Source organism: Cornus florida, unplaced genomic scaffold (assembly GCF_030987335.1).
Source record: "Cornus florida cultivar Cherokee Brave unplaced genomic scaffold, ASM3098733v1 CherokeeBrave_3.0.0_Hap2_Chr08, whole genome shotgun sequence".
NCBI lineage: Eukaryota > Viridiplantae > Streptophyta > Magnoliopsida > Cornales > Cornaceae > Cornus > Cornus florida.
The window spans coordinates 45,551,166-45,623,254 of NW_026775578.1; the positions used below are offsets into that span (position 1 = coordinate 45,551,166).

Consider the following 72,089-nt stretch of genomic DNA (forward strand, 5'->3'; position numbering starts at 1 on the left):
TAAGTTAAATATTTATATTTATCTTTAAGATTAGTTTATTTTATACTTATAGTTAGTTGGGTTATCTATAGGATTAGTTTGTTTTGAATTTATAGTTAGTTGTGATAGAGTTGTAACGCAAGTAAAATACTTGCATATAGGAGTTTGTTTCTATGTTTTATTCTATAAATAATCAAAGAGGTATGCTGAGATAGAGGTCCAGTACCCTCAGAATCATTATATTTATTTGTTTGCTTTCTTAAGCACTTTCCCCAAATAGCATCCTTGCTATCTCTATCTCTCACCTTCTCTATTTCAGTCTCGTTCTATTTCTCTCCCTATATCTCTTTCTCCCTATCTCTTCTCCCTATCACTTTCTATATCTATTTCTCTCCCTATATCTCTGTCTCTCTATCTCTTCTCCCTATCACTTTCTATATCTATTTCTCTCCCCTTTCTATTCTCTCATTATTTACTATAAATTATTCACTGTAAAGTCCTTTTAACTAAGGCAATTAGAACTCATTAAGGAGTATACTTGTTCTCTTCCTCCTGTAATCACCTGAAAGTCAACCTTCCAAAAGAGACTGCAAGTTGACAAATCACACTTGAACCATATATTTGGTTCTGGCACGCCCGTTTTACATCAATTTGAGATCGGCTCTAGCCAGCCGATTTTAGCGTCAACATTTTTGGCACTCCCGGTGGGACCCACTAGGTGAGTAAATTAATAGTAAAAATATGCAGTCGGTTTCTCAACCGACTTATGAATATTCTGATCAATCATATCAGCAGATATACCAGTATTCTAATGAGCCATATGGTTATTATCGGCAGACGCCAACAGCCGCTGATTATCGGCATGTTCCAACAACCAATTATCGGCATGTTCCAGAAGTTGATTATCGGCATGTTCCAACAGCCACTGATTATAAGTTTGTTCCAACAGTCGATTATCGGCAAGTACTGATAGTCGATTATCAACAGATGCCAACAGTCGCTGATTATCAATAAGTTTTAGCATCAGATTATTGGCAAGTTTCGGAAGTCGATTATCGGCATGTTCCAACGACCGATTATCGGCAACTGGTAAATCAACATATCACCCCTGTATCACAATCTTCGATACTCGGGGGGCAACCGATAGCCAATCAATAAGAAAGTTGGCCAAAATTTAAGCAGAAGATGAAAACACTAATGACTCAAATACAAGCCTAAAATCTGCTGGCTAGAGCCGATCTCAAATTAATGTAAAACGGGCGTGCCTGAACCAAATATATGGTTCAAGTGTGATTTGTCAACTTGCAGTCTCTTTTGGAAGGTTGACTTTCAGGCGATTACAGGAGGAAGAGAACAAGTATACTCCTTAATGAGTTCTAATTGCCTTAGTTAAAAGGACTTTTGTGATACCCCTCGATTCTAGAGCCACGGGTGATCAAGTCCGAGCACAGATCCGAAGGATATCAAACAATTAATATTTAATCGAACACAGAATACAAAATGAATTTAAGAAATAATAATAATAAGCTGAAGGAATACTAAATTAAAAATCCTCAAATATACATATTTAAACTCTGACAATCCAAACTTCATAAGTTTACAACTCGGGAATCCATCTCCAGTGGACCCCTAATAAAAATCCAAATCGAGCGAAAATAAATAACTGAAGATAAAAGCCCAAATCGAATATCAGGAAAGAAGTCCTACATCGTCGGTAGAATAAAATATCGTCTCTGCTCAGCTCAAACAAGCTCTAAGACCTCAACCATCCAACACCTGAAAAATAATAAGTGGGTCAGGCCCACTAGCAAGTTCTATACTACTACTACCCAAGCAGAGACCCGATACACATGTACATCTTAACCAATCCAACAATAGCTAATAGTCCGTAGATAAATATATATATATATATATATATATATATATATATATATATATATATATAATCACACTACAGGACTCTCACTGGACTACAGGCCTGTCTCAACCTGACTAGTAGGCACCATGCAAAAACGCACCCAAAGGTGGGCATGACTACCTAGCCCTAGCAGGGTACACATCCAACCATCATAGCCAGTTATGCATCCCAATGCATATACGCTCCCTAACCAACGACTCTGAGTCTCAGGCCCATATCGTGGCATCATAAAAATATATTTAAATTCCATTCGAAACCAAAGTGTCACTCAATTATTTATTGATTTGACACAGAAGACAGGTAGGACTTAACTTTTGTAGTTAATCCATCCCTTAATCCAGAGTAGGTAGGCCTTAGCATTTTTTTGAGCTAATCCCCCTAATATGACACCGTCCCATACCGGTGCATACAAACCATCCATCCAGTATTGATAATATATATATAACAGCATAGCATATCAATATCAACATATCCAATCACAAGCTTAACAAGAATGTTTAACTAGCATGGTTGTTCAATACATCCAGTACCTGATTCTCTAACAAGTTTTAAATGCAGAGAATAAATATAATCACCCTGTAACTCACAACAAGCATAATAATAATAACAGAATTAACATGCTTATTGATACCAACTCCACAACATCCAATAAGTTGATATAAAGAACTCTTTGTAAACATCAACTAACTTCTGATTATATGATAACAGAATTTATATAAACTAACCTGTTTAAACTCATACCATTGTTACATGATTTAACCATAAACCCCTAATTCAATTGCTAACTTAGAATTTAACAACTTGAATCGTCTGCAAAATCTTAACCATGTAAACTTCCTTAAAAGTGACTTACTGACACTTATTCCGATTATAATCATTCTGTAATCTAATATGCTTAATTTAAATCACAAAAACATGATTAAACAATATTCCCATTCCCAGACAAAATTGCAACTCATAGGGTTATGCACTTAAAATCCTCTGCCTCCAAAACAGTCCACAAGTTCACTTGAAAATACAACGGTTTAAAACTACCGACCTCTTTGTAATTTATTATGTATTAACACACCCTCAAAATTTTAATAGGACTTAGATGCTACTGGAACATCCCTGCATAGTTCCTAATAGCATCTGAAAACACCAAATTCTGAAACCCGTAGCCAAAACCACCACTGAAAAGGCCAAAAACTGAAAACCGTTGAAGGAGCCGGCTCCACACAAAGTGGAGCCGCCTCCACTACCAAGTAGAGCCGGCTCTACTACAAAGTAGAGCCTGCTCCACTTTTTAATTGAGCCTGCTCTACTTGAAATAGAGCAGGCTCCTTCCCCTGTGCGTCGTTTTTCCAATCCCGGCGGTGTCCGGCTGTGTTAATCCTTCAAACCAAATTTCTTGCTGATTAAAATTAAGTCCTTGGGTGTTCAAAAGTTAATTAACTTCCTTGATTAATAATCACATTCAGTGGAAACAAGAATTAAACAGAATAGTTTAAAAACGCTTAACATGTACCTAAAAGAAAACATACTGTTCAACTTCTTCTCCAACTCCGGCAACTTGGTTCCTCTAACCCACGTTTCCTATGGATTAAAACTAAGTCCCAAAGGGCTCTAAAGTTGTTTAAGTTCATTACTTATTATTCAAAACCATATGAAACAAGAATTTCGCAAAACCGTTTCTAACTGGATTAAAACCCCTACAAGAACACATACTGTTCAAATTTGTTTAATCTTTCAAACCCACTTTCTTTCCAGTTTAAAACTAAAACCCAAGATGCTCCCGAGTAATTTCAATTCATTATTCATTAATTAAATTCAATTTGAAATAAGAATTAAACACAAACAGTTTAAAAACGAACAAAACACACATACAGGAAAACATACTGTTATGAAGCAATTTACGTGTAAAGCAATTTAATTTAATCTTTATTTCATCCTGAGACTGTATTAGGGATGCAAAGAACATAGGCCAAAGAGATAGAGTTAGTTATAGAACTTGCCTTACAATGACGGTTCTTCACAAGTTCTCCGGTAACCTCTCTGTTTGCTCTTTCTTTCTCTGTTCCCTCTATGCCTCCTTACGTTTTTGTTTAATTGTTTCTCTAAACCCTAAACCACCGTAATGAGCCTATTTATAAACTTAAACTTTAAACCCTAATCCATGTATAATACAGCCCATAAGCAAACCTAGGTTATACACTGTCGGTTGTCAATGCAAACTATAAACCCCATGAAATTATATTCACGTGAAAACCAATTTAAATTTAATTTAACTTAAAACAATTTAATTACACCACATTAATTCCTCATTTATATTAAATTTCATAAATTCCAAAGTAACATAAACAAAGAAGTAAATTAAGTCAAATTATCATAAGCAAAGAAGTAAATTAAAACCATTAGAGAAAATAGAACAATTAACTTAAAGTAAATCCCTAATTAAATAAAGTAAATCAATTAAACTTAAAAATGCAATTAAATAAATTCCAAAACTATCCTTCTAAAAATTAGGGGTATTACAACTTTACAGTGAATAATTTATAGTAAATAATGAGAGAATAGAAAGGGGAGAGAAATAGATATAGAAAGTGATAGGGAGAAGAGATAGAGAGACAGAGATATAGGGAGAGAAATAGATATAGAAAGTGATAGGGAGAAGAGATAGGGAGAAAGAGATATAGGGAGAAAAATAGAACCTGAAATAGAGAAGGTGAGAGATAGAGATAGCAAGGATGCTATTTGGGGAAAGTGCTTGAGAAAGCAAACAAATAAATATAATGATTCTGAGGGTGTTGGACCTCTATCTCAGCATGCCTCTTTGATTATTTATAGAATAAAACATAAAAACAAACTCCTATATGCAAGTATTTTACTTGCGTTACAACGCTATCACAACTAACTATAAATTCAAAACAAACTAATCCTATAGATAACCCAACTAACTATAAGTATAAAATAAACTAATCTTAAAGATAAATATAAATATTTAACTTACATCAACTAAAAGATAAATACTAAAATTATAATCCCTATCCATTAAATAATTCAAATGCTTCAATCTCCTTTGCCTCTGAATGTAGTTTCTGTAACATTTTCCACGTGTCAATTTATACCCAAATTAGTTACCATGTCATTAATATAAAATTTACCAAAAAGGGTGTCAACAGTAAGGACAACCCTAGAAATTTTGGTAAAAATAGGAAACTAAAAAGTTTCCAAATTTTGATTTTTCTCATATTCAGGCAAGTGCAACCGGTTGGACTTTTCCATAAGGCAATTCTTATGCTGGAAGTGCAACCGATTGGAAATAAAGTGCAACCGGTTGGAAAAAAAAGTGTAACCGGTGGGACTTTGCTAAAAGTGTTTCCAACCTCTACTCTTCACCTTCAAAAATACGTACAAGTATTCCTCACTTACAAACCTATTCTAAATGATATTCTGACCAAATAGAAGTATCTGTGCACTTATTGTTCTGCTTCTGACATCGAGACTCAAAGTAAATAAAAAAATTACAACTCGATCGGACACGTTTAATTTGACACCGTTATTTTTCAATTACAAAATTTATGTCTCACATAAGTTGATTGAAGAATAATTGTTAAATTCATTTTTTTTAGAATTGAAAATTTGTGTTAGACATAAGAAGTTTAAGATCTGTTAGTTTATAGTGTCTTCCTCCATAACCCTATCTTTTTACGTTATTTTCCTATTGTTTACAATTGAAAATAGGAACATGGTGGGGGAACACACACGCGAAGGTCAACAACGTCAGGGGGCCAAGGTTTCCATTATTTCACACAACAGGTAGTTGAATTTTCAATTCTAAATGAGTATGCTTATTTATTTAATTCAAATATCCTAACCTAAGTTTGGTTGCGACTTGTTTGTAACTTAGTCACTTAGTGGTGCAAGTTATAGCTCTATGACAACCTCAAAGCCAAGTGGAATAGGCAATACAAGCCTTATTACAACCTTAAGTGAAATGGGCACTACAGGCAGGAGTAGAAGAACTACATTGGGTTGGGAGAGAGGTCAATCAAGTAGCACAAGACAGGTAATTTCACATGCCCTAACCTAGAACATTGCAATAACTTGGAGTAAATCAATTAAATCACAAGAGGTAATTGTTCACAGATTGAAGAGGGCAAGGGCAAATACAAGGACAATAAAGAGCGTAAAAATGTTAAATATTGGTGCTGGAGGCAGACATTCAATTGCATGGTAGAAGTAACTCCCAATTTAAAACATGATTAAGTTATATATTAAGTATTTTGCTATATTATTGATTGATGATTGTGACAGGTATTGTTTTGAAGCTTTGATGGGAGTGGATATATTATTGATATTTGTCCTTTTGTATAAGGATGGCATTGGGCGGAGTTGGAGCGGGTTTGGCTATATCCTATTTCGCCTTGTTAGAAAATTTATCATACCAACTCCGTCTCTATTCCGGATCGGGTTTGTAATTATTATATTATCTCCGCCCCTATTTTTATTATGTAAAAAAAATAAAAAATAGCCCAATGTACTCAAATTGTGCTGATAAATAAGTTGGCACAACTTTTAAATTATTAAGTAGTAAATATTAATATAATAATAGACACAAGAGTCTTAAAAATATAAAATATATATTTTGTTTATAAAAAATTAAAAAGTACATATATAATCGAAACGGGGTTATCACTAAATCTGTCCCCACCCTAAACCCATTTAGGAACCACTAAATCCATCCCATTAGGAGCAAGAACGGGGTGAAAACCCGCCGGGATGATGAAACTGCCATCCCTAGTTGTTGTAGTAATGATGGCACAAAGGATTGTTTGGTTTACTGATTGTGGGACTAATATTGTTTTGAAGTCGGTTTTTACCATGGGATAAAATTTCTGTTGTTCAATTAGTCACACAATACCATAAACAAATAGCAAGACTCTTCTTGTGACAAAAAGCTAAACAATCATTATTACATTTTCATGGGAGGCTTGGGTCGCCTGCTGAAAACACAATGAGATATATAAGTGCATCCCCAACCCCGCGCGCGCCCCGGCCCCCCCCCCCCCCCCCCCCCCCCCCCGGGGGCTTTCTTCAGTCCATGGTGAACGGAAAGGTGAAAAGCCTAAATTACCCCTTTATTGTATAATTTAAAATATAATTTTAAAAAATTGGAATTGTAGAATGAAGGGCAATAGAACACGGTTCGGCTTGGACTAACAAAAACTTTACAAAATCCTATTGTATTCGCTTGTGGCGGCGGCGGCAATGTACTCAAAAGGCCAAAGAGAGGAGTGAATCTCTGGCGAGGATGGCGACGGCCCGACCTTGTGGCCCTGTGGGTGGTGGGATGGTCACAGGCTCACAGCAGAGATCATTGTTGTCCAGGGGCATCGCGCGTTCGTTTCCACGCCGCCGACGAGCTCGCACCCCTTCGATTTTGTTTCCATTGACTTGGATATAGAAGGAATTTTGAGAAGGAAAAAGCCCAAGATTGATACTGCATTTACCTGTTGCAGATCTGTCCAGATTTGGTAATTCTTTGTAAATATGTTTACTCAAATTTGGGTAATTATATTTTCGGCCACCTCCACCCACCCATCACCACAACGTTTTCCGTTTACCATCCATTTTCCGGCGTGCCAATACAAGGATAGGACATCCATGGCTCCATGCCCGCCACTCCATCGTCATCTTTACAACCATTTTTTAAATTGATCATATGTGTTTGTATTTGTATCGTTTTTAACATCTCTGAAGCTAAATTATTGTATTAATGATGCATAATGTTACATGAGGCCTGCAAATAATTAGATATGTAGCTCCAATTCCTTTGCAATTGCTTAGTTTCACGATAATTCAAAAAAGCCTTAAGAACAAAAGGATTAATATATAGCTTACTGAAGGTTAGCTGAAAATTCAAAACGATATCAAAAATATTTATTTTTAATTATCATTTAGGAGTAAAATTTTAAGTGAAAAAACATTGCTTATCATGCTAAACGTTGAATATTTAAATGAATATCAAGAATATTTATTTTTAATTACTACTTACAAACCTCGTCCATTAAAATTCATTAATTCAACCGTATTTAATTTTTAGTTTTATCAAACTACTTAGTCTCTGAAGAGAAGGAAAAGAGATGGATAGAATGGTTCACTACTCTCAATGTTACCTTCTGTTTGGAGCAAAAATATTTATTTTTAATTACCACTTAGAAATTAACCTGTCCATTAAAATTCAACAGTATCTAATTTTTAGTTTTATCAAACTACTTTAGTCTCTGAAGACGTTCTTTCTAACATTTTGTGCAAAAGAAGGAAAGGAAATGGATAGAATGGTTCACTACTCTCAATGTTATCTTCCTTTTGAAGTAATTTTTTTAAAGCTATAAATCTTGTTTGATTTGTAATTATGGAAACAGATTTTTGTTCTCTGAAAACTAAAAACAAAAAACTGTACAAAAAACTATACTTGGTTCAATTTTCTGAAAGTCTGTTTTTAGATAATTGTCTTTTATACTTCTTTTAAAACTATTATCTGTTTTCACAATTTTTGAGAACTATTTTTAAAATTACAGACCAAACATGCCTTATAATTTTTTAGTTTAATTTTTCCTTCATACTTGTGAAATAGGAAAACTAAATTTGCGGCAAACCTTTGGAAATAGACTATTATTAATTGCGACATTTTTTTTTTCTTTTCTGCTAGCTGGCTTTTGGTAGTGAGAATTGATGAATAAGCATCATTTTATGCTTTTTTATTCAAAAATAAAAATAAAAATAAAAATTTTAAAATTGTCCTTTACGCGGTACACGTAGGGGATGATGACCTCTTCTTTTGTTATTTAGTGTTTTTGTTAATAAAAATTGACTTACAATAGAAAATTTTGAGAGTCAGCAAAGTCAATAATAAGTTTCATGTTATTTATATATAGAAATAAAATAAAATAAAATAAAATAAATATAATATGTTTCATATCTTTCACATCTAGGATTGGATTTTATTTTTATAAATTATTTATTTATTTTTTTCCCTGCATGATTTATAAGTTTCACCTCTTTCACATCTATGTCCACTAACTTTCCAGTGTCTATAAATTATCATTAAGCCAATGCACCACCAGCTTACCTACCCAATAAACTTGAATATTCATAAGTTTATCCTGCTAATTTTGACCATTTACACAAATTTATACTATATTATCTACTACTACTACTACTATATTTCACCACTAAGCTAGTAGAGTCGTGTTTAATCAAGTTTTGCTAACTTTTTAAAATAAAATAAATATTTTTTAACTGAATTCTCATCAAACCAATCTCAAACTATTCGTAAATAGAAGTGTGAACCTCACTCCATCCACAATTTCAAGGACTATAAAATAAAAGTTTCGTCAATGCACAAACCGCGTAGTAGTTGGGTTTCGAAAAAAACAAAAGAGATCAAAATAAATTAATTACATTTATCTTTCTTCTAGGTTGTCTGACTAATAGGACATCTCTTACTATTTTAAAATTAGTATTGGTCTTTCTTATTAATGTTGGTTTTGACTTTTTTAAAATTAGTATTGGTCTTTCTTATTAATGTTGGTTTTGACTCAAATATGTTGAATGACTATTACATCCATTATATCTATGTTGCATGAGCAATATAGATATATTATGTTGACAATTTACAAAAACGATATCAAAAATATTTATTTTTAATTATCATTTAGGAGTAAAATTTTAAGTGAAGAGACATGGCTTATCATTTAGGAGTAAAATTTTAAGTGAAGAGACATCGCTTATCATGCTGAACGCTGAATATTTAAATGAATATCAAGAATATTTATTTTTAATTACTACTTACAAACCTCGTCCATTAAAATTAATTAATTCAACAATATTTAATTTTTAGTTTTATCAAACTACTTAGTCTCTGAAGAGAAGGAAAGGAGATGGATAGAATGGTTCACTACTCTCAATGTTACCTTCCGTTTGGAGCAAAAATATTTATTTTTAATTACCACTTACAAATTAATCTGTCCACTAAAATTTAACAATATTTAATTTTTAGTTTTATCAAACTACTATAGTCTCTGAAGACGTTCTTTCTAACATTTTGTGCAGATGAAGGAAAGGAAATGGATAGAATGGTTCACTACTCTCAATGTTATCTTCCTTTTGGAGTAATTTCCTTAAAGCTATAAATCTTGTTTGGTTTGTAATTATGGAAACAATTTTCTGCTCTCTGAAAATTGAAAACAAAAAATTGTACAAAAAACTCTACTTGGTTCAATTTTCTGAAAGTCTGTTTTTAAATAACAGTCTTTTATACTTCTTTTAAAACTATTATCTATTTTCACAGTTTTTGAGAACTATTTTTAAAATTACAAACCAAACATGCCTTATAATTTTTTGGTCTCATTTCAACAATTGTGATATAATCAAGAAGTTTAATTTTTCCTTCATACTTGTGAAATAGGAAAACTAAATTTGCGGCAAACCTTTGGAAATAGACTATTATTAATTGCGGCATTTTTTTTTCTTTTCTGCTAGCTGGCTTTTGGTAGTGAGAATTGATGAATAAGTATCATTTTATGTTTTTTTATTCAAAAATAAAAATAAAAATAAAAATTTTAAAATTGTCCTTTACGCTGTACACGTAGGGGATGATGACCTCTTCTTTTGTTATTTAGTGTTTTTGTTAATAAAAATTGACTTACAATAGAAAATTTTGAGAGTCAGCAAAGTCAATAATTAGTTTCATGTTATTTCTATATAGAAATAAAATAAAATAAATATAATATGTTTCATATCTTTCACATCTAGGATTGGATTTTATTTTTATAAATTATTTATTTATTTTTTTCCCTGCATGATTTATAAGTTTCACCTCTTTCACATCTATGTCTACTAACTTTCCAGTGTCTATAAATTATCATTAAGCCAATGCACCACCAGCTTACCTACCCAATAAACTTGAATATTCATAAGTTTATCCAGCTAATTTTGACCATTTACACAAATTTATACTATATTATCTACTAATACTACTATATTTCACCACTAAACTAGTAGAGTCGTGTTTAATCAAGTTTTGCTAACTTTTTAAAATAAAATAAATATTTTTTAACTGAATTCTCATCAAACCAATCTCAAACTATTCGTAAATAGAAGTGTGAACCTCACTCCATCCACAATTTCAAGGACTATAAAATAAAAGTTTCGTCAATGCACAAACCGCGTAGTAGTTGGGTTTCGAAAAAAACAAAAGAGATCAAAATAAATTAATTACATTTATCTTTCTTCTAGGTTGTCTGACTAATAGGACATCTCTTACTATTTTAAAATTAGTATTGGTCTTTCTTATTAATGTTGGTTTTGACTCAAATATGTTGAATGACTATTTCATCATGAGCAATATATGGACAAAATAGTATTTTTTAACTTTTAAAAAGTTTTATAGGATTTTAAATAAATTTTGAAATTTATCCGGGTAATTTTGACAATTTGCAAAAATTTATATTATGTTGTCTACTAGGCACTAACATAATACACCAATTTTTTTATTAATATTGAATTTGACCCAAATATATTAAATGACTATTATAATTATTATAGTTTTGTTGGATAATAACATTGACAAAATAGTATTTTTAACCTTCCTGTAGACATTTTGGAATTTTAAGTAAATTTTGAAAGTTATTTAGGTAATATAGTGTAATTATCTCATTTTTATATATATGTATGATGATTCCGTCATGATGACATCAATGTAATGACATCAACCCTACTAAACGCGACAAAGTCTACTAACATATATTATTAGGTTCAACAGCTTTTTCGTATTGATTCCATGAAATACCATATTAAAATTTTATTTTAAAATTAATTGATAATTTCGAGGAATCCTCTGCTATAATGTCGTGCATGTGGTTCAACTAGTAATAAAACAATGTCAATCTTTTCACACATATATCTCTCTATATATACAAAAACACATTATACATAATGCCATGCATATTTATATATTCTAAGAATTCTGTCTATATAACATTATGGCGGCGGATCCCAGGAACAAACCGGCGGAGGGTATTTTGAGCAATCTGGCTGCGGCTATTCCGAAAGTGGTGGTGGACTTTATTCCAAAGCCGGTGGTGAAGGCTGTTGGGGACTTTGCCCGTGAATGCATGGAACGGGCGCATCCTCAGCAGCAACGGCAGCCGCAGCCGCCGCAGAATATATATAATATTGAGAAGGCCGTGTTCTATGGTGGGAAGGTAAAGGGGTGTGGTACTTTATATGTGTTTGTATTTGTATTGTTTTTAACATCTCTGAAGCTAAATTATTGTATTAATGATGCATAATGTTACATGAGGCCTGCAAATAATTAGATAAGTAGCTCCAATTCTTTTGCAACTGCATAGTTTCACCATAATTCAAAAAAGCCTTAAAAACAAAAGGATTAATGGCTGAGATAGTTTTTTCTATGATATCGAAGACGAGGAAGATGAATTTGATACATGCGAGAATGATGAGTTAATTCTTACAGTTGGAAAATTGTTTTAAGACATAAGATGTCTAAGATGTGTTGGTCTACAATGTCTTCTTCCATAACCCTGTATTTTTACTTTATTTTTCTCTTGTTTATAATGGAATATAGGAAAAAGGCGTAGGAACGTCATCACAATGGTCAAGAATGTTAACACAATTGTCAACATTCAAGGTAGTTGAATTTTCATTTGTAAATGAGTAATGTTTGTTTATGCGCGCAGTTCAAATACCCTAATAAGATGAGTTTGATTGCAATTTATTTGTGATTTAGCTTCAAACGGCCTCAGACTCAGTCAGAGGAACCAACGATGGTAGCAGTGGCAAACAACATGTAATTTCACACGCCCTAACCTGGAACATTGAAAACGGATCGCAGTAGTTGAATTTTTATTTGTAAATGAGTAGTGTTTATTTATATGCAGTTCAAATATCCTAAGCTAAGTTTGGTTTCAACTTGTTTGTGACTTAGCATTCCACTACAATGGGTTCGGAGAGAGGTCAATCAAGTAGCAAAAGCAAGGTAAATTTTACATGCCCTAGCCTAGAGCATTTCAACTTGTAGTAAATCAATCAACTCAGAAAAGGTAAATTAATAATGTGATCACAGATTGAAAAGGGCAAGGGCAAGGACAATGGCAAGGGCAAAAAAGGGTAAACATATCAAAAAGTGGGGGTCGAGGGAGAAGCATGGAAAGCAACACTCAATTTAAGCCGGGATGAGTCGGAACATGTTTTATTTTGTTGAAGTAATATATTTATTTTGCTACTTGTATTGTACTGTTTGTAGTGATGATGGTTTGAACATCGCAATCGTTTTTGTCTGACCAATGAACTTGTGTTGTCTTAATACAACTACTATTTGGTTCACTGATATATTGTCTTGTGTCTTAAATGGAATATATGTTAACAAATAAACTGATCGAGTTACCAACATGCGTCTTCCAACTCTTCCCTCGTCCACCTATTTGGTCCTCATACTTGAGATCCATCCTGTCAGCCTCCTCCGTGCTTGAAAACTCCAAGCTCCATTAAAAAGGAGTCATGCATCTCCGCTAAACCCTAACACTGTTTAAATGCTTACAAAAGATACACTAACATAACCATTGGAGAGATGTTGCGAAAATTAACAAAAAAAATCAGCATTTATAAAGTGTTGAGGATGAGATATATATAGAACAGCCCCCATTATACTGCTATTGAATTGGGACTGGCTACATGACAAGGGTGAAAACTACTAAAAAAAAAAATTCCAAAAACTCCGAATCCGCTAAATTGGGTTAAGGTATACCACGTGTAGTATTATCAAGTTTCACACTTCTTATTAATAGACAATAAGATTACCATTGTAAAAGGTTTCTTTCTCACTTGGATTTCCATTTCTAGTATTAACTATGAATATGAATTGGTTTCTTTGTAAAAGGTTTCTTCCTCACTTGTGACCCTGTTAACGTTTTTTTATTTTTATTTATTTATTTTTTTTTGGGTAAATCAAATAATTTATTAAGGAAAAAGAACACTGTACAACTGGGCCAAGCCCAAAACAATAACAAAGAAAGCTCAAAAGAGCAAAAAGCCCAACCCAAAACCTACTAGCAGTTACCACTTTAGCAACAGAGAACAGCAAAGAAAGGGAAAGATCGAGAAGGGCAAACAGCGGAGCTATCAAAACTTCTCTCCATAACAGAACTTGCAAGAGCCCACGATGAAGCAATCAACCATGAGATTTTACAGTCCTTGAAAGTGACAGAGAGGAATCAGGAGCTTTTACAGTCCTTGAAAGTGACACAGAGGAGGCCGGATGCAATCATCAAGAAGTTTGCAAGTAATCTCCGGAATTTCGATGTAAAGGTCGGATGATTTCTCTCTTTCCAAATGTTAAATATACACCCAGAAAAGCACAGTAAGTAGAGAACTAGAGATGGAAATCCAAGTGAAACATCTCATCAAGAAACGAATTCATACTGACTTTTCGGCCTCTATTGTCGTCTATGAATTTCCACTCTCAAATCGTCATTACTCCATACATTAGGAAGTCTAAAACCATTTGATGTATCATGTATATACTTTATTTAAATATATAAAGTGAGGATTTCTTTCTGTCTCTCTCTCTCTCTCTCTCTTCCGTATGGGAAGTGTCCCTACTCCCTAGTCCTTACTCTACAGTGGTAGTATTAATCACTATAAAATCATACGAAATATAGTGCATTTCTACAATGAGGCCTACTTTCAGTGAAATATATATATATATATATATATGTATATTGAAACACTAGAACTATTAAATGTTTTGTGGTTGTCACCACTGCAGTGGCTGGTAATGTAACTAATTTAGCTATCAAAGCAGTAGTTTTAATTAATGATCTGATTAAAATTATCAAAGCATAGTCACAACTGCCATTTTGATCCTTATGCCTTAATGCTGATCCACAACATTATGATGCGACCCTTTTTCAATACTGGTGAGTCTATAAGAGCAAGTATTTCAACTAAAGATGGAGATATTTAAGGTCATGGCTTGCTGGACTGTGAACTCATGAAGGTCGGGATCGTGATATGGGTTAATGGTGAGGGAAGACTATTAATGGTCCATTAGTACTGTCAAGCAATGTTGTCCAGATTGTCTCAACAGAAAATAATAATAATAATAATAATAAATAAATAAAATAAAATTATGGTTTTCGTATCTCTACTTAAGTTCTTAGGGAAATAAAGATACAGTATTATTTGAACTCAGTTCAATTTAACTCCTTTGGCAAGTGTTGTGTTGTCCTAGTGATTGGGTTGGCCTGTACTTTATATTCAAGTTTTGCAACTTCTTCCTCCCCTGTAACCATTAACCCTTTACATTCTTGCCAAAAAATAAATTTCAACTCCTCTGGCTTGGTCAATCAAAGTTCAATTCAAAACCGAGCTACCATTTTGAAAAATAATAAATAAATACATATACCTATATATATATATTTTTAAAGAAAAATCACTTAACATACTTCAATAAACAAGACACTTGTTACGGGTTGGATGCATGTCTTCTCCCCACCCAAATTTATAATGCCATTATTACAAGTGAACCCTTGACGTGACATCATAACAAGAAGTGAATTTACCTTTAACACCTTTTGTGATAGGTGAGGTTGCTTAAATTATTAAGTAGTGTTAGATACTCTCTCGTGTATAGCACTATTGTTAACTGGTTTCGAATGTTTGGATTGCTAGTTCAAAATCTATCACCTTACTTATGGATCAAAATCCTTTTCTGTGCTACAAGAGAGCTAGTCCCAACCGGTGAGGAAAGTATGGTCCTCATTGCGCCACGTCAGTTAAGTGAAAAAGACAAATTTTGAGTAACTAATTTTCACTGAGTACATGTATACCTATACAAAGCCTTTTATACATATATCAGTTTGTCTTACGTGCATAGGATCAAAATCCCTTTCCCTTTCTCTCGTTCTATAGACTGGACCAAAATCCTTTGTCCATCGAAGCGACTAAAGGCGGATCAAATGCACATGGTTCGATCTTGAGGAATTTACATAAATAAATATATCTTGGTACAGATTGATATATGTATATTGATATACATATATCAGTCTGTACCAAGATCCACTATTCATCTCTCTCTTGTTTAGGATGCACGTTAAGAAAATGTTGAAACGTTAACCTTACATCACAATATTTTTCCAACGTATATCCTAACTTTCTCCTCCCAGAATCTCACTATTCATCTATTTCTCTTGTTTGGGATACATGTTAAGAAAACATTGGCCCTGAATTATAACATTTTTCTAACGTATATCTCAATTTTTTCCTTACCAACATCCCAACATTTTCTTAACGTACATTCAGAAGTATTACTACGAGCTAGAATAGATCTATTATCCCAACATTTTCCAGCATCCCACTATTCATCTATTTTTCTTGTTTGAGATATATGTTAGGAAAATCTTTAAGATATTGACCTTGCATTACAACATTTATTTAAAGTATATTTCAATTTTTTCCTTATCAACATCCCAACTTTTTCATAACGTACATCCAAAACATTCCTAAGTATCTAAAATTTATTCAAGTCATAAACGGCATCTCTCTAGACAATATTGTCAATAAACTTGTGTTGTGTATGTCATGAAGCTTGGAAGAGCTTTGGTTTTGCTTTAGATCGTCTGTAATCACTCTTCTTTAAAGTATGTGTAGGGAGGGATTGAAAAAAAAAACTCAGAAGTTGGTCTGATTTTGATTTAAGAATAGCAGACTGAAATTTGAGATGAAGAAGAAAGCTGGGTATGGAATTTTAAAGGTGGTCCTGTATGTATGTATGTGTGTATGTATATACAAAAGTTTTGTTTTTTTTAACTTTTAACCTTTACCATTTTAACTCACAGGATGGCTCCGGTTCTTCTGCGCTACAGGAGAGGATTTTGTTCCCTTACTTACCTCCAAGCACTGCTTGTCTGCTTTTGTTTACTACATTTGGAAAGGAAGAAATTCTAGTTCCTTTTACCTTTTCTGAGAAACTTCCTTCCCAAAATGTGTTGATGAAGGAGATTGATGATTGCATTCAAAACAAGATCTGTCACTGTTAATTAGCTTCACCGATTGATTGTGGCCGCTTGGTTGCTTGGTAGCTCGGTGATGGAGAATGGTACTCCTGCAGTTGGTTCTTGATTTGTTTCTCAGCCTTGCTGCCCCTGCTCTTCCCTGTTCTCTGTTGCACCCTCAGCTTTGAATTGCAGTCGATTCAACCGTTTTCTTCTGGTGGGTTGGGCTTCTATTTTAGCTTTTTGGGCTGTTTTGCCTTTAGGCTGTTTGTTGGGCTTTTGCCTTGTACAGTTCTTTTTTTTGTTAATATACATTAATTGACCAAAAGAAAAGAAAGTTCAAGTACTTTTCGTTTTTGGATTCGATGCGGAAAAAACCCTCTTACAACAAACTTAGGGGATGATGGCAATGGGGTAGAGTAGGGACGGGTTTGGCTAAATCATATTTCGTCCGTTTAGAAAATCTATCGTACCAACTCTGTTCCTACTCCGGAACAAGTTTCTAATTGTTATATCATCCCCGCCCCTACTTTGGTAGACAAAGTATTGATTCCGTCTTATGTACTCCGTTTAATTGCGGAACAGGGGTGGGTCGAATTATGCCACTTTTATTACGTAATTAAAAATAATAATAATAAAAAAATAAAAATAAATAAAAAAACACTAAACTAGCCCAATGTGCTCAAATTAAGGCTAATAAATAAGTTGACCCAACTTTTAAATTACTAAGTAGTGAATATTAATATATTAATGTCTTAAAAATATTAAATTATTTTAAATAGCCACTGGCATTTTAAAACTCGCTATAAATTTTCAATTATTTTACTATACCAGTTCCAAATCAATTTAGTGTGCTACCAATTCCACCTCATAGGGGCGAAGCGAGACAAAAACCCGCGAGATCGGAAGAAATTACCATCCTAATAAATTTATTCATAAAATCCAAATAAACTTCTTTTACTTAATAAACAACTAGGACAAGTCATCCTAATAAATTCATTCATGAAATCCAAATAAACTTGACTCTTTTACTTAATAAACAACTAGGACAAATCATGAATGACTTGGAACAGTATAATTTATTTCCAACCCTAATCTGTATTGATACTCTTTATTCATTTTCCGGTTTTACATTTAATTTTAAAATCAACTTGGGATATATAAGGCCAATTTCATCATAAGGTTAGATGTTGATATCCCTTGTTTTTGATAAAGTTCAAATTTATTAAGATTGAAGCAGATATATTCATGCAATAAAGCAAAGTCAGAAATGTCCTTCTCGGATAACCATATGTGCCCACCAACAAAAATTTGATGATAAGAACTTGAGAAGTTTCAAAAAAAAGTTAGAAATTTGAGAATACTTGAATCTCTCTTGGCCCAGTCAAACGCAAACATGCACAAATAGTTGGCAAACTACAAATTAAAAACTTTTTATGTCTCTCATGGTATGTCAAACTTTCCAATAAGTTGCTTTTTCTGCCGCCATTTAAGGGTTTTGAGTGAATGGTTTCTTAATTTATCTGAAATTTGTTAGTGATGACATATGGTTTGAACATTGCATTTGTTTTGTCTAAACAATGAACCTATGTTGTCTTAATACAAGTACTGTTTGGTTAACTTCTTGTCTTTTGACTATGAAATCAAAATTACTCTTTTGTTCAATTAGGCACACACGCAAATACCAAAAGCAAATAGCATTAAGATACTTGTTAATCTTGTAACCACAAGCTAGACATAGTTACTACATTTTTCATGGGAGGCACTTAATCTTGTCCCAACACGTGTAATTTCCAATTCAAAATAAACTTACATGCCATGATATATCTTGGTAACAAAGAGCCACTGGTTTTTTTAAAAGACATCAAAGATAACGACATGGTTAAAAATAACCCTAAGGGGTTGGTTTTAGTGGTCAAGTCTTGGAATTTAGTGTCTCATGAAATATTAAGTCTCTTGTTCGAATTTTCTTAGAGTACAATCAATTTTTTAGGTGTCACGATCGAGGACATAATCAGAACTTTATCCAGTTCGTGTAGAGAAATTGTTTCGCACAGATTCCGTGGATTAGTCGGGACAAAACTCCGAATACCCCAGTTTAGACCTAAAATCAGTAACCTTAATCAACTTGGAAGTTACACCCATCCAATGAACCCTAACAAATTTATTTTATTTTATTTTTTTTTTTTTTTTTTTTTTTTTTTTTTTCAGGTAACTAAGAATTGTATAGAAGAAAAGACTATACACTTGATTGTATACCCCAAGACCCAAATGAAAAAGGCCCAAAAAGGCAATGGGCTGAACCGAAAGAAAATAAAGTGTAAGTATAGGTTGTAGCCAACACAAAATAAAAAGAAGCCTGCAACAGACAGGACCACGTATCTTTGGTCAAGCCCTCAGAAATGGGAATTCGGTTCAATTCAATTCCTTTGACTTGATTAATCAAAGCTCAAATTAAAACCGGAGCTCCCATTTTTATTTTATTTTTTTAGAAAAAAACAAAAGAAAAAGAAAATTAACAAAAAAAAAAAGCACTTAACAAACACTTTTGATGGACTGGGCACCTGTCTTCTCCTCACCCAAACTCACAATTAAGGGAGGCAAAATGAGTCATGACCCACCAATTCACTCGTATCCGTCCGTTTTAAAATAAATATGGGTGAACTATTTTAAAATATGAGTCTAAATGAGTGACCCATGTTTAACCCATTTTTATAAAGAGATTGAATATGGATCACCTATTTTGACACATATTTCATACATTATATAAGAGACTCAATTTCATAATTTGGTTCAAATTCACCTCTTTTTTTCTAAAATTCTCTCACACGATCCCAAATTTTCTCTTTCTCCCACTATCACTCTCCAAAATTCTCTCTCTAAGATTCTCTCTACATCATGAACTCCTCGTGTATATAATATTACGACTCGAAAGAAACCTATGTTTACATTTGAATTTCAAAGTTGGACAACCTGATTTATTCATTTAATTATTTATTCTATAAAAAGCTTAACAGATGATTTCATAATATATATATATATATATATATATATATATATATAAAATATCTTACCTTCATATATGCATATCTAGTCACAAAATAAAATAATATAAATTTAAAAAAATTTCAAAATAAATTAGAAGATTTACAATTACTCATACATATTTTTACAAGTTTTTATCCATCTAAAATAAAAAATAAATAAATAAAATTATAATAATGAGATTATCCAAAATAATAACTTTTTTTTTCCCTAAAACATATTGACAGGTCATGACGGGTTGACCCGACCCATTTTACCCAACCCATATTTAACTCATTACTAGCGGGTTGAATATGAGTCACAGCCTATATTCAATTTACCCATATTTGACCCTGCTCAAACACAACTCAACTTGCTTGTTTGTCACCCCTACTCACAACACAACGCCCTTGGTACCAAGGGCGCGCACTTAGCATCACACTAAATCAATAACTGAACATATAATTTATTTCCAACCCTATTCTATATTGATACTCTCCATCATAGTCTGTTTATTCATTTTTCTTATTTTACATTTAATTTTAAAATCAACTATATATAAGGACAATTTCGTCATAAGGTTAGATGTTGATTTCTCTTGTTTTTGATAAAGTTCAAATTTAATAAGATTGAAGCAAATATAATCATGCAATAAAGCAAAGTCAGAAACTAAAAATTAAAAACTAATTTTGACCACTTAAAACAATTTATACCTTGTTCTCTGCTGACATATTTCACCATTAAACAAAGTAGAGCCGTATAAATTCAAGTTTAGCTTTTAAAAAATAAAATAAATATTTCTTAAGTGGAGATCTTATCCAAAAATAAATAAAAATAAAATAAAAGTCCACTGTTAATAAGAATTATTTAATATTAATAGAGTACATATTTAAATTTCTTTTTTGTATTTCTAACGGTCCAATTTATATTGAACCGACCTCTATATGCATCTTTGACTTTTTAGGTATATAAATTATCAAACTAATTTTGACCACCTAAACAATTTATACCTTACTTTCTGCTGACATATTTCACCATTAAACGAAGCAGAGTCGTATAAATTCAAGTTTAGCGTTTAAAAAATAAAATAAATATTTCTTAAGTGAAATCTTATCCAAAAATAAATAAAAAAAAAAAAAAGTCCACTGTTAATTCAAAAAAGGCCGGGTAGGGGTGTACGGTGTACCTGATATTAAACATATTTTCCTGTTTCTATATATACATACATATTCTAAGAATTCTGTCTACTCCGTATATAACATCTGGCCGGCGATGAATTCCTGAAATAGGTTGGATTGGCATGGTCCGAACGGACCGCCGGTGGGCTGTCAGGACGGGCCGAAGTCCGGTCTTCCAAACTGGCTGGCGGCGGGACTATGGAACATTTCCCAGGGATTGTTAGAGTGGGCGTTTCCTCCGCCGTCACTGCCCTCCGTTGTCATACATTTACAGATAAATATTAATGAGAAGGATGGATGTCATGTTCATCACGAACATAGTTCTAAGGTAAGGTGTGTGATACTATTTCTATATATATATATATATATATGCATGTGTTTGTATTTGTATTGTTTTTTACATCTCTGAAGCTTCTCTTTCTTAAATTGCTCTAAAAGTGCAGAAGTTACGTACCATGTTGGAATTTCAGTTCAATTTAATTATTTCCGGTGATCATTTTGACTCTCAAAGTCTTGTTCTTTTTTGTCGGGGGATTTTTTATATGTTCATTTGTGTTCTATTTAAGTTTGTGTATGTTTAGCGTCAAGGTTTAGCTAAAGTGTCTCAACCCCCTTCAATCAGGCTCATATAAAACTCTCAAACGCGCTAACCTTGTTAAAAGCACCCCTAGGCACATAAAAGCTCAATTAGAGTGTCTCAACCTAGTACGGACTAGTTCCCTTCAATCGAACTCGCATAACCCCTAGTGCTAACCTTATGAAATATTTGACAAAATTCATAAATTCACAGTACACTACTTCTACAGTTGGGATTCTGAGTATATGTAATAATATATGTCTAAATATGCGTTATTATTACACACACGCCTTACTTTGGTTTGTGCGCGCCTTCTCATGTGCCTTACACTTACTCTCGCACGCACCTTATGAAACACAAATTTGAATGGTCTAGCTCTCAAGGATCATAAGAATTACTACTGTATCATTACGGAAGCTAAAAGTAGATCAGCTCAAACTGTATTATATACAGTGCTTGAAAAATCCATTAGCAAGGCATGAACAATATTAGGCCTGCAAATAATTAGATAAGTAGCTCCAATTCGTTTGTGATTTCATAGTTTCACCATAATTAATAACAGAAGCCGCAAGGACAAAAGGATTAACAAGTGAGGTAATTTTTCTATGACATCGAAGACGAGGATGAACTACATGTCGAGGAATTGATGAATTAGACTTCAAAAAATGCATGTCTATCGATATATTTTTGAGGAAGTGATTGTGCTTTAAACTGGACTTCATTCTATTTAAGTTGTGTTGCTCGATAGCTAAGTAGTGTCATGGATGAAAGCTCTTCTATATATGGACAACTAGTTTACTTTATGTTGCACGATGCCTGCAAATAATTAGATAAGTAGCTTCAATTCTTTTGCAATGGCATGGTTTCACCAATATTCAAGGAAGCCTTGAGAACAAAAGGATTAATAAGTGAGGTAGTTTTTTCTATGATTTCGAAGACGAGGATGAACTACATCTCGACGAAGATGAATTCGATACATGTGACTATGTGAGAATGATAAGTTGATTGAAGAATTATTATTATTATTATTATTATTATTATTATTTATTTTTTTTTTTTTTTTTTGAACAATTGGAAATTTGTGTTAGACATAAGAAGTTTAAGATTTGTGGGTTTATAATGTCTTCTTCCATATATAACCCTGTATTTTTACTTTATTTTTCTCTTGTTTACAATTGAATATAGCAACACTGTCGAGGCACAAACACAGACACGAAGGTCAACAACTTCGGGGGGCCAAGGTTCTCATTATCTAATACAAGAGGTAGTTGAATTTTCATTTGTGAATGATTAATGCTTTATTTATGTAGTTCAAATATCCTAAGCTAAGTTTGGTTTCAACTTGTTTGTGACTTAGTCACAAAGCAAGCTCCATGACGAGTTCAACCCGAAATGGAATGGACAATACAAGCAAGAGAAGAAAGAATTACAACGGGTTCCAAGAGAATCAAGTTGCAGACAGGTAATTTGACATGTCCTATCCTAATGAGAAAATCTACAATACTTCGGAATATTGTACCTTCAAGACTTATCAACCGTTTAGATCATTCATCAAGTGAATCTCACCACTATTTTTAACAACTAAAAAACCGAAAGCATTGTAAACTTTCACCTAACACACTGAGCATTTTAGCTCGAGTAAAATCAATTGACTCACAAGAGATAAATGTGATCACAGATTGAAGAGGGCAAGGACAATAAGAAGGGTAAAAACATTAAATAGTGGTGCTGGAGGCAGAGATATCCAATCACATGGTGGAAGCAACACTCAATTTTAAAAGCCAATATATTAAGTATTTTGCTATGTACGATGATGGTTTGAACATTGCAATTGTTTTGTCTAAATAATGAGCCTGTGTTGTCTTAATACAAGTACTGTTTGGTTCACTTCTTGTCTTTTTTTACTATGAAATCAAAATTACTCTCTTTTGTTCAATTAGGCACACATGCAATACCAAAAGCAAATATAATCTTGTGACCACAAGCTAAACATAGTTATTACATTTTCATGGTAGGCACTTAGTCTTGTCCAAGACGTGTAATTTCCAATTCAAAATAAACTTCATTCCATGATACATCTTCATAACAAAGAAAAAGAGCTAGCACTAGTATTTTAAGAGACCATCAAAAAGATAACAACATGGTTGCATACAACCTTAAATGGGTTGGTTCCAGTGGTGAAGTCCTAGAACTTAATGCTCTTAGGTTCAAATTTTCTCGAGTACGATCAATTTCTTAGTGATTAATATCGAGATCCGAGTTTTACCTGATTCATGTGGAGGGGTCGCTTCGCACAGGAATCGTGGATTAATCGAGTCAAAACCCCAAACAATCCGATTAAATCTAAAATCAGTAACCTTATCTATGTTAGCATTTAAATTATACCCATCCAATGAACCCTAACATATTTTTTCCCGATCAACTTGGAAGTTATACCCGTCCAATGAACCGTAACATTTTTGTCCCCCCTCCCCGGTAAGTAAGAATTGTATAGAAGAAAATATTGTACGTATATACTTGTGGTTATACCCCAGGACCCAAATGAAAAAAGGCCCAAATAAGGCAATGGTCTGAACCAAAAGAAAATAAAGTGTAAGCCCAGGTTGTAGCTAGCCAATACAAAATAAAAAGAAGCCTGCAACAGAAAGGCCCACCTTTCTTTGGTCAAGCCCTCAAAAATGGGAACTCGGTTCAATTCAACTCCTTCGACTTGATTAATCAAAAGCTCAAATTCAAACCGGAGCTCCCAAATTTTTTTTAAAAACAAAAAACAAAAACAAAATAAAAAAATAAAATAAACTCATATCACATTGCACTTATTGCCGAGGGGCGTTTGGCATGACACCAAGTCAATAATTAGATTCAACACGTCGGACTATATAAGTCTAAGTTCTTTTCCATTCAAATTCAATGTGAAAAAAGAGTCTCTAACAACCGTCCTAATAAATCCATTCATGAAATCCCTAATAAACTTAACTTTTTTACTTTATAAACAACTAGGAGAAGCCTTTAATGATTAGAACCCATATATTCATGAACAATATAATTTATTTCCAATCCTAATCTGTATTGATACTCTCCATCACAGTCTGTTTATTCATTTTTCTTATTTTACATTTAATTTTAAAATCAACTATATATAAGGCCAATTTCGTCATAAGGTTAGATGTTGATTTCTCTTGTTTTTGATAAAGGTCAAATTTAATAAGATTGAAGCAAATACAATCATGCAATAAAGCAAAGTCAGAAACTGGTCCTTCTCAGATAACCATATGCCCACCAACAAAAATTTGATGATAAGAAAAAAAATTTTAAAAAAAGTGTTTTTTTTTTTTTTTTTTTTTTTTTTCAATTCAAAAAAAGAGTTCAGCAAGTTGAGAATACTTGAATCTCTCTTGGCCCAGTCATTAGCCTTAAGTATTTATTCAAACGCAAACATATACAAATAGTTGGCAAACTGAAAATTAAAAACTTTTATGTCTCACATGGTATGTCAAAACTTTCCAACAAGTTGTTTTTTCTGCCGCCATTTAAGAGTTTTGAGTGAATGGTTTCTTAATTTGTCCGGTAGCTGAGCTGGCAAAATAAAAGAAATTTACATTGGTGAATCAAGTTTTCACCCATTTTGTTGCTGCTTTTAATGCTTTTAGAGTTTTCCAACTACATGTATTTCTTGTCAATAGTCATTTAAATCTCATTAATTCAGAAATTTGTTTGAAAGCTAGCGATTGACCAGCAAATTGGTGGGTAGTGAAATCATAGATAAAGTCGGTTTTGGGAATTCGAATGCTTTTGTCCTTTGTGGAATCGAAACCATGACTTCCGCTTTAGGTCATGTTAAGTTTCATCTATTTCACATAGGTGCTTTGTGATAATTGAATTACGTTCGAGTTTTCTCAAGAGACTTCTCATCAATTGAGTCATTCGTATGGGTTAAGTTTCATCCATTTCATATATTGTTTTTACTAGGTGCGGAGCCAGGATTTAACAATAGGGAAGTTAAAGAAAAAACTTAAGCAATTAAAAAAATATATATATTCAAGCAGAAAAGATGAAAATACGTCTTCAAATTTTTAGTTCTAATTTGCATGTAGGCTTGTTTTTTAGGCTGGGCCATTTATCATTTTATGTTTTATTATGGATTGGACAATTTAGACTGGACTATGACTAATAAGAAATAGTAATAAATTATTATTATTATTATTATTTTTAACCAGGGTTGTGATAATTGAACTCAATACGTTCAATTTTATTCACTTTCGGGCACAAGGCAAGTCTCAATTGACAATCTCATCATGATTAGCCTTGTTATGAGGTTTCCTCCTTTCTCTCTTTCTCGATCTGCCCGGTGCCCTTCTCGGCTTTGTGTTGAACAGATTTTCCTCTAGGGATCAAATACCCACGCTTTGTGATAATTGAGCTCGATACGTTCAATTTTATTCAAGCCAAGAGATCCCACTAAGTCATTCGTGTGGATTAAATTTTATCTATTTCATGTAGTGTTTTTACACTTTGTGACAATTAAACTCAAGCCGTTCGAATTTACGATTTGTCCGAGAAGATCCCTTATTCACTTGATTATCGTTCACCCCTAAAATAATCTGCTATCAGCTAACTAGCTGTAATGGGTGAGCACTTACCAATTTACCCAAAAACTCAAGTTATTTTGTAAGTGCTGCATACCCACCCATTTATACCAAATTACTTTTCTATCCGGATCCGATGTGGGACAAATGACTCTTGTTATATTCTCCCACATCCAAACTCGCAATGCCCTCATTGCGGTCGGGCTACTTTGCTTACTCGAGGTGGCTCACCCGGACGCCTTCCGAGCCAACCGCTTGGTGTGACATCAAATCAAGGATTAGGTTTAACTCTGATATTAACTGTAACGGGTGAATATTTATCTATTTACTTAAAACCTTAAACTATTGGGTAGTGCTACATACCCACACATTTATACCCAGTCACTTTCTTATTTAGATCTAATATGAGACAAATAATCGTGATTACAATAGCCATCCGCAGTTGATTAAGTTCAATCTTTTTCACATTGTGAATCAGAGGTTTTTATTTATTTATTATTTAAGTTTCACATCAATAATTATACATGCATGCGCTACTTCATGTTTATAAATTAAATTATCATCTAGTCAAAAGCTCCACCGGCACATCTCGCCAATTATTAAAAAAAAACACTTTCATAAAAACGTCCTAGTTTGGTCACCTAATTAATTTTGACTATTTACAGGAATAAAATAAAGTAAGAAAAATAGCAAAATAATATATGAAGTCAAAAATGAATGGATGACCAATTGCTATTGTAGTACAGTTCAGTTAAATCAGTTTAAATGTTCCATTACCAAAAGTCTTGATGAATTAGAAATCACATCCAATATTGTATCAAGTAATGTTTCTTTAAATGACGATAATAGTAATTAATACTAGTATATATATTACTAGTAAATATTACTATTTTTACAATTTTAATAATAGTATATATAGGATATGATGCAATTTTTGTTTTTTACCGGAACTTGAGTCATGTTATGACTACTAAGCTCAACTCCCACATTGCTTATTAAGGGCAGTATGCAATTTATTTTTGGTAATTTTATTTTTGTCAATTACACAACAGTGAATAGTGAAAAAATTGCAAGGTAAAAATTATTTTGTTTTGCAGTGTTAAAATGATTGTGAATAGTAACTAAAAATCAAAACATTAATTTGGTATTTTCGTATATTTCTGCACTGTATCATTTGATACTATAGCAATGAACAATAAATTTTTTTAACAAAAATAAAAACTTCTAAACTACATTTTTAAACTATTATTTAGATAGGGCTATAGTAATATTTTATGTTTTGTTTTAAATTAAAACAAAACGCGTACCAAACCGACCCTAAATATTAGGGCTACTTGTTTGAGATAAAATTCACTACACGCAATTTTTTTAGTTGTTTTTCTTTAATTTCAAGACTTTAATTTTATACAGCCCAATACAATTTGATTATAAATTTAAATAAATCTTAATCAAACGAGTCATGTTAACAAAAATTTAACTTAATCAGCTCATGAACCGATTTTCTTCGTGTTCACGGGTCTTATTAATGAGTTTGTTTATGAACAATTTTCTCTATTAATTCATATTTATGAATATGTTTCACAACTAAACTAGTAGGTTCATGAAGGAAAAAAAAAAAACAAAAAAAAACAACTAATAGGGTCACATTTATTAAAGTTTCGCTCTTTAAAACAAAATAAATATATTTATAACTGATTCCTTAAATATTTATTTATTGATTAATTATTTAATGACTAAAAAATAGAAGCTTAGTACAAAAAGCTAAACTCTGATTATAGGAGAAATCACAAACCGCGTCGTTTGTTTGAAAAAAGCAAAAGAGAAAGAACAAAAAAAAAAATAAATAAATAAAGAGAAAAAGGAAAAATAACAGCGATTCTTTCAAAGGAACGTTACAAAGTCACGATCATACAATAAGGTTCACAATGGCCAATTTGTCGTTATAGTATTTTGAAATTTTCAAATCCATCAATTAATATTAAAAATTTTATTTCAGAATTAATTGGTAATTTCCTCGAATTTTCTGCTATAATCGTGCTCTCTCTCAATCCATTCCACATGGACCCACATGACCCAAAGTGCGTTTCAATCGAAGGGTTGAAAATTAAACCTTACAACAACTTCTCAACTATATGACGGTAACTAACCTCAATTATAAAGTTGTTTTCGAAAAAATCTCAAAAAATTTATTAAATAATTTTTGGTCATTGACGTGTTGATTAGTCCGGTCAAGATTTATATCAAATTATAAAAGTAAATAATTAGATATTAAAAAATATATAACTCAACATTACTTTTGATTAAATTTCAACTCGCGCATAATTTTTTAGATATTCTTTTAAGTTTTTAATTTTTTTCCTGCTTTTTGAGATTCATTAAAAATGATTTTTTATTTTTATTTTATTTATTTATTTATTTATTATTTATTTTGTCAATGATGGTGGCATCAGGCCATTTATAGTTTTTAATAATTTACTATTCGACCAATACAGTCTTCTTGTCTCAATATATTTTTTTGATTACCGAAATAATTTTTACTGATGCACTTAATTTGTCTTTAAAAAAATAATAATAATAAAGTAAAATAAAAACTATGACACCACCTTTGTTGTTCTGGTATTTATGACATTCTTGCTTTTATCCCCTCCCCCGTCTCTTTCATCACACTAGTTCTCTTCTTTCACTCATTCATTACATTTAGCTGTATATAAATATACACGAACATACACATAAATATATTATATATATATATATATATATATATATATATATTTTTTATGAATTGTATCTATATAACGTTGTCTGGTCGGCGTTAATCTAAGAATTATTCTTGTAAGCCAGCTACCGTTTGATGTGCGGACTTTGACCGATCTTGATCGGAGAGTTGTGACCGTCGATGGGGCATTGTTGCAGCAAGAGCGTTTCCGTCTCAGTCGACAAAGACGACAATACTGCCGCCGCCGCCGCCGGAAAATTCCGGCGACCAAAATCACCGGTTCCGGCGGGACCTCCGCCCAGTGATGGCGCCGTCGAGGTCCAGTCCAATAACACGCCGGCGCACTACGCCGCCAGCCCATGGCAGAGTCCTTATCCCGCCGGAGTGGCGCCGTCGCCTTCCCCGGCGAGGACTCCAAGGAGAAAATTCAAGTGGCCGTTCCCTCCGCCGTCTCCGGCAAAGCCGATCATGTCGGCGGTTATGAGGCGGCAGGGGCCGCCGAAGCCGATAGAGGGGCCGATACTGGAAGACGAAGGTGAGAGGCCACTGGACAAGAGTTTTGGGTACCCGAAGAACTTTACGGCGAAGTATGAATTGGGGAAGGAGGTGGGTCGAGGGCATTTTGGTCATACGTGTTGGGCTAAGGGTAAGAAAGGAGAGCTCAAGAATCAACCTGTGGCAGTGAAAATCATTTCCAAAGCTAAGGTGTGTGGTATGTGTTTGTACTTGTATTGTTTTTCACTATTCTATATGTGATCCATTTTAGTTTTTGAGACCACTTGTGTGCAAATCAGCTGGTTTACGGTGGTATATATTACTTCAATTATTGATCACTTTCAAAAAAACAATATTAGTTAAGTTGATCTTTAGTCTTCGATGCTAGTCTTTTTTTAAATTGATGTTAAGTGCAAAAGGTGCCATATTGGAATTTCAGTTCAATTTGATGATTTCTTGTGGCCATTTTGATTTTCAAAGTTGTGTGTGTGAGAGAGTTTTTTTTCCCTCATTTGGGAATTTTTAAATACTATTATGGTCTGAATTTTTTTACTCATTTCTTATAATTTGGATGATGATGGGATTTTTGATATGTTTATCTTTTATGGGTGAATGACAATTTGAGGGGGCAGTGATTGTGGTTTAAACTGGATTTGATCCAGTGTTTGGTTGATAGTGACTGATCTTCCACCTCATAGCAATGTCACTGGTGAAGCTCTCTATGGACAATTAGTGTAATTATTTATATATTTATTTCTGTTTTGTGTCAATGTTACATCTTTGTATCAAGTGGAGTTAAGGCGGCTCTTTAGACCTGAGTCTGCAATTCACACCAAACAAAAAATTGAATGTCTGCTCTCAATTATTATATCATTACAAAAATTAAAAGTACAGCTTAAGCTGTATAAAAGTGGTTAAAATCCATTTGCAAGGCATGGACAGTGTTACATGATGCCTGCAAATAATTAGATTAGTAGGTCCAATTCTTTGGAAATGCATAGGTGCACATTAATTTTGAGAAGCCTTAAGAACAAAAAGATTAATGAACGAATGGACAGCATGAGGTAGTTTTTTTACTAAGATATAGGAGAAGATGAACTACACGTTGACGAAGATGAATTAGAGTTCAAAAAATGCATGCCTATTCGATACACGTGAGTATGATAAATTGATTGAAGAATAATTGTTAATTTCCTTTCTTACTGCTAGATAATGTGTTTAAGATCTTCTGCTGATTTGTATTGACTTATTCCATCGCCAAATCTCAGATATTCTGTTTCTGACTGCAAATGCAGTGCTTGGTTGAATATTAGTTTTAAGTTATCCGTGTGTCCTCTGATCTACTTAATTCAGGTCATACTCACTTTAATCATTTTCTCAAGATATATTATATCTGATTGAATGAATTGTGAATGACAATTAGTGTTATGACTTTTGCAATACTTCTTTTGCAACGATCAGATATGATTTTTAGCCTGTTTCACATGAACCTTGCTATCTATTGCCTTTTTTTTTTTTTTTTTTGATAAGCAAAATTTTATAAAAGAAACCGCTCAGAGGGGGAGCGAAACCCAAATACAAAAAAAGGCCAAAAGCGCCTTAAGCCTTCAAAGAGGCCAAAAAAACCACCAACTCTTCTACAGAACGAAAATCTCTCCTTGAAACCCAACAAAAAAGAGTGGAAATAATAGAGAACTTAAGCAGAGATAGGCTTTTCCTTTCCATCGAAATATCTCCTATTTCTCTCAAGCCAAATGCACCACCAAATGCATAGAGGCGTAGCCCTCCAAGTGTCTCGGATGAGAGCCCCCATTGAAAAACCTCTCCAAGCCTCAATCAACCCTCTAGAGGATCCAGGCATGACCCAAGGGATCCCAAACAGCCCAATCATCAAATCCCAACAATCCTTAGCCATGCTGCAATGAAGAAGAAGGTGATCAACGGTCTCCTCATCTCGCAAACACATATAACATCTATTAATCACCACCTAATTCCTCCTCCTCAAATTATCCTGAGTTAAAATCCTACCCAAGACAGAAGTCCAAGCAAAGAAGGCCACCTTCAGTGGAGCCTTGGATCGCCAAATAGACTTCCAAGGGAAAAAACCTCCAATGCCAACCGTAAGACATCTGAAAAAGGATCTCACCTCAAACCGACCCCTAGGGTTAGGAATCCAAAGCCAACAATCAGGTTCCCTAATTGTAATCGTTTGACGGTACAACAACTCCAAAAACCGGGTGACCTCCTCAATCTCCCAATCCTGGAAGTGCCTCCTAAACTGAACATCCCAAGTCAATCTCTCGTTATCAAGATGATAACGGTCAACCACCATGGTCTGCTTATGAGAAGCAATCTTGTAATGACATGGGAAAGCGAGAGCAAGAGGAAGCTCCCCACACCAAAGATCCTCCCAAAATCTGATCCTCCTACCATCCTTAATGCGAAAACGAACATGTTTGCAGAAATCATCCCACCCCTTCTGAATGACAGTCCAAACCCCCACATCCCTAGGACCACGCACTGCAAGAGAACTCCACCCTCCACTACTCTCCCCAAATTTTTTCGCTATAACCCTCCTCCAGAGCCAACACCTCTCCATCCCAAACCTCCACAGCCATTTCTCAAGGAGAGCCTTATTGAAAGGCAACAACCTCCTAATCCCTAAACCACCCTTCCGAATTGGACAACACATTTGCCTCCAACGAACCAAGTGAAACTTAAACTCCCCCTCCCCCCAAAAAAAAAAAGAGAAAATTGAGCTGCAACCTCTCAATCTTCTCCGCTACAGATGAAGGAATCTGAAAGAGAGAAATGAAATAAGTGGGGAGGCAAGAAAGTGTACTCTTAATCAGAGTGACCTGACTCTCCTTAGAGAGCTACTGTTTCTTCCAACCCGCCAGGCTTCGTTCGAATCTATCCACAACTGGATCCCAAATCCCCACACTTCTCAAACGAGCACCCAGGGGCAACCGTAAGTAAGAAATAGGGAAAGCGCCAGTGCTACAACCAAGACTTTATGCAAACCTCTCAATCTCAGGGATCTCCCCAACCGGCACAAGAACACTCTTACCAACATTCACCTTTAACCCAGAGACAACTTGGAACCAGACCAAAACACATCTCAGATATCTCAACTGAGCCGCATCAGCATCACAGAGCACTAAAGTATCATCAGCAAACATCAAGTGTGATATCTCCAACTGGCTGGCAGCATCCCTGCCCACCCTAAAGCCTCTTAGAAAACCCAAATCAACCGCCCTCTTAATCAATCTGCTAAGGGCCTCCATCACAAAAAGGAACAAGAACGGAGAAATAGGATCCCCTTGTCTCAACCCCCTAGAACAAGAGAAAAAACCGGTCGGAGCTCCATTCACAAGAACTGAAAAACGAGCATAGGAAATACAAAACAGGATCCATTTCCTCCAACGCTCCCCAAAACCCATCCTCTCCTTCAAGTAGAGGAGGAAACTCCAACTCATATGATCGTACACCTTCTCGATGTCCAGCTTGCACAAAACACCTGGACTCCCACTACTCAATCTGGAGTTAACACATTCACTAGCAATAAGAACTGAATCCAAGATCTGTCAACCTCCCACAAAAGCATTCTAAGAGTCTGAAATGACACCATCCAAAACCTTCCTCAACCTAGAGGCCAGAACTTTAGCAATCAACTTGTAAATACACCCCACCAAGCTTATAGGGCGAAAATCCCAAACATTCAACGCCCCTCCCTTTTTCGGAATGAGAGCAATAAACGTGACATTCAAACTCTTCTTAAAAGATCCCTGAGCATGGAAAGCATGAAAAGTACCAATCACCTCCTCATGAACCACCTCCCAGCACTTCAAGAGAAATCTCATGGAAAAACCATCTGGACCTAGGGCTTTATCCCCGTTACAACTCTTCAAAGCGGAAAGGACTTCCTCTTCAGAAAACGGCTCCTCCAAAAAAGTGCTCTCTTCACCCGATAATGAATCAAACTGAAGCCCTTCGAGCAAAGGTCTCCAACCAGCAGATTCTGTGAACAGCATCGAGTAGGAATCTACAAAACCTTTATAAATCTCCTCCTCCTTACAAAACACCTCCCCATCCACACGGATTCTCCCAATGTGATTGCCCCTCCTATGAGAATTGGCAAGTCTATGAAATTTTTTTGTGTTATTATCCCTTTCCTTGAGCCACAATGCTCTAGACTTTTGCCTCTACGAAATCTCTTCCATGACAACAATCTTAGTAAACTCCGCCTGACACTGCACCCTCCTAAGTCTCAAGGAAACCGACAAAAAGCCCTGACCCTCCATCCGATTAAGATTAGCAATCTCTGAAAAAACCTTATTCTTCCGCCAAACAAGATTACCGAACACCTCTTTATTCCAAACTTTAAGATTGTTCTTCAACAAACGCAGCTTACATGCAAGAGAATGACTAGGACAGCTACTCACACTATACCCCTCCCACCACGATCGAACACGTTCCAGAAATCCCTCAGCTCGAAGCCACATATTCTCAAATCTGAAAGGGGATCTTCTACTACGCAAACCACCACAATCCAACATCAACGGAACATGATCAGATAAAGGGCAAGCCAAAGTAGCCCGAACAACATCCGAGAACTTCTCCTCCCAATCACTCGACACAAGGAACCTGTCAAGACGAGAGAAAGTAGGAGGAGAACGACCACTAGACCAAGTAAAAGGACCACCCAACAAAGGCAAATCAATCAACATTGACACATCAATGAACTCCGAAAAAGACTCCATGTCAAACGTCCATCTTCCCCCCGTCGACCTCTCGAAAGGAGAACGAACAACATTGAAGTCCCCTCCGACACACCAAGGCATCTCCCAATGCCTACGAACCTCTCCCAACTCCTCCCAAAACAGATGACGCACACTGTCTTCTGTAGGGCCATAAACACCAGAGAAAACACCCAACGAAAATCATCCTCCAACAAAGAGAACACACAGCCAAGGCATCTCCCAATGCCTACGAACCTCTCCCAACTCCTCCCAAAACAGATGACGCACACTGTCTTCTGTAGGGCCATAAACACCAGAGAAAACACCTAACGAAAATCATCCTCCAACAAAGAGAACACACAGGAAGCAGAGAAAATCCCCACCTGAGAATCCACCAGAGAAACCCAACGGTTATCCTACATGATAAGAACTCCACCCGCAGAGCCACTTGCATCCAGAGCAATCCACTCCACAAATCTCTCCCCCCCCCCCAAGCTTCGCACAATCAAGTCCGTCATTGAAGCAATCTTCTTGCAAACACACAACATGACCACCCTCTTTCCGTAGAACTGACTTCACAACTTTTTTTCTTTTCGAGTCATTAAGACCCCGGACATTCCATGATAAAATTCGTAGCTTCATAAGGAAACAGATGAAAAAGCACTCCCACTCCTCCTTCCACCAACCCTCTCCCTGGATCCCCTGTTCCTCCTTTCATAAGTAACGACATCACTGGGACTCTTCACCTCCCTCTCCCCCACCTCAGCCTGAAACCTAACCCTACTCGTCACCCTATCCATAAGCTGAGCATCAAGAACTTCATTAAACAGCCTCATCGCCTCATCCATCCTACCTTCGAAAGACACTCCCAAAAGAGAACCCAACTCACCACCCTTCTCTCTCAACCATTCCTCTTCCAACCTCTCCTTACCTAAACCAGTAGCAAATGCCTCCAAACACTCCCCCTCCAGCTCCATAACAACCAAAGGTTCAAACAAGCCAAAATCAAACTCACCCTTTTCCCACTGAACCAAGCCCAAATCCCCTTCGAAAGAGGAACCAGCATCTCCCTCCCACCCATTGGAAGAAGAAGGGGAACAGCAATTCAATGGCTTCACAGCCTCCTCATCATTCCCAGAAATCCTTGAACTGCACTGCACGCCCTTCAAGGCCAGATGATCACGCAATTCCTTCAAAAAAACCATTGGCTGACACATCATCAAGCTTAATTTTCACATCCCTTCCCACGCAAACCGTGACTCCCTCGCTACAAAAATCACAAAGCCGAGAGGAGCCAACCCCGAACACACTGTCTTCATCTTGACAATCAACCTTCGGCTCTCCCTCAAAAATTGGGGACAAGCAAACCGACTCCTCCACTCCCTTTTGCAACCCCAAACACCGTCGTGAAACTCCACAGGGATGAGAGGAAGAGGGACAAGAAGGGTGAAGAGGAGGGAGCCCAAGTGAAGAGACTGACTTACCCGGAACAGAGTCATCCTGTGAACTCGGAACCCACTTTTGCTTCTCCTTCCTTGACCATCTTCTACGAAAAGAAGGAAGGGACACCTTCTTCTTTAGACGGTGACCCTGAACACACCCTTTAGATCGACATCCTCCTCTGGAGTCTTCAGAAATCACGCCAGACGGATAAACAACGTTTTCATCCACAACATTAGACAAAGGCCCAAAACTATTGCCTAACATTGGCCCAGAAATTTTTATCTATTGCTATCTATTGCTTTTTCTATCTCCTTAATTGTGCAATTTTTTGTTTTACCAAGTAAATTTTTAACTTGGGTTCAGGAACTAGTGAACACAGTTGTGACATCATAGTTGCATTCTCAACCTTTTGATAAGGACGATCATGGATACTTCAGTTATTTTCAAGGCTAATTAGGAGACTAAGATAGGTCGTGTTGAACTGATGTCATAATTAAATTTATTATGTGGAATGCGAGCTTTAGAAGCTAGAATCAAATAGTAATCAATCAGAGTATGCCTTATCTGCAATAAAATTAGTTAGGAGTGAAAATGCATGTATATCTTGGAATGTAATGCGCGTGGAGAGCTTTTCATACGAGTTGTTTCGCAGTCTCTCTCTCTTTTTCTTGGGATAAGGAGTTGTTTCGCAATCTCATCCTCTTGAGTTTACTGTTGGAGGCTGGTTCACAAAATATAGAGGTAGGTGACTATTATTTTCACGTAGAACAGAATTATTGTATTAATATTGATTCTAGGGTAAAGTACACTAACACCCCTTGAGGTTTGCTAAAAGGACACACATATGAAACTTATCCCATTTTTGGACAATGACACCCCCTCAAGTTTGATATTTATACCAAAGACAGCCCAATGATAATGAATTGACATTTTTGCCCTTTGACTTTTATATTGACCAATTTCAATATTGAAATTACTTATCTAACCTCCTCTGCAAACCCATTCTTTCCGCAATGTAAACTGAATACTCTGTATGAGATACTGCCAGTTCTGGAAATTGATATTGGTTATTTTCAGAAGAATTTTGGAATAAAGATTATATAATGAACTTCTACAGGTGATGTGTAATTCATAGTAGCAGCATCAGTGAATCACAAATTCAAGCTTGATACAGGGTTTTCTCTTTACCTGGACCTTGCTGTTTGTTTTTTTATTTCAGTGATCACAGTTGTTTTAAGTATTGATGATTAAATTTAGCACGGTTTGTAGTCATATGTATCAAATTGCCAAGATTGAAATTGCATGGAAAAAGATTTGAGAAGACCTTTTCGGTTCTATTGTGCACAGTAAACAGTAAAGTTTTAGAGAGATCGGACAAAAATGGGATCTAATGTTGGATATGGTTTCGAACTTTCTTTTTTTTTTCTTTGTTTTTTTTTCTCCAGTCAGCTGTTAAATAAATGGTGCTGCTCATGAGTTTGTGCCTAACTCTGTGTGTGCTTTTTTTCACCAATCAAATGAACCAAATTTAACCTCCAAGCTTAAATAAAAGTGACCTAACCAACAACGAGCTGGTGAGATATGACGAAGGACTGAATAGCTGTTCTCGTTATTGTGACATATCATTTACAAGATTGAAGTAGTAAATTTTTAATTGGATTCATTGATCCACATAATTTTATAGGATTGGGAGAGCAATTTGTTCCATGCCATCTAGATGATGGATGATTGTTTCACTGATATTCGCTTTTGTTGCACAAAGTATACAACGTCCAAAAGTTCCTCTTTCCAACACCAATAGTTTACATTGCCGACGATGACCTCAAACACAACACCAACAGATCCACTGCTTTGAGCTCCGATTGGCCGACGGTGGAATCGCTTGGTGCCTTCATCTCTCTTCTTCATTGCCTATTATACCGGCGAGATCGTGGCGGTTGTCAAGTCCGACAAGAACGTTGAGACCTTCTGCGGCCAAGTAGCCGCCATCATAGTTAATGAGGGCGACGTCGGAACAGCTATCGCCGAAACGGAAGACGAACTCGACCAAACCAAATCGAAGGCCTCTTGTTCATCGTCAGATTTGATTCACCGGTGCGATTCATCCCGCCGTAGCTTTCGCTGCCTCCTTGTGTTTGTATATACATATATCTGTATATAAAGTATTGGAATGGTGAAGGGGCGGCTGGTGTTGGCGCGGCAAGAGAATGCAGATGTTGTCTCGCCACCACCGTACTCATCCTTCACCGGACAATTTCACTGCCGGAGTATGGAGAGAGAGAGGAGGGGTAATTACAGGAAGGAGTAATATATATATATATATATTTGCACAGATGGGTATATGTGTCTATATCGGTGTATAGAGAGAGAAAGGAGAAGGTCAATTCGGTCATTTAACTGTTTTTGATATTTTGTTATTAAAATTAATCAAATGATGTAGGGCAAATTAGACCTTTCACACGTTTTTAGGCTATGTTTGGCTGTCAAATTTAACAAGGGGGTGTCATTGTCCAAAAATTGAATAAGTTTCATCTGGGTGTCCTTTTGGCAAACCTCAGGGGGTGTTAGTGTACTTTACCCTTGATTCTATATGGTAGGATAATGCAGCTGGAGTTACAATTTGAAGATTTTAATCTAAGTAATTTTATGCATTTTTTTTCCTTTTTTTATTTTTATTTTATCATTTTACCTTTTTTAGCAATATTTACTTCCATGTTGTTTGTGTGGGCAGCGGTTGTTACTTTCACTGCTTCATAGAAACAATTATTATTTTACCAATGTGATGGGCTCTAATTTCAAATTTTAAACATACATAACTAACTAAATGTGTTATTTGGCAGATGACAACGGCAATATCAATTGAAGATGTTCGTAGGGAGGTGAAGATATTAAAATCCTTAACTGGACATAAGAATCTGGTCAAATTTTATGATGCATTTGAAGATGCCCATAACGTCTACATAGTAATGGAGTATGTGCTTGCCTGTTGTAATCTTATTTTCAATGCACCATCTAGAATAATGCCTGACCTTTATAAAGACTTCCGGAGGATAATTGTCTTCTATTCTATATTGTGTGTGCGCGTGTGTGTATTTATAATTTTATATAGTATTTAGCTGATCGAGTTGATAAAATATTATCAGAATTCAATATTACTCTTGGTCCTAATCATAATGACTTATATCCCAATTATCCGCTTCTGAAATTATTTTGATGGCTCTCTCTTTATTTTGAATGTTTTATATCTGTTTCTTTCAGTGTATGCTTTTAGTTAGAACATTTTCAATTATGCCTTTCTTCCCCTGAATGGGTTTGTCTATGCGAACTTTCTAAATAGTCATAACACTTTAAAGTTTGTTCTAAGCATTTTTTGTTTTCTTGACAGATTGTGTGAAGGTGGAGAACTACTAGACAGAATTTTATCAAGGTAATTATAACTTGTATTTTTGTATTTTACCACTTCGGTAATTTCTAGCTTTTTACTGTCAAATTTAATGGATTATGCTTTAAGGTACACCTTACTACTCTTTTGTTGCAGAGGTGGAAGATATACAGAGGAGGATGCTAAAACTATTGTTGTTCAGATATTAAGTGTTGTTGCTTTTTGTCATCTCCAAGGTGTCGTGCACCGTGATCTAAAACCAGAGGTGTTTATTTTAAACAGGATTCTTTCGTCATTATATTCATGATTCTGTTGTCTGGAATTGTTTTTAAATGAAATATTTCCTCTATTGTGTCTATTTCTCTGACCAATGTTAACCATCTAATTTGATAACTTGACTGCTTGACAGAATTTTCTTTTTACCACAAGGGATGAGAATGCTCCTATGAAGCTTATAGACTTTGGTCTCTCTGATTATATCAGACCAGGTAACGGTTACACACCTTTGGACGATCTTTCTGCTTCCTTTTTGTTTGGTGATGATGTGGTTGCTCAACAAGTATTTAGTAACAAGAAACATTTTTTTTGGATAATGTATGCACACCTATGTCCGAAATGGGACCTAGACCCTACATTCTTTGTTTGTGGCAGCAGGAGACACTACTCAAGCTAATAGCTGATCGAAAGCTAGCAACAAGAAATACTATGGCATAATAAACCCAGTTGACCAACTAATAGTTTTTTATCCTCGTGTCCTCTGCTTTCTGGCAAACCCTTCATTCCATGTTTGATTTCTGAACCTTCATTCTTCTTATATTTGAAGTAGTAATCTTGTAAATTATTGGTCGTATTCTTCCCAAACATTCAACTCCTCTATGAAGGATTGAATAACGATTCTAGCATAACTCTCTAAATGTTACATATGGTATGTGAAACATACCTTTGTGTCACTCTGGAATGCTCATCTTCCGTGAATGGATGAAAAGGACCACGGTTTTCAAGATTGTTTCCTAGGGGCATTTGAAAGATATAAATACTCCTACCTTACTACTTAAAAGTATGGTAAGGATTTTACAGATTGGTTAAGAAACATAAAAAACAAAAATTGATAAATTGACAGAAAGATTGTGATGTAAATATTGAAGAATTTGTTTTTCAATTCTAGGTACTTGCTATAATAGGATTCAATTTGTTCTATTATTTATGGCAACTAACTTTCCAATCTAATTACATGAAATCTTTGTACTAACAGTTTTGCCCAAGGGCTTAAACATGAAACTGGCACCCCATTTATTAATTAAAAGATAAATTTTCCGTTCAAAATTTTTTTTTCTTTTGGTTCCATCATTTTATACGAGTACTAATTGTCAATATTTCACCTTAATGAGGAGTTGGCTCTCTCATCTACCATTAAAGCTGTTGATCATCATCATCATCCTTGCCTTTATCCCGTAAAAACGGGGTTGGCCACATGGATTCTCTTTCTCCACTCTTTTCTATTATATGCCATATCTTCTCTAAATTTAAATTTTTTTTAAATCATTTCTTATCACTTCATTCCATGTTAGTTTTGGTTGACCTCTTTGTCTTCTATCCTCTATTCAAATCAATCTTCCTTTACTCATTGGTGCATCTATATGTTGGCATTGAATATACCCATACCACCTAAGTCTACTGTCTCCTATTTTCTCGCTAATAGGCACCACACCTAGACTCTCCCTAATCCTTTGATTATTAATCCTATCTTTCCTAGTTATTCCTAACATCCGCATTTCCACCACATGGATTTGTTGTTAGTGCTATTTTTTTAGTGCCCAACATTCCGCACCATATAGCATAGCCGGTCTAATCATTGTCTTATATCAAAGTTATTGATATTGCTAGTCTGAATAGGAAATAAAGGACCTTCAAGATGAAACTGAGAGTTACATGATTCTACTTATAGAAATTAATTATTAAACCAATTATATTCACAAAATTGCAGTCATAACTCATAAGCATTTTAGATAAACTAAAAAATTGAGATAAAAATAAAAAAATGGAGAAAAGTAATGAGAACATTCATAAATTCAAGTGAAAGAAACTGGAGAAATAAAATTGCTTTAAAAACTAAGCTTGGTTAACAATGACGATAAATTATGACCATAACTTACAAAGGAAAGTGATAGATGCTCTATAGTAGATGGTAGATAGAAAAGAGTATATCGTTGTAAATCTAGAACATATTTACTTGTAAGGTAGTTGTTGAAATCATAATTGCAGCTCTGTCCTTTTAAGTTTTAAAAGTGGCTGCCAAAGTTTTGACTGATTAAAAATGGCCATTGCAACTTTTGGCTTTATTTGCACCAAATGTCTATCCTCAGACCCAAACTCCTGTTCAAGCTTTTGCCCTCAGCAGTAAATTTCATCTAATAATTTACAAAAGAAATGAAGTTTATAGTTGAGAAATTTCTTCAATTTTGTCAAATTTGTTTGTAACCAAAGGTTCTTGTGTTGGGTAGTTACGGGATATGGATAAACGTATCATTCGGTGTGTGTTTATGTTTGTAACCGAAGGTTGATTGTCTGTTCGGTGTGTGTTTATGTTTGTTCAACCATGCCTTTTTGGAATTGCTTGTGTCAATTCCATCAGAATCTAGTGGTTCTTCTGACGTTGATATGGAAATCCAATCATCTGTTACAGGATCAGGCTTGTAGGATTCTACTATCTAGATTAGGAATTTAACAATATTTTGGGCCCTTGCAAAATTTGCTTGATGAAACAAATCCGGAATAGCCAAAAGAGAAAAGCTTGCTCGGTGGCCCCATCCTAAGCTAGTGTGATCCACTCATATTCTAGTGGTGAGAATGGAAACTCTTCCATGGATGAAAATTCTCTATTATGTGATCACATGTTACTTTTTCTTTGACTAGACTGTCGAGGCTGAGGAGTTTCTGTACATTCACGACTGCTTAAAACTGCCCATCATTTAAAACTTGGTCTTAAGACAAAAAAAAAAAGAAATCATTTAGCAAGTCTTCATTTCCCCAACCCAAAAAAAAAAAATGGAACACTCTTTATTTTTTATCTTGATTAGTGGAATAAGTTTTGACTTGCTATATATTCTCATTTCCTATCACTTTGTTCTTATCTGTGCTTGTGTTACTTCTATGTGAACTGGAACACAAAACATTCAATTTCTGTACACGCGCAGATCTGCGTCTCAACGACATCGTTGGCAGTGCATACTATGTTGCACCTGAAGTACTTCATAGATCATACAGTTTAGAGGCAGATATTTGGAGTATTGGAGTGATAACATATATATTGTTATGTGGAAGCAGACCTTTCTGGGCACGAACAGAATCTGGAATTTTTCGATCTGTGTTAAGGGCAGATCCTAACTTTGATGATGCACCTTGGCCTGGAATATCAGCAGAAGCCAAAGATTTTGTGAGAAGGCTTCTGAGCAAGGACCATAGAAAAAGAATGACTGCTGCCCAAGCACTAAGTAAGTTGTTAATGTATATTCTGTGTATTTCTTGAGTGGTTTGTGCATGCAATAGGTAGATTCTGTGTGTTGTGTTCTTCATCTAGTTTTCTTTTAGAGTGGTATTTGAATATCTCTTCTTCCCTGAAAGTAATAAATGCCTCTATATTTGCAGGTCATCCATGGTTGCGACACGAAAACCGTGTTGTGCCTTTAGATATCCTGATCTACAAATTAGTCAAATCATATATTCGTGCCACACCTTTAAAGCATGCAGCACTGAAGGTATATTTACCTATCACTTTATCATTGATTCACATATCTGGTAAAAAGGGCTGCCTGTGATTTGTACACAGGCAGGTGTGCAGCACTGAATGACAATTTACACATCTGCTGCTCACCTTCCCATTGATAATTCATCCGTGATGAAGGCTGATTTCATTCATAACATCTTTGCTTGTTTTCTATACATTGCAGGCTCTCTCAAAAGCTTTAACGGTGGATGAACTCATTTATCTCAGGGCTCAGTTTAGGCTCTTGGAACCAAAAGACGGGTGTGTCTCCCTTGACAATTTTAGAAAGGTAAGTTGGTCCTTTCTTTTATATCATTTTTCTATTTTGTCTCCATTTAGGTAATTCTTTAAGTTAAATATTTTCTAAAAGCTTGTTACACAATGTGATATGTGTATTTAATTAAAGTATCTGTTTTTGTTTTATTTATTTATTTATTTATTTTTAATTGTTATTGTTTTGTCATGACCACTCAATTTACTGTGAAATTTTATACAGGTTCTCATGAAAAATGGAACTGATGCCATGAGGGAGTCTAGAGTTCCTGATATTTTGAATGTGGTGAGACATCTAGTTGTATCTCAACTTTTCTATTATACATTTGACATGAATTAACATGGATAATGCAGCAAAAATACTATTTCTCATCATTTAAGTTTTTGCATGATATGAGATGAGTGAGTTGGAATATAAGGTTCTATTAAGTAACAACCATTTTGCCCTATGATTTTCAGAATTATTGACATAATATTTAAGAGTTTGCTTGATATGAGATGCATTAGACATTCATAGCCGATTAGCTACTAGCCTACCTATCCATATCCTCGAAAGCAGTATTCCAGTACAAAAAATTTTTGATAAATAAATGTCCTTTCTCTGATGTTCGTACGATATACGGTCAGTTTTTATTTTTTATATTTATATTTTTATTTGTCTTCTTTTACTCTATTAATCACATGCAACCCTAGTTCTAAAATATATTGGACAGAGCATCAAATGTTTTTCTTTCCCCTCTTCTTAGGTTAGGTTACTTTAGAACCTTTTTGGTAGGTTAGTTTACAACAGTTTTAGTTAACAAAAAAAGAAAGAACTTTTAGAGAATCAAACTTTTTATTGCCTTTTGTATCTGTTTTTCATCCTTTTATTATTTTGGTTACCTGCACTTTTTGTGTGTTATTGTGGCTTTTGCATGAGGGCATTCTTTCATTTTATTATTTGCTGCTTAAAGCTGATAATTATGATTTTTAATTGGAGATGGAACCGCTCTCTCATAAAAGAATGGAGTTCGAAGAGTTTTGTGCTGCTGCAATCAGCGTTTATCAGCTCGAGGCTCTTGAAGAATGGGAGAATATTTCAACTAAAGCTTTCGAATACTTTGAAACAGAAGGAAACCGAGCCATTTCAGTTGAGGAATTGGCACTGGTACATCTCTCTTTCTTATTACTATTCGGAGTTACTTTCACTTCTTTCATACTACAACAACAATAAAGCCATGTTCTCAACTACTTGGGGTCGGCCACATGAATCCTATGTTTCCCTCTATTTTACCGAGTGTCCTAAATAAATTTGTGCAGGAATTGAATCTGGGGGCAACAAGTCACTCTTTAATCAAGGATTGGATCCGAAACTCTGATGGAAAACTCAGTTTCCTTGGCTATACCAAGTTTTTGCATGGTGTGACTATTCGTAGTTCTAATACAAGACATCAGTAAACATGAACACGAAATTCTCAAAAAGAAATTTTACTTCGATTTCTCCCTTTTCTCTCCTCTTTCTAATTCTTTGAAAAAAGTTTATCGTCAGAGTGTCTTCAAGATCTGTTTAGCGGAATTTATTTGTAAAAAGTGATGTGTATAAGTATAAACCAGATGTTGAAATTCTCGAGGCATTGTTACTGTACAATTTTCTGCAGTCTAATACACTTGGAATAATGTATGCTATTGTGCCTTATATAATAAATGTTACAATATTTCCTACACAACATTCATCTGTTGAGCCACTTTATATCTACGTGGGCATAGTGACGTTGGCAGAGATTCAGTGTTGTGGGTTGATACACGTGCTATAAAGAAAATAATAATAATAAAACATTTTGTGCATACATAGATGTCTATGTTTTTAGTGATTTAGCATTTGCTGGTGTATTATTATTTAATAATAAATAAATAAAATTAACTTAAATTATGGATTGTAAATTTACAAGGAAAAACTACATTTACATCAAGGAACACTAAATAACCAAGTAATATATTTTAGAAGTTTATTTTTTTACTTTGGTAGAATTAAATAAACTAATTATATATAAATTGAGAATCATTGTTCAGGTCAAAAATGTCCTACTTTGGTAGAATAAAATAAAATAATTATATATAAATTGAGAATTATTGTTCAGGTCCAAAATGCCCTCCAAATCTCTCTTCCTCTAATATATCAAATAATTTTTCTTAAATCAAATAGTTTCTTCATTCAAGAAATTCCAAAAATATCGAAAGCACCCTAAAACTCCATTTGCTTTTCTAGTCTTCTGGTGTAAATTCTGTCGGAGCAGCTTTGTTTGGCCAAGAAACTAATCAGAAATTATTTCGATAAAACGAACCACAATATAATTATAATGGATTTATATTTAATATTACAACAGTTCTAGGGTGGGGTTGGTTAATTTCGTGTCTTGAGGGAAGGAATTAGTCAGTACATTAGTGGGTCTTCGCTAATGTCTAAGTAAATCAACAACAATAAAAATACAAGAATAATGTCATTCATTGAAACTTGTTAACGAGAAAATGTTTAATAAGTACTTTCCCCTACAGTCATAATATATTTAGTCGAAGTTATAAAAGTAGCATATGAACGAAAATAAAATAATGCATGAATGAGCTTGGCATGTAGAAATAGAAGTAATGAATCAAGTATCGACCCTTAATGTTATCAAGAATTGAGAAAAAAAAAATTACAACATGGAGTGTAAAAGTAGGTATATGTCATGTTTAAAAGCACTTAATTTGTTCTAATCTCAAATTTAAAGCATTCAGTATTGCCAAACATAACAATATTATATTCTAAAATGGGTTCATTATTTTCATAGAATTTCGTGAATGAAGGAATTATTTAGTTTAAGAAGAATAATTTAGTAGGTTGGAATAAGAGTTTTGGATGTATTTTGGATTTGAACAATAATTTTTAATAAACTTTTAAAGTAGATCACTTTATTATTTAGAACTCCTAAATTGATATATATATATGTAGTTTACGTGACTCACATATCATTAATTATCATTACATTTTATTAATTACATATTTTTAAAAAAAATTGCAATTTGTGAACTTGTAAGACCATAATATTCTATTACATTATTACATCCTTATTCTTAACTTCTCGTCTAACTTAAATTTCTACTCACAACAACCTACATATTTACAGGACATGAATTATTTAGTTTAAGAAGAATTATTTAGTAGGTTGGAATAAGAGTTTTGGATGTATTTTGGATTTGAAAAATAATTTTTAATAAACTTTTAAACTAGATCACTTTATTATTTAGAACTCCAAAATTGATATATATGTAGTTTACGTGACCCACATATCATTAATTATCATTACATTTTATTAATTACATATTTTTTTAAAAAATTGCAATTTGTGAACTTGTAAGACCATAATATTCTATTACATTATTACATCCTTACTCTTAACTTCTCGTCTAACTTAAATTTCTACTCATAACAACCTACATATTTATAGGACATCAAAGGTAGATGTATTACCATCAATGACTAATATCTACCAAACTCAACTCTTATGAGAGATACATGCATCGTAATCAATGGTTAAGGGACATCCTCTAGAAACATTTATTTAAATATCTATAAATTTATAAAAGTTTACGGAATGCTCTACTTTCTTCCATTCTTTATCAATATATCAATTTCTACGTGTAGAATTCTCTTTACAACCCTTTATACTTATTTACGCAAAATAGTGTAAAACCTCACTCTTTTCAAATTTCACGCAGGTGTCATGTAGATATTTAATTTTCAACTCAAAATTGACTTATCTAAATATTTGGACGTGGGTTTTTATTAGGCATGGTATAATTGTTATATTCTAATTTTCAACAACCCTTTTTTTTTTTTTTTTTGGGTATATATAGAGAGAGAGATTGAGTATCTATATATGAAAACATCAGCTTTCCTTTATATATATATATATATATATATATATATATATATATATATATATATTAAAATAGAAAGAAAAGAATTCATAAAAAAAATAGAAAGAAAATAATTATAATATAAACACGTGTATACGGATCAGCTTCAATTTAATATAATTTATTTTATTTTATTTATAAAAAAAACTTTTCAATTTTCCAAAAATTCAAAAATAGATCGTCGTTTCAACTTTTCAGCATGATCGATCCAAGCATCAGCATGATCGATCACACCCTTCCTTGGATCGATCAAACCGAAGGCGTGATCGATCACATGCGGTTAGAACAGTTTTATAAAAGCTTTCCAACGGCCATTTCTTCTACTTTTTCTGATCAATCCAAGCTCTCCAAGCCTTCGCAAGTGCTCTCTCTCTCTGCTCCACTTAAAGCGAGCTTCCATAAATAAAAGGAAAAAAAGTAAACAAAATAATTTATGTGTTTAAATCTATATATGTACTATTATTAAAAGTGTAAAAAGTTTCGTTATTTTAGTATTTCAGTATTTATTTATTAATATAAAAAATATTTTTTAATTTATAAAAAATTAATTAAAATAAAAGAATTTCTATAAATTAAATGAATGAAAATAAAAGAGTTTTTATAAAACTATTAGAACAACTTAAACAAGATACGTATAAAAATAAAATAGGTAATTATTTAATAAAATAATTTAACAAATAATAAAATAAATTACCTATTAAAATTAAATCGGTAATTATTTAATTGAAATTCAATTTAATAAAATAATTTACCAAATAATAAAATAAATTACTAATTAAAATCAAATAGGTAATTGTTTAATTGATATTAAATCAAGATGTTTCAAATAATTAAAATTAAATAGGTAATTGTTTAATTAAAATTCAATCCAGATGTTAATTTCAAATCATTAAATAAATTATGAATCAAAATTAAATAGATAATTGTTTAATTGAAATTCAATCAAAAAGTTTCAAATAATTTCAAGATAAAACAAAAAAAATAATTTAACAAATAATAAAAATAAGTTAACAATGAAATTAAACAGGTAATTGTTTAATTGAAATTCAATCAAGATATTTCAAATTATTATTAAAACAACTAAAACAAGAGTTTCAGTATTTCATTATTTATTAATTAATATAAAAAATATTTATTAATTTATATAAAATGAATTAAAATAAAAGAATTTCTATAAATAAAATGAATTAAAATAAAAGAGTTTCTATAAAACTATTAGAACAACTAAAACAAGTTCTGTATAAAAATAAAATAGGAAATTATTTAATAAAATAATTTACCAAATAATAAAATAAATTACCTACTAAAATTAAATCGGTAATTATTTAATTGAAATTCAATTTAATAATATAATTTACCAAAAAATAAATAAATTACTAATTAAAATTAATAGGTAATTGTTTAATTTGATATTCAATAAAGATGTTTCAAATAATTAAAATTAAATAGGTAATTGTTTAATTGAAATTCAATCCAAATGTTAATTTCAATCATTAAATAAATTACTAATTAAAATTAAATTGGTAATTGTTAAATTGAAATTCAATCAATAAGTTTCAAATCATTTATAGATAAAATAAAAAAAATAATTTAGCAAATAATAAAATAAGTTATCAATTAAATTAAATTGGTAATTGTTTAATTGAAATTCTATCAAAATGTTTCAAATTATTATTAAAACAACTAAAACAAGAGTTTCAGTATTTCAATATTTATTTATTAATATAAAAAATATTTATTAATTCATATAAAATGAATTAAAATAAAAAAATTCTATAAGTAAAATGAATTAAAATAAAAGAGTTTCTATAAAACTATTAGAACAACTAAAACACTTTACGTATAAAAATAAAATAGGAAATTATTTAATAAAATAAGATGCCAAATAATAAAATAAATTACCTATTAAAACTAAATAGGTAATTATTTAATTGAATTTGAATTTAATAAATTATTTTACCAAATAATAAAATAATTCCTTAATTAAAATTAAATAGGTAATTTTTTAATTGATATTTAATCAAGATGTTTCAAATAATTAAAATTAAATAGGTAATTGTTTAATTTAAATTCAATCCAGATGTTAATTTCAAATAATTAAATAAATTACTAATTAAAATTAAATAGGTAATTAAAATTCAATCAATTAGTTTCAAATCATTTATAGATAAAATAAAAAAATAATTTGGCAAATAATAAAATAAGTTACCAATTAAATTAAATAGGTAGTAATTTATTTGAAATTCAATAAAGATGTTTCAAATTATTATTAAAACAACTAAAACATGAGTTTCAATATTTCACTATTTATTTATTAATATAAAAAAATATTTATTAATTAGTATAAAATTAATTTAAAAAAAGAATTTCTACAAATAAAATTAATTAAAATAAAATAGCTTCTATAAAACTATTAGAACAACTTAAACAAGTTACGTATAAAAATATAATAGGTAATTATTTAATAAAATAATTTACCGAATAATAAAATAAATTACCTATTAAAAATAAATATTTAATTGAAATTCAATTTAATAAAATAATTTACCAAATAATAAAATAAATTAGTAATTAAAATTAAATAGGTAATTGTTTAATTGATATTCAATCAAGATGTTTCAAATAATTAAAATTAAATAGATAATTGTTTAATTGATATTCAATCCAAATGGTAATTTCAAATCATTAAATAAATTACCAATTAAAATTAAATAGGTAATTGTTTAATTGAAATTCAATCAATAAGTTTCAACTCATTGATTAAATAAAAAAATAATTTAGCAAATATTAAAATAAGTTACCAATTTAATTAAATAGGCAATTGTTTAATTGAAATTCAATCTATATGTTTCAAATTATTATTAAAACAAGTTTCCAACTAAAATAAAATAAGTTACCAATTAAAATGAATCATATAAGTTCCAATTAAAATAAATCGTTTTTGCTAAATTTCCAATTAAAATTAAATTGATTTAATTAAACTTCAGTCAAGATGTTTCAAATTCTTCTATGTTGAAACAACTTTACTTTTTCTATTTTATTCTATTTCTAACTCTTTTCTAAATATAAATATAGATCTAGATCTTTCCAAACAATAAAATAAATTACCAATTAAAATTAAGTAATTGTCTAGTTGAAAGATTTATTTAATGATTTGAAACATCTTGATAAAATAAATGATGATTAATAAATTATTAATCAAGATGTTTAGAGTAATTTATAGATAAAATAACAAAATAATTTACCAAATTATAAAATAAATCCTATAAGTTACCAATTAAAATAAAAAGTTACGTATTAAAATAAAATAGGTAATTATTTAATAAAATAATTTATCACATAATATAATAAATTATCAATTAAAATTAAATAGGTAATTGTTTAATTAAAATTCAATCAAGATGTTTCAAATCATTAAATAAATTACCTATTAAAATTAAATAGGTAATTGTTTAATTGAAATTCAATCAAGATATTTCAAATCATTTATAGATAAAATAATAACATAATTTACCAAATAATTAAATAAGTTACCAATTAAAATAATTCCTATTATGCTCGAAATTCTTCAAGGTTAAAACAATTTTATTTTTTCTATTTTTAACTCTTTCATAAATATAAATATAGATCTAAATCTTTCCATTATAATATTATAATTTTATAATAGAATTATTATTATATTTTATTATAATGTTATGGTGAGATACATTAGTGTTGCCCAAGAATGGATTCTAGGGGGTGAATAGAGTCCTTGTCCAATAATGACAGATTTAAAGTTTATTGCAATGCAATTTTAGCAAACTACTTAATACAAATATGCAATTTCATATTAGCAAAATTGTGCTAAACAAATCAATAAATAACAGTAAGTGTAAACTGAAATGTAAAGAGAAGAGTTAGAGAAATTGCAAACACAGACACAACAATTTTAGCAAGGTTCAGAAACTCCTACTCCTCGGCTCAAGACCCCTCTTGAGACTTCTTAATCCACTATAACTTCTCCTTACGGATGAAGAGCAAACATTGACTTGAAGTAACTCCTTATTTCTCCTTGTTAAGAGACAACCTCTCTTAATCTTCCTTTGGGGCCAAACCAGCCCTTACAATATCTCCCAAACCAGCCCTTACAATATCTCTGCTAAGAGAAACACATTCTCTTAGGCTTACAACAGAAATATATAAGTGGTAGGCTTACAACAGAAATATATAAGTGGTAACAAATCTTTCTCTCTCAGATTTACAGATTATACTCAGTATAGAGAATCAATGAATACACATGAAGCTTACTCTCTAAGTATGATGTATATGAGAGAAATAATTACAAAACAACAGTTGTGTATCTAAGTGTAAATCTCATAACAAAAGCTCTGAATTAATGTTTAAAAATTGCTCAAGAAATTTGTAGCTTCTCTTTCTCTTTGTTTTGGCTATGCAAACTTGTATAAGAGAGGATGATTGATTGTTCAGAACAAGAGCCCTATCAAAGAGTAATATCAGAACAAAAGCTCTATATAATGAACAAGAGCTCTAGCAAAGAGTAATATCAGAACACAAGCTCTATATAATGGTAGAGCAAAAGCTCTAATGGATTCACGAAAATGGTTCCCTCAGCTCTGTGTTTTCATCTCTGAAACTGATGCATATATATGAAGTTCATAAAATGCAATATGACCGTTTTTAGATTCTACTTGATAGGCATGTTTGTATCTAATGCAAATATGCTTGAAATATGTGTAAATAAGTCTGTGTAAAGCATAGAGCAAGATTGTAGAAGGATTAAAGAAGAGGCGTAACTCTGACATAGAAGGAATATATATAGTCGTTTGTTGTTCCTTCAGGACTAAGCCGACTAAGTTGTAAACTGAGTCGGCTTAGTTCAAGACTAAGTTGACTCAGTTGAACACTAAGTCGGCTTAGTTGCTATGTTTCTAAAATATCAAAGTGATAGCTCTCGGTCAACATAAGTCGACTTAGTTTGAGAATAAGTCAGCTCAATTACAGAACAAGACGACTTAATTGATGAGTGAGTCAACTTAGTTGCTATTGTACACACAAATTTTGATTCTGGAAATTTAGGAACGAAAATAAATGCGATGAACAATAATTTTATTAAATAATATCAGAAAATAAATAAGTGCAGTCCTCTGTTTGACGATTCTATTATAGTATAGAATCTCCCTCTTATTGAATCTCTTTGGAACGTCGGCGCAAGGGTTTCAGAAGCTTGATCTTGGGCCGGTGGTTGAACTGTATTTGAGTTCTTCAAAATTGAAGAAAACTCAAATGGATTTCTGAACGAGGGCCGGTGAGGCTTGATCTCGAACGGTGGATTTGAAAGTCTTTGAAGGAAGACTTAGTTTGTGTGCTTCTTGTTCTTCAGAATCTTTGAATGTTGAAGGGCTTTGATGAAGAATGGCGTAGGTGTGGCACGCTTGTTGTTCTTTTTCTTTAGAAACTTCGGAGTTTTTGTTGAGTCAGAGCTTCGACTTTTTCTTTAGAAACTTCGGAGTTTTTGTGAGCTTCAATGTTTTGTTTGTCTCTTTCTCTGTGTGTTCTGTGTCTCTGTAGGTGTCTTTTTTTCTTGTAAGGTGGCCTTGTATTTATAGGCCAAGGAGTGGGTCGTTTAATTTGGAAACTCTCCAATATTGTGCGATTTTTCCATAAATAAGGGATTTGTTTCCTTTTATATGGAAATCAACTCAAATTCAAATTCAAACTAATTTGAATTTTACTACACTTTTCTTTAAAGGTTTGAACCTTTAAGATTTTGACACGCGTCCATTTATGGGACCCGTAATAATGGAATTTAATTAATCAAGAATATTTGACTTCTTGACTAATCCGACAGTGTTTAGACCATCGCAAATTTTATGCGTCTACAAATTGTCCCCACTTTAAGACTTGATGACATTCATGCTTGTCATGAAGGGCGAGACTCGAAGTTTCTTTTATTTGGGCTCAAACCCACATTTCCTTGATTGCCTTGGCGTAAGGACATTTTTTTGGCAAATTTGACAATAAGAACTTCACTCACCAAGCAAATATCTTAGACATATGTCGGTTAAAGAATATGAGCCCGCCAAATTTAAAAAAAAATTGGGATGATCTGAACCTTTATGGCTTGAACCAAAGCAATACATGACTTTTTATGCCAGACTTGATCCAAGTCGCTATTTAATAATCCTTGCTTGACGAAATGCACTCCAGCATATGTTGAATAGTAACTAATTGAGAAAATATCTTGCATTCTTTCCAAACAAAATGGCTGGTCATACCACGTCGGCCAAGGAAAACATAAAAGTCACAATGGATCCGACGTATACTATAAAGAAATGTTATTTTATTTCCTCATTAGTTGTGCATACTTGCATTGTAGGACCAATATATATATACATATATATATTTTGATAAGGAAATTTGGGCCCATTAGCTGTATTTAGGATTCCTTCCTCTTTAACAAAGCCAACAAAAGCCAACTGTAATGAACGTTGGAGTGTGCTTCAGATTTAGATCCGGTGGCATCGCCATAGATGGCAAGCGAGTCATGGGAGCAAAACTTTAGAAAAGTTGGCAACAATGGGTGAATTTTGCACCAAACGATGTTTTTGTAGGAAAGTTGGGCACAATCACACATTATTCACACACATGCAATATAAATCTTCAAATTAGCTGTCTTTTAGTAATTTATTTCTTGCCATTTTTATCTAGGATTAAATCTTCAACAATCTTGGTACTCAATTGTATCACGGCCCTTGAAATTCCAAACGATATCCAAATCATGCCATGTAATAATCATGGAAAGTTGAGTTTTTTTTTTTTCCTTCTCGAGTGGACTGGCCAGAGCCACTAAACATTTCCATACGTGAGTCACTACATCTTTCCTTTCCTTTACGTAATTTCCTTATATCGAAAATTCTCATATCTTCCTTGGTCACCATCTTTTGCGTTGCTACATTGAGAGCCAGCGCTTATACATATAGCGCATATACCAAGTGAAAATTTAACCCTAACAAACTTCACCGTATTCTTCTTCATCTTCTTTTGTGGCTGGTCATGCAAAATCTTCTTCCTTCCCTTCCTTGACAATCCTCAGAGGGGCCTTCGCTTTACAAAGTCGCCTGTTACAGGTGAGCACGGCTGCACGGGTCTTCGTTTCTTCAGCCCCCTTGCTTTTCATTTCCCCCCTTATTTTGTTTGTTTGTTATTTTTTATTAATATTTATTTTATTTTATTTTATTTTTTATCATCTCTTTTGCATGTACAGACCCCTTCCATTATACATGAATCATGATATTGCATGCCCAGATTGCATGCCCAGAAATACATGATAGTATTTCTTCATTAGTCCGAATTTATATATATATATTTGGTGTCATGCTTGACTGAGTGCTCTCACATCTTTATAACACTATCGAGTCTCATAGCTTGACTGACTGAGTGCTCTCCTTTCACAGAGAACCGAGACTCTTCTTCCACGGTTGAGGTTGAGAATTAATTTCAGACCATACCAGGTTAGTACTGTATCCTTACTCGTTTTTCTGTTTCTTTTAAGATAATATTTCATTCACATTTAGACCCATCGTCCTTAGCAAATCAAAGCGCCATGCCAAAAATTAAAGCTTGGGTAATGTGATATGAAAATCAATCATGCATATTGAGCCACTGGTCTTCTGAGCACCAATCCAAACTATGAGGTAGACATTATTCATCAGGTAGCATGCATTTGGCCAGCAAATAGTAAACATCATTTTTTTTTTTTTTAACCTATGAATTCATATGTTATACTGCAAGTCAAGCTATTCCACACCAATTAAAACTCATTCATCTATTCTTTGCTCCCTCCTTCCTTCAGATTAAGATTAGTTTTGTGCTTCTCTAAGACGGCCTTGTTTGCGACGAGGCATTCTTTTCTTTGCTTGTGGTGCCATAGGTCTTCTGATATGACGGCTTTCATATTTACGGATGCAAATATATATGCTCGCTTCCTTGTAGAATCCAAAGAGACTCAAAAGAGTCATACAACGTGTCGCTTCCGTAAGCTATTTTCGGCCTTGCAACAGTGAGTATCTTACTCCCTTTTTTTTTTTTTTTTTAATATATATATATATATATATATATATATATATTGCTAAATTAGCCGAGCATGAATTTGCTAATGCCAGGCGAATAACGCAATAAGCACGGTCTGAGCTAGACAAAGCTTGGGCTCTAAAAGAGCATGCCATCAAACAGATCAATTCTATACGTGTTCAAATCATATAGGCTTGTCAACAATAATTTCAAGCAAGGACAGCAATGGCACCTCGTGATGAGAACTTGTTGGCATTGAGTTACATGTCATGAACTGATCATCATCAATAGATTTATTGAGAACTTGTTGGCAGAGATTCTTTTAATCACCCTGACCGAATGCTAGCTTCTTTTTTATAGAACCTCCAAAAAAAATCCTGATTCCAAGTTCTAGCAAGTGGGAAGTCATCTTGACTAGAGATGAGCGTTGACTATGTACTTCGCATCTACTTGCTTTCCAGTGCTTTTCAAATAAATAAATAAATAAATATATATATATATATATATATATATTATTTATCATTTTTTTTTTTATAACTATTTTCATATATTTGTGCCACCAATCTTCCATGTTAACATTTTCATGTCGCTGTAACTCTTGGTACTGACTTGTGGTGTGATTGCTATTTCATCTATTCCTTCACTAGTCCCTTTGGACCCTGGTTCCCTTGGAACGCACCTTCACTAGTCCCTTTGGACCCATGGTTCCCTTGGAACGCACATTCACTAGTCCCATTGGACCCATGGTTCCGTTGGAACGCGTCTTTACTAGTCCCTTTGGATCCATGGTTCCGTTGGAACGCGTCTTTACTAGTCCATTTGGACTTATGGTTCCATTGAAACATACTTTTACTAGTCCATTTGGACCCATGGTTTCGTTGGAATGCGTCTTTACTAGTCCATTTGGACCCATGGTTCCGTTGGAACATACTTTTACTAGTCCATTTTGACCCATGGTTCCGTTGAAACGCGTCTTTACTAGTCCCTTTGGACTCGTGGTTCCGTTGGAACGCGTTTTTACTAGTCCCTTTGGACTCGTGGTTTCGTTGGAACGCGTTTTTACTAGTCCCCTTGGACCCGTGGTTCTATTGGAACACGTTTTTTTGGACCCATGGTTCCATTGGAACGCGTCTTTACTGGTCCATTTGGACCTATGGTTCCGTTAGAACATACTTTTACTAGTCCCTTTGGATCCATTAAACAATTGATGACGTTAGGCAATATGGTTGACATTAATAATTCCAAACCCAACGAAAAATGAACTTCTTTTATGCATGCCCCCCTCCACGTTTTATATATCATTCTCGTTTTTTTGTTCTTTTTCTTGTCATTCTCTTAAGTGCTAACCCTTTTCTTTTTTCTTTTTTTTTTAGTCAACCATGGTGTTTTTCAAGAATTTCAAGCCCCATGCCATCACTATTTTGGAGCGAGATAATGACACCATGGATAAAGGAACTACTCTGGATGTCAGAACTACTCTGGATGTCAGAACTCCTCTCGTTGGTCGTCTTGCACTGAAACCGCTTTACTCTGCTTCTTCATACCATCATTTGCCGGAGTGGTCCCGCATATCTTCTTGTGAGCTCACCAACCTTGGTTGTAATCAAAATAAGGAGATAAGCTTGGTTTCAGATGTTTTGACTTTACGCTCCGCACTTCATGAACCAAGAGAGGCGCCCGAACTTTTTTCACTTTTAGGTCATAAGATGTGCGCTATGGAGGTTGGATGGGGTAATTCCTTCAAGGTCCCTGATTTGCTCTACACCGATGGATATTTTGAATGGCTAGATGACATTTTGGGTCGCCAAAGTAAATTTCTAAAAGAAAAAAAACTGTATGGCGCGGTGTTTGCATAATTATTCACATATGATCGCCCTGGACCTGTTTTTAGAGCCTTCCTCGAGTCTTGGTGCTCTTCTACTAACACCGTCCACTATTCTATTGGTGAACTATCTATTTCTCTTCGAGACCTGTACGTGATAGGAGGCCTCACTATTTATGGCAAACAATATGAGGAGGTTGTTCCTTCCGTAAAAGAGTTATCAGATTCAGACAAAGATGGCAAGCCTTTCCTTCCTCTTAGCTATCGGTACTTATTTTTTGCCTTCCACCGGCTTTGCAAATAGTACAAGAAGGATCGGACAGTGAAAATTTATGATTGGGTAAAGTTTTGGTTCAGGGGTCCAATGAGGTATGAAAAATCTAAAAGAAAAGCCTCAAAGAACAAAACTCAACGCCCCAAACAGACGCATATCCATCCTTCTAGAGTGATCACCCCCATTCAAAACTGGACTTTGCAAGCAGATGAAGTATTCACCAGTCTCGGAATGGAACAGGGGATGAAGGGGAAAACTTATTTAGCTGTTTTTGTAGCGTGCTGGCTATGCAAGTTCGTTCTGCCTTCCAGTCCTGAAAACCTTAATCGCCCTGACGTTTTCAAAGTTGCCAGCATGATTGCAGATGGTGAGAGGTTTTGTCTATTTGTTCCGGTTTTGGCCAATATTTATAGGGGCTTGAACAACATTGTTTCTTCCCCTAACCCTGGGAATTCTGCAGTGACATTTCCCATACACCATGTGTACGGATGGCTAGCCCAATATTTTGACACACATTTTCTTGTTCCAGAGCACAACTATTATCCTCAAATGATCACGTTCGAAGGGGAAGGGTCGGCAAAGCACTTCGATGAATCAGAAGCTCAAAATTTATTCAGATTTAGTGAATGTATCGAGTTATCTCGTTTTTCTAAAGCATTTGAGACAGAACTACTATTAGTGGATGATGCTGAGAAAAATATCTCCAACTTTGAATATTTTGCTAGCCTTCGGTCAAGTTGCTTGACATTATGCCAGGACATCCATTTCATCATTGAGCCATATAGCCCGCATAAGTTTAGCAGACAATTTCATTTTCATCAAGATGTTTCGGGGAAGCTGAAGAGGAATATCCGTAGTGGTAAATTAGAAGAGATTACAAAATTGTGGAGATTGGCCACCTGTTTCCATACCGAGTGTAAGGTATCACTTCCCTTAAGCTCAAATTTTCAGAGATTCACAGTTACGAAGGCATATGTTGAATGGTAGGCCAAGGTCTATGTCGATCCATTCATAGAAAGAGAAACTATCTCAAAGCAACCCAAACACACAATTTCCCCAGCAGAAAAAACCAGCTAAGACTAGGAGGGTCATAATAAAAGGGCTAAAGTCGAGCCCTCCATCTAAGCCAGTTCCAAGGTTGTCCCCTAAACCTCACCATAGTGGTGTTGGGGGGGTTAGTAGTCATTCTAAGACAACAGAAGGTGTCCAACTACTAGTTAACTGATGAACACTGAAAAGTGCGTATTTAAACCCCTTAAGCTTAGGTATTCTAGTACCTTTATCTATCTTACTCTACTGTTTTAGATTGATTTCGTAATATTTCGATTTTCAGGCACTTATCCCGAAAATAAGCTAACTCAGCCAAATAAGAGCTTAATTGAAGCAATTCTGGGATTAAACAAAACAAGGAGCAAGGTGGAGAAAGAAAGAAGCAAATGAAGCCAAAGGTGGGAAGCAGCAAAGTTCGATCGATCCAACTTCAAGTTCGATCGATCGAACACTGATCGATCTCAGTACTTCAAGATAGATCCAAACCTTGACCCAAAGCAGAAAGTCCAAGATCGATCAATCCAACACCACCCTTCGATCGATCGAACACTTTTGTCCTTATTCAAATGATTGATCTTATCCACAGCTGTACCACCCACTAACCACTTTTGTCCTTTTTGCAAAAATATCTCCCAAACTATCTCGAATTTGTCTTTTCCTAAAAAGCTCAACCAGTTGGATCGATCTAGCCTCAGTTCGATAGATCTCAGCCAAGTTCGATCGATCCGAATCCAAGGTTCGATCGATCGAACTTCCTCCAGTGCGAAAAAGTTAAAAAGCCAGCTTGTTCAATCCGTCCTAGAGACACCATTTAGAGTTCTTCATCAACAAGGAGCAGATTTTTTCATGGAGTTAGCCTTTGAGGGTTGGAGCAACATCACCATGAGTGGCTAGACATCCTCTTGGGGCTAGAATTAGCCCCAAGCATGCTTTCTTTATCCTAATCTTGTGTATTATTGAGGGATCAGTGTTGTAATTAATGTTTTGACACTTTGATGTATATAGATCTTGATTGTTCAATGATTTATGTGATTAAATACTTTCAATTAATCATTTCATTCTATCCATATGTCTATGTATGTTAGAATAGATGTTCATGTGCTTGTCTCTAGATTTTGTGTTATTGATGCATGTCTATGTGTATTGATGCTATAAATTTAGAGATTGTCAAAACATAGTGCTTAATGGAATGCTCTTATGATTTCCTTGATGGTTCATACCTATTCCTTGATGGATTGTGCATCTCCCCAAGTTTATTTTCATGCTAGTAGTGTAGATGTAGTGTAATGTTAAATGGGAGGTAATCCATGCTTTTTGTTTGATAATCCATGCTTTTGAATGCAAGAAGCATATGTCTCTAACCTTGTGTTGTATTTGGATTGTGAGCTTAATGAAAGGATTAATGACTTGTTTTGATCTATTGTGCCTTTCACATGTTGTTTAGACAATATATGCTTTATTGCTTAGATATATTGTGCCTTTCACATGATGTTTAGACAATACATGCTTGACTAGCCATCCTTGCTTGTTGAATCAACCAAACACACACACACACCAATTTTGCAACACACCATTTGCCCTCATTAGTCACTTGTCAATGGTATGAAAATGCATTGCTTGGTGGTTGATGCGACCCGAGCTTGTGCATAAAATAATGCACAACACTTTGGTTTTGGAAATGGTATCAAGCGGGTATCATAGTTTACATTTATAAACCACTAAACACTTATACTATGTAGTATGAAGTGATAAGGGATCGTCCCAAGAGATTGAACACGTGTTGGAATTAAACTTGATTTTAGTGCTATTGAGATTACACAAGAAAGAGAGAGAGAGAAAAAGATTTTTTGTGAAGTGATTAAACTAGAGTTCAATTAAAAGTATGGAAATAGAAATAACAATGTAAGTAAATTAAACTAAGAAGTAAAGAGATAGGAAGAGAGTCTTAGGGTTAGGATTCACCACTAAGCTCATGCAATTAACCATATGCTTTCAATTAATGGGGAATTTATTAGTTTAATCATAGATGTGGTCACATTATCATCACAAATTACAATTGTAAGCATAGATTATCAACATCAAGAATGAATTGTCTACCTAATGACAATTAAACTAAAGTGTAGAACTCATTCAAGACTACGTCATAACCCACCATACACATCCACAAATGTATCCAATAAGAGCACACATCATCCAAGAAGATAATACTAATTATAATTAGAAGTATGGATTAACATAATCAAGCACAAATTGCCTACTTTACTACAGTTAACTAATGACAATAAGCTAATTTGTAGAACAACCCATTAAGATTAAGCCTTTATCCATCAAATTAATTGACAATTGTATCAATTAAGTATCATGCTATGGCCATCACTAAACACAACTAAAAGAAGTATCTAGTGTAGAGTATAATTCTAAATCAATCACACATAGATATGCAATTTTCATATAGAATCAATGGAAGAATTAATTTTCAATCATCTAATGAAGACTAAAATACCTAATTAATCATATATAAACATACAATCAACTAGAGATTTTAATGGAAGAATTTATCAATGCAAGCCCTAATTTGTCAAATCAAACATGTATATATAAAGAAATCGCAAGGCCATCCAGTTAATTACAACATATTAATTCCCCAAGAAAAGAAATACAAAGGTTTAGGTTACATGAACTTAGGGCTCATCCAAGCCCTAAGTGAAGAACTAGTTCATAGAGAAGATGAACATGGTGTCAACAAGCTCCATCTCCATCTTTTAGCTCCTTCTTCTTCTTCCTTCAATTGTAGACAGAGCCTCTATAAAATGTTCTTCAAACCGTAGTTTTCTCCTCTCCCAGAGAGAACGTGATATCTTATAGAAAACTTAATAATGATAAAAATAAAACTCCCTAAACTAATAAAAAAAACTCACCCTAAAAATAATGGGCCTATTTCCCTTAAGTAACAAACTCTATTTAAGTCCAATAGAACAAAAAAAAAAAAAAAAAAAAAACCCAAAAGACAAAATCCCGTAATGATGTCAGGGCTTGGGGGATCGATCCCCCAGCTTTGGGGATCGATCCCCAGGGGGTATTTTTTTTTTGCACCTTTCTGCCAATAGTAGGGGATCGATCCCCCACTCTGGCCCCCGGGCTAATCAGTTTGCTTCTTGATCGTTGGGAACATCATCAAAGGCCCGAAAAAAGGTAGAATTGACCGCTTTTGAAGGATGAGCGCACTATACGAACAATGGGCTGCGGCCTCTTTTTGACATTTTCTAAGCTTTATCTAATTGTCTTTGCTTGACTCCAACAAGGCTTTAATGGACCATTCTTAGCTCATTTTAACTTTATTGCCCTGAAATACATATAAACATAAATTAGGACTAAAACATGAAATTAAGATAGATGCAAAGACTGAAATACCCTAACTTAGGTGCTGAAATGTGTAACATTTATTATTTTGATCTATTGTGCCTTTCACATGTTGTTTAGACAATATATACTTCATTGCTTAGATATATTGTGCCTTTCACATGATATTTAGACAATACTTGCTTGACTAGCCATCCTTACTTGTTGAATCAACCAAACACATACACACACCAATATTGCAACACACCATTTGCCCTCATTAGTCACTTATCAATGGTATGGAAATGCATTGCTTGGTGGTAATCCCTAAACCCCAAGACTCTTCTCTCTCTTATTTGTTCTTAGTTGCATTCTTTTGTTATCACTTAGTTTAATTTAGTTGATCAATCAACCAACCAACCAATTGTTTGATAACTCGACCTAATAGCGATTCTACAACCTTGTTCGACCCTCACAATCCCTTGGGACGATCCCTACTTGCCTTAGCTATATTTATAGTGAAAGGTAGTAGTGACTTTTATAAATGTAAAACTTTTGGCCCTCGCCCAAAATTCACACTCTCAAACTTGATGGTAGTGCGATAGACCGGTCATGTTTTTTGGCGCTGTTGCCGGGGATTGATTTGATTTAGCAACGTCGGAATTTTGGAATCAATTAGGATTAGTACTCTTTTGATCGTGTCTTTACTTTATTTTTTACTTTTCTTTTTGGTTACTTATTGTGTTATTCTTACTTGACTAGGTGTATTGTTGGAGAGGAAACAAGCAAATGAGCATTCAAGCAAAACAAAGAAAGTAAAAAGCTAAAAATTTAAAAAATTTGCTAAGCTAAGCTTTATTGGAGTTGAAGTGCTAAAGGACCTTTGTGAGACTTTTTTTACTCCATCCCTTAGTTAAATCGTTGGCCCACGTGGAGGCTTGTTTTTAATTTCTTAGTTAAATCATGAGCCCGCGTGGAGGCATTCTTAATTGTTCTTTGCATCATTATTGTTAAAGCATGGGAGTATGAATTAAGTGTTTGTGGAAGAAGTCTAATTGCATTGTTGTGAAGGCATAATGTTTGTTCATTCATAGTGTTTATGTGTTTTCACATTGTGCATGCATGGTCGTCGTTCATTGAGACCCACTCTTGTCCCTTTAGATTTGCATCTTGAATCCATCGTTAGAAATCCTAGGGGAAGAGGAAGTTCAAATAGAACAAATCTATCAATGGATGACCATAATGATGATCATGTTGAGAACCTTGGTCACATAGACCAACAAGGTATCCTTCATCCAAATGTGCACAATGAGAACATACAAGTACCATTAGGTATGCCTAGGCCATACATTCACCAACCACCACAACAACAAAGCTAAGCTCCATATGGAATGCCAAGGCCAATGTATGCTCCACAACCTCCTATCATCAATCAAGGAATTCAAAACCAAGGTGTTCATGTTGCACCTCAAGTAGCTAATCCACCTCTTGCTTTAAGAGACCATTATGTGCCTAATGAGTATAATGCACTACATGCATCCAATTGCCTCAATTTAGAGCACATCATTATGAAATTAAGCCACAAACCATTCAAATGCTTCCTAACTATCATGGACTTCCAAGTGAAGAACCTTACAAGCATTTGGATGAGTTTCTTGAAGTATGTTCCACCGTAAAATATACGGACATGCCGGAAGAGGTCTTAGGACTTAAACTTTTTCCATTCACCTTAAAAGACAAGGCAAAGTATTCGTTTAACAATCTTAGGCCTTTTTCAATCACTTCTTAGGCAGAAATGTAACAAGAGTTCTTGAAAAAGTACTATACGGTTTTTAAAACTAATGTCATGAGAACTTCGATTTGAGAATTTTCACATGGGGATGGAATAACATTTCATGAGGCATGGGAACGCTTCAATGAGTTGCTTATGAAGTGTCCACATCATGACATGCCCAAATGGCAATTAGTTCAATATTTCTTTGAGAGTTTATCGGACAATTACAAGGGTATGGTTGATGCTTCCATGGGTGGCTCATACATTGATAGGCATGAGGATGACGTGTGGCGTCTTTATGAGAGCATGAGTGAAAATTCTTTGCATAGAACATTATCACCCAAGAATGGTAGAAATTCACAAGGTAGGAAAAGTGTTGGCTTACATCAAGTCGACCATTCAAATGAAATAGCCGCCGAAATGAAGTCTTTATCTCAAAGGTTTGATCAATTTTTTATTAACCAAAACTCGGCAAACCAAGTATCTTCCTTCCCTAACCATTCTCATCGTGCATCAAATGAAACATGTATGACTTGTTCTAGTGTTCTTCATTCTACTTCTCATTGTCCTCAAGGACAAATGCAAAATGAACCTAATGAACAAGTCAATACAGCTTTTGTGAACCAAGGGAACAATCCTTATGGTACTCACTATAATCCAAGTTAGAGGAATCATCCGAATTTCTTTTGGAAAAACCAAGGAGATGGCTCACACCCTTCCCAAGGCGGTTTTCAAGAGAAATACATTCCAACTCCACTTCAAAACCAAGGATCCCAAGGTTATAGACTTTATCAATCACAAGGGAATCAATTTGCTAATTCTCATTTTCCTAACCAATCTTATTCCCAAGGAAATACTAGAAGTCCCGCCTTTGAAGAAAAAGTTTTAAATGCTTTGGGCACTTTAGAGGCTAATACACAATTGCTTCATTCTCACTCTCAATTTATTGCGAAGCTAGAAACCCAAGTAAGGCAAATAACAAGCACTCTCAATGCAAGAGAGAAGGAAAAGATGCCTATTAATGCCCCACCTAAGCAGCAATGTGTTGTGGAAACCCATTCCTCATCGGAAGGCCACACCATTGAACATGTTAATGCGGTGACTGCCTTGCGGAGTGGTAGGATTGTGGATAATCAAGTTGAAATGTCCAATGAAGAGAGTGAACCGGTGCAACCTCAAGTTATCACCCCTCCCGTTTCACATCCCATTCCTCATTCATTGCATATACATGATTTTGTGAATGAGAAAGTCTTGAAAAATGTGTTTGAAAAAGAACTTTTGAAAAATGATGTTGAAAAAGTTTTGCTGAAAAATGATTTGAAACAAAGTGATTTGAAAACTTCTTGTGTTGAAAAGAGTTCAAAAGAAAATTCTGAAAAAGTGTCTGAACCAAAAGTTCCATTTCCGGATGCTTTAAAAGGACCTATTTCAAAAGACAATCAAAAGGCAAAAACCAATGAAATTATGGAAATGCTTAGGCAAGTGAAAGTCAATCTTCCACTTCTTGATGCAATCAAGCAAATTCTGGCTTATGCCAAATTCTTGAAAGATTTGTGCACCCAAAAGCGGAAGAACAAGAGCCAAACACCAAGAAAAGTGGTTTTGACCGAGTAAGTAAGCTCAATTTTGCAACATAACACTTTGCCAAAGTTTAAGGACCCCGGTTCACCCACTACATCATGTATTATTGGTGATCATATCATTAATCGGGCGCTTCTTGACTTGGGAGCAAGGGTTGACCTTCTTCCATACTCGGTTTATTTCAAATTTGGCCTAGGTGAATTGAAACCGACGTAGGTAGTTTTACAACTTGCCGATCGATCCATTAAGAAGCCTAGGGGTATAATTGAGGATGTATTGATAAAGATTGACAAATTCTTCTTCCCAGTTAATTTAGTTGTCATAGACACGGAACCGGTCCCCAATCCTAAGAGCTAAATTCTCGTTATCCTTAGCGCCACATGAAGGTGAAGTTGAATATCTTTAATCCCACACCCAATTCATTTGACAAATATGAAGGAGAGGTTAATGTTGTAGATTATTGTCATGATCTTCAATGTCAAGGAAGTGAGCTTTTGTGTAAGACCAAAACTTAAAAGGGATCATCTTTTTTCTTGTATTCTCAAAGTGTTGTTTCAAATTCTTGCTTTGAAAGGGCATGGAAGCCCAAAGGTTGTAATTGCATAGACAAAGAATCAAAAGTTTCTTTTGAGCTTAATCCAACAAGTTCTTCAAAGAACCATTTGTTGGGTGGAGTTTAAAGCATCTATCACCACAACAAGGAGGGGATGCATTATCCGGGCTAAAAGAGCCCAATGTCTTGCTAGAGACATTAAAGACTAACAAAAACATTTTGTAGGGTGTAAAAACCCTATTCCTCCCCCATTTCTATCTTAAATTTCATTGCGAAGTCTAGATATTCAAAATTTACAAATTCTAAAAGGGTATTTGAATGACAACTTATTACAAATGTTAAATTAATTTCATGGTTTGATTTGTCCTAAGTGAATGTGTATATGAAAATTATGTATTGATTAATTATATACTATTACTACATCATACACATTTTCAGTGAATTATGATCTTAACAATGTAAATTTAACATGGGCTTAAGTAGTAAATATGAAAGTAAATTTTAAAACAATAAATTAGGACAAAATGTTATGGACATAATATGGCAAAAAAATAATACAGAAATATTACTTACAAAACAAAAGGCAAGGATACCAGGTTATGTATAAGCATTGAAGGAATTTTGGGTCTAATATTGACTTTTCTCTCTACTTCTCTATTCCTTGATTGAAAAAAACTAGAAAAAAATGCTAGAAATCATTCAACAACCAAATCAAACAACCAAACAGCAACCCCGAACCACCAATTCAGCCACCCATAGCAATCAACACTCGAATTCGAACTCCAACAACCAAATCAAGCAACCAAACAGCAACCTCGAACCACCAATTCACATGTCCTCTTTAATTATCCAATTGTAAATAAGCATTATCCAATTTTAAATACACATTAGATGGGAATATACCTATATACATGGAATGATAAATCTAATATTATTAAATAACCTAAATAACATTATGAATTACCTGTGCTGCCTCTGTACGCCAATATCTAATGAGATAATCCCATTGGTCCTCCTCAACACTTGGTGGTGGGTTTGCATATCGTTGTTCATCTGTACGCCAAATTTTATAATAGTTACTTTTAATTTCACTTTTCCAATCTCTCCATTTATGACCAAGGGATGATAATGTCCAATCTTTTGAGATTTCTTCTACTGCAAACTTGCCCTGCATATAAAAGATAAATAAATAAAGAATCGAGTAATTAAAAAAAAAAAAAATTAACTCTAGAAATGAAATGTGTATACAAGTGAAATCAGTCAGTCAAAGATGTGAAGAGTCGAAAAAATTTTACTCGGACCATCGTCCACATGTCCTTTTTAACTATTTCAGGGACTTTCCTCCAATTTTTATAGTTCAAGGGAGCTGCAAGACCATTACAGGCAATTGTGCCCAAATAATTAGCGAAATTTTTTTCATCGGCTCCATTAGGCTGTCCATACTCATTCACACTCTAAAATGGTATAATAATAAATAAGTCATCGATTTGGACCAAATAAGTAAAATGGTATAATAATAAATAAGTCATTCACACTATAAAATGGCTTCACTTGCATGCATTTCCTAAAACTTTATAGTCATTCAATGCCATCATTTAAATAAAGTCACCTTAATGGTATCAGGCCATTCTTTTTGGTGTCATGTTGTACCACATTTGCGCAGCGTGTGGGGCCTCGAGTCTTCTTCGGTGTTATTAACTCATTGCTTTCAGTAGTCCCCACGTCCTCTTCTTGTGAACCATGGGAAGTATGGGACTGCGAATTTGAACCCTGAGAAAGTCCTCCATGCAATTCTAATTCCAAGTTTGTTGTTGCCCTACGTTTCATTATGTTCCTGCATAAAGCTAACAAACCTTTGTTGCCATGTTTATTCAAGCTGGTAGTTAAGATAAAATTTAGGCTGAATATATTAGGTCTTCAAAAACATCAAAATTTGGAAAAGTAACACACTTGAGAACAATTACAATATGCAAGGAGGAAGTATAAATTTACTTAAGTATGATAGTACCACAGTTTTATTTGTTTTAGGACAATATCAATTTGAAATATGTTAAAAAAAATAAATAAATAACTAATATTATGTATACTCTTTTTACTTACCAAGTTATAAGAAAATGAGTAAGGGAGGGAGGGATGGAAAAAAAATCATAATATTCCATAAGCACGAAGCCAAAAAAAAGATGAAAATAAGAAAATGCAACATTATTTGCAACATTTAAGAAAAAATTATCATCATTCTAAGTATGTTATTCATCCGGAATATCTTCTTTTTCCGTGTTTGCTGATGAAGATTTATCAACCATTGTTCCAGGCACATCACCTCTATCCCAATGAATCTGATCATCAGTTGCATCTGAGTGTAGAGAACTAAATGGTTGCTCAAATCCATAGGTCTCAGTATCATCTTCAGGAATATCATATAAATCACGAGGTTTTGTCCCTATAACAACATGCCAATCTGTATCAACTGGGTCTTGAACATAAAACACTTGCTCAGCCTGAGATGCTAGTATGAATGGTTCGTCAGTTCGCATTACACGTGAAAAATTAACGAGTGTAAACCCAAAATCATCCTCCTCCAAAATCATCCTCCTTTATCCCTCTACCCTTAGAGAGTACATCAAACCAATCACACTTGAACAATACAACCTTCCTTTCTTCATTGTAGTCCAACTCAATGATATCAATCAATAATCCGAAGTAATGAACATTTCCTGCAATAGGATTTTGATCACTGGCTCTTGCATAACTTGATGTGTGTGCTTTTAAAACAACACCACTATTTTGGGTCTTCCTCTGATTATCACGATCTCTAACATTAAACTTAAACCCATTAATCATGAACGACTTAAATCGTTTGGAAACGACATTAGGACCCCGAGCTAGGCATCGAATCTCATTAGGGATAGGATCCTCCGTATTCCGCAGCTGTATTTTCAAAGATGTAAGTTTTACAATAAAATAAATAGCATATATAATATAAAATTTAATTAACCATTCTATGTGTAGATACTTACACATTCATTAAACCACTTATGAAATGATAGATGAGACATTGATTGTATTTGTTGTGGCTTTAAATTCCGTTGCCTTCTTTTAAGAAATTTCTTATGCTTTCTGTAATGAAAAAATATCATACTCTATATGTTATATTGTTAACAACAAATGAATAATAATAATAATAACAACTAGGTCAAATATTGTAAACTTTTCACTTACTCAATGAATTGTGTAGCTCCGTCGTAGTTAAATAACACATACCGATGAGCTTGTGTTTGACAATCATCATCTAAAACAATCATCTCCTGTTTTCCTAAGGCACGACCTCTAGGGCCAAAAGTAGACATCTCTTCTCCATCATCAAGGTTGTCATCATTCCTTGAGGGCCTATTGAACCTTGTCTCCACGTTTTCTAGGTATCTTGAACAAAAATTTAAGCATTCCTCAGCTAAATACCCTTCTGCAATTGAACCCTCTGGGCGACTTCTATTGCGCACATAATTTTTTAAGGTTAAAAGATACCTGATAGGATACAACAAAAAAATGAGAAGTATTTGCAATATTTAGTGGGGAAAAAAGCCTATGAAAATAGTGCAAAAAAGTTAAACCTCTCAAATGGATACATCCAACGATATTGCACTGGTCCTGCGATCTTTGTTTCCTGAGCTAAGTGAATTGATAAGTGGACCATCACATCAAAAAAAGATGGTGGGAATATCATTTCCAATTTACAAAGTGTTAAAGCAATCTTATTTTGCAAATTGTCCAACTCAGCCGGTATGAGAGTTTTTGAACATAATTCCTTATAAAAGTTACTCAACTCAACAAGTGTAGAGCATACATTCTTTAGCAATAGCTTGCGAATGGATACTGGTAATAGTTGTTGGATTAGGATATGGGAATCATGGCTCTTTAAACCGCTAATTTTACGCTCTTTCAATTTCACACAACGTGATATGTTAGCTGCATATCCATCTGGAACTTTAACTTTTTTCAACGCCCGATAAAAGATTTTCTTTTCAAGTGGAGAAAATGTGTAACTTGCTGAAGGCAAATAATATTTGTTTGCACCACGTTCCTGGGGGTGAAGTGAATGCCTTATTTGCATCTCCTGCAAGTCGAGTCTTGATTTTAAACCATCCGTTCCTTGACCCGGTTCATTCATCAAAGTATAAAGTACATTGTCGCATATATTCTTCTCAATATGCATCACATCAAGATTATGACGAATAAGAAGGTGCTCCCAATAAGGCAATTCAAAAAATATACTCTTCTTCCTCCAATTGAACATTGGATTTTCATCCATTTCATCCACTTGTGCAGCATTCCCCTTGCCATCATCCCCTTTCCCAAATGCTGGAAAGCTAATGCCCTCTAGTTCATGTAGCACTTCTGTTCCAGATAACATAGGTGGTGCACACCTAGTCTCTTCTGTTCCATCAAAAGCTGCTTTATTGCGTCTGAATCTATGACATTGCTCAACAAAACGCCTATGGCCTGTATAACAAATTTTTTTGCTATGTTTTAACCTACAAGAACAAGTGTCTTTAAGACAAACTGGACAAGCCAAATACCCCTTTGTACTCCAACCAGATAAGTTTGCAAAATCAGGAAAGTCACTTATAGTCCACAATAACGTTGCATGCATGCGAAACATCCCTTTTCTCGACGTATCATAGGTATCCACCCCTTCAACCCACAATTCCTTTAATTCTTCTATCAAGGGCTGCAAATATACATCAATATCATTTCCATGACCCTTAGGACCAGGGATTAAGGTGGACAGTATGAAAAAAAGGTTGTTTCATGCACATCCACCCTGGCAAGTTGTATACAGCAAGAACAACAGGCCATGTACTATATGCAATACTCATAGTCCTAAATGGGTTGAAACCATCTGATGCTAGGCCAAGTCTAACATTTCTAGAATCCCTAGCAAACTCTGGATACTTTTTGTCAAAATGATCCCACGCTAGAGAGTCAGCAGGATGTCTTAATTTTCCATCTTTTATGCGTTCTTCCTCATGCCATCACATATCTGAAGCTGTCTTATTTGACATGAACAACCGTTGAAGTCTTGACTTAAGAGGGAAATACCTTATAACTTTGGCTAGAATTTTTGTCTTTTTTGATGGAGGTGATGTACTTGTACTGCCCTCGGAATGGGTGTCAAAATCCTTCCACCTAGACTTGCCACATTTATGACATATTTCATCATTAACGTGCTCCTTCCAGTACAACATACAATCAAAGGGACATGCATCAATCTTATCATACTTGAGACCTAAGTTACTAACTATCTTTTTTGTCTCGTAAAAAGATTTTGGCAGTGTCTCACCTTCTGGTAGTACATCTTTCAAAAACATTAGCAACTCACTAAATGATTTATCAGTCCATTGATGCAAAGTTTTCAACAAATATAGTTTCACTATAAAAGACAACTTCGTAAAGTTTTTACACCCAGGATATAGATCTGTTTTTCCATCATCTAGAAGCTTGTAAAACTTATCTGCCTCTTCATTAGGGCCCTGATGATACTCATTTTCCCTATCAGCTTGTTCACCCATTTCATTTTAAATTCCAAAACCCTCATATAAGAGTTCGTGCATGTCATCATTATTTACATTGGAGTCGATGTGCTCGTATAAGGTGTGCCCATCATTATGCCTAGAAGACGAAGGTAATTGTTCTCCATGATAAATCCAAGTTGTGTATGTTTGGATAAACCCATTCCACATCAAGTCATCCAAAACTTCTTGTCGTGTTTTCTTGATACAATTCCCACAATTGTTACAAGGACAATAAATGCATCCACTCTGCCCAACTCGCTCAAACGATGTATCTAGAAATTGTTCAACTCCATTCGAGTATGTAGTACTTATCCTATTTGTATAGTAAGAAAGACAAAAGTAAAAATGAATTTATCATAAATATCTAAACCAAAATGAGAATTAAGCTTTATTTATTTATTATTTTTTTGAAAATTGACGAGACTAAAATTTAAAGTACCTTGACTCCGTAATCCAACTTCTGTCCATTATGATAGATTCTATAACCTAATGAAAGAAATTATATATGAATCTCTACAAAATAATAAATATATTACAACAAAGTTACAAAAGTAACAAAGTAATAAAAATTATTTATTATCCTCATGAAGAATAATACATATGAGAGAGAGTGTTGGTTTTAACTATAAATACAAGTTTAATGCATTGGATTTCTTTTCCTTTTCCTTTTACAGTTTTCTTTTCCTTTTTCAGTTTTCAGTTTTCTTTTCCTTTTTCCTTTTCAGTTTTAATACATACAAGTTTACTTTAATTCATGACAAAAAGTTATGGCTTGACTAGTTAATCTGTTTTGTGAACACTAAAACCAAAAGTTAGGGTTCACATCCATAACAAAAGTTGCTGGAATTTAAAGAATACGACAAATTGGAAGAACCCATGTATCTCACCAATCAATGAATTCTTAAGAAAGAGACCCTATTAACATAATACAAGCCACAAAAATACAAACTACAATATAAGAACAATAAAAACCCATCTGTTTAGA

At 34.0% G+C, this 72,089-nt stretch overlaps 2 protein-coding genes and 1 non-coding gene across 4 annotated transcripts in view; 1 reads left to right on the forward strand and 2 right to left on the reverse strand.

The window, feature by feature from the left end:
• The first annotated feature begins 28,990 nt into the window (after positions 1-28,990).
• LOC132271560 (CDPK-related kinase 3-like) lies at positions 28,991-44,791 on the forward strand. 2 transcript variants are annotated; one of them, XM_059772986.1, is made up of 11 exons: positions 28,991-29,742; positions 38,558-38,688; positions 39,103-39,144; positions 39,256-39,364; positions 39,509-39,587; positions 42,294-42,590; positions 42,745-42,854; positions 43,047-43,151; positions 43,359-43,421; positions 44,115-44,282; positions 44,435-44,791. In XM_059772986.1, exons 1-11 carry the CDS (start codon positions 29,218-29,220, stop codon positions 44,570-44,572), a joined length of 1,767 nt encoding a protein of 588 aa, XP_059628969.1. In that variant the 5' UTR covers positions 28,991-29,217; the 3' UTR covers positions 44,573-44,791. The 2 variants fall into 2 exon arrangements, with proteins under 2 accessions (XP_059628969.1, XP_059628970.1); XM_059772987.1 differs by having other exon boundaries at positions 29,667-29,749.
• Positions 44,792-63,469: 18,678 nt separating this feature from the next.
• Positions 63,470-63,576, reverse strand: LOC132272205 (small nucleolar RNA R71). Its single transcript, XR_009469987.1, has one exon. It is a non-coding gene; the product is annotated as a small nucleolar RNA R71 (small nucleolar RNA).
• A 2,922-nt stretch (positions 63,577-66,498) lies between these two features.
• The window catches only part of LOC132271561 (uncharacterized), a 6,263-nt gene continuing 672 nt past the window's right edge, over positions 66,499-72,089 (reverse strand). The window contains exons 2-3 of the mRNA XM_059772988.1: positions 67,144-67,368; positions 66,499-66,900 (exon numbers count right to left, since the gene is read on the reverse strand). Coding sequence (XP_059628971.1) covers positions 66,885-66,900; positions 67,144-67,368 — 241 coding nt within the window. The 3' untranslated portion in view covers positions 66,499-66,884. The remainder of the gene's footprint in view (positions 66,901-67,143; positions 67,369-72,089) is intronic.

Excerpts from the sequence above, each read along its gene's own strand:
- LOC132271560 (XM_059772986.1), top strand. The coding sequence starts at position 29,218 with ATGGGGCATTGTTGCAGCAAGAGCGTTTCCGTCTCAGTCGACAAAGAC. Across the intron at positions 39,365-39,508 it reads ACCGTGATCTAAAACCAGAG|AATTTTCTTTTTACCACAAG; the intron begins GTGTTTATTTTA and ends ACTGCTTGACAG. Across the intron at positions 39,588-42,293 it reads CTCTGATTATATCAGACCAG|ATCTGCGTCTCAACGACATC; the intron begins GTAACGGTTACA and ends GTACACGCGCAG.